At 38.9% G+C, this 72,089-nt stretch overlaps 2 protein-coding genes across 2 annotated transcripts; one reads left to right on the plus strand and one right to left on the minus strand.

Moving 5' to 3' along the window:
* The first annotated feature begins 805 nt into the window (after window positions 1-805).
* Window positions 806-47,772, plus strand: LOC149795385 (peptidoglycan-recognition protein SC2-like). Its single transcript, XM_089965173.1, has 3 exons — window positions 806-1,104; window positions 45,754-45,954; window positions 47,331-47,772. Exons 1-3 carry the CDS (start codon window positions 999-1,001, stop codon window positions 47,678-47,680), a joined length of 657 nt encoding a protein of 218 aa, XP_089821299.1. The 5' UTR covers window positions 806-998; the 3' UTR covers window positions 47,681-47,772.
* A 7,487-nt stretch (window positions 47,773-55,259) lies between these two features.
* LOC149795386 (peptidoglycan recognition protein 1-like) lies at window positions 55,260-65,602 on the minus strand (the record flags this gene model as incomplete). The annotated part of the gene is made up of 5 exons (XM_089963788.1): window positions 55,260-55,978; window positions 56,365-56,562; window positions 59,273-59,329; window positions 59,980-60,016; window positions 65,555-65,602. Coding segments are annotated over 5 exons (684 nt in total), but the record flags the coding sequence as incomplete, so codon positions are not given.
* Window positions 65,603-72,089: the final 6,487 nt, after the last annotated feature.

A 72,089-nucleotide genomic window follows, 5' to 3' on the forward strand; every position in this document is an offset into this window, starting at 1 on the left:
AAAATGTATTGCAGTTGATCCGAAAAATGTATTGCTGTTTCTCTACGTTTTTATCTACTGTTCTGCTGAGAGAAGAGAACCCCCTAATTCCTCTTTCACGCAGAGACTATTCACGTGACCGAAGAAAAAGCATCTATGGTGATTTTAAATGTCAAATACATTTTGAAATCTTCATCTTCTCTTTTCAACACTCCTAGGCGGATGATAATTAAGGATTATACTATTTTTTGAGAAAACTATTTTTTCTTTCGTGGTCAAAAATACTTTAGCGCCGAAGTATTTCGGTAGATGCTAACCTTGTAGATTTTGGATAATTTCACGTATATTGTTTTATATTTTAATTGGAGGGCTATATTGTAAACTAGCTGTTTGTTTATTATGTCACCCTGGAAGTATTACAAATATTATTATTATTATTATTATTATTGCATAAAATATTTTTGGTGCACACATGGATATTTTAAAATAATATGTTTGTCGTAGTGATATGTTATATATGTATTATTATTATTATTATTATTATTATTGTAGTTATTTTTATTATTATGTAGTTTGCCACAGGCTTAACTTGAGTTTGAAATTTATACAAATAAAAAATTTACAAATATATTGATGGAGGCCCCGAGTCTAAAGCGCTCTCCGTTACGGATCACTGCCATCTCCCCTCTGTCTGCGTGGGTTCGAGTCTCAGATTCGGACAATGTGGATATGTGAGAAAGCTTGCCAGTAGCTTCTCGTGGGTCGGTGGTTCTTTCCGGGGTTTTCCCTGGTTCTTCCTCCACTATTAATACTGGCCGCCATGAAAAATGGCGTTAAACAGTACAACAACAAATATAATGATGTATGTATGTGTGAGCTTGCGTATGCGTGTGTGCTTATTCGATGACATTGGAAATAAAGTACCACGAACAAAGTGTACGGGATCAAGGTAGAGAACCAGTCAACAAATTGATAAGACTATCGAAAAGGTCGCAGAACCGTGCTCGTTGACACGTCGTATGTTTCAAAGCTCATTCAGACGTTTAGAGTTAAATTGCCACGAACCAGAGGAAATAACCATGTGGCTTCTATTCCTCGTAACTCTCTGTGTACTTTCTTGTGAAGGTAAGTAATAAATACCTTATAGATAACTTTTCTAGGCGTATGAGGAAAAAAAAAACGTCATGTCATATAAATACAAAAGAAGAAGTCATGACCTGATCTGTTAATTTTACTGTGGATTCTTGGATCAATGCTAAATTAACCCAATAGCCCGACGCTCTGGGCCCCTCCTGTAGTCCATGTGAGGTGCCTGTCGAGCTAGTCGAAATAAAATTGTAATTAACTGAGAAAACTTCTATCACGCTGATGAAATTCGGAAATTTAATATATATAATTGGACAGGGGTGTAAAATGCGATCACGGGCCCAGGGGTAACAAACACCCGGGCCTCTCCTAGTTCTTGTTCAAACAATTTTTTTTTCTTTTCTTTTATAAAATTAAAATGTGTTTTTCCGCCTGGGCTGCCTTATGGGTCCTGGTCTCGGGGATATAGCTCCGGTTGCCCCCCCCCCTTGTCAGCTCTGGAAATGGAAGAACAAAGTGCGAGGACTCGCAAGTAATGAGTGATGGTATTCCCTCAACCTCGCCTCCAAAGCCATCACAAAAACGCAAATGAAGAAGCACGACCTTAACAGAATGGTCATCCAGGGACGAGCTGGACGAGATGCTAAGACAGGAGATTCCCTCCCTCCTTTAGAACGAGGAGATAGTTTCTGCCAAGAACAACGATAACAGCCTCGGGAATGATAACGATTGAAGAATGTCGATAAAATAAATCAAAACAACAACTAAGCAAATCGGGCAACATACAACAATAATAGAATGATTTAAACAACAATTTAGAACTAACAGTGCCGCCTTCAATGATAACATGCAAGGAAGAAACCTCCGTGATATATCATTGAACATAAAGGGAGTCCAAAACAGCAAAAGACTCTAACTTTCTAAAGATTACGATCTAATATTACTACAGGAAGTGCATACTATAGATATAACAAAACTAAATCGGCAAATTAAACTGAATTTAGATAATATGATGAGCACGCCAAATCCATAGAGGGAAGTAGTATGACCTTAGTAGTTAAGTGGGGCACCCTAGGGACAATGGGACTTAGCATTAAAAAGACCCCTGGGCAACTCTAGGGACAATGGAAATTTAACATGGAGAAAAATCGTGGGTCACTCTAGGGACAATGGGAATTTAACATAGAGTTTGGGTCTGTCTAGGGACAAGGGAAATTAACATGGGAATAGAGTTTGGGCTTGCCTAGGGACAAGGGGAATTGAACATGGGGGAATAAAGTGTGGGTCTATCTAGGGACTAGGGGAATTTAACATATGGAAATTGAACATGGTGGGTCTGTATATCGTCAAGGGGAATTGAACATGGTGGGATTGCCTAGGGACAATGATGGTAGAGGGTCAAACACAACAGAGACAGAAACATACATACACTATTACAAGCGTGAGATTTATATATAAAGCATTACCAAGACCTGAAATCTTGCTGGGGTGTTCAAAAATTTGCATAATTGTAATGATGCTATAAATAGCTATAATCAAGGAAATGCTCAACGACAAAATGGATGTGACTAAAAGTAACGCTAAAATGACGAAATTGTCCCAGAATTTAAAGGAAAATAAACATATCCCCGAAAATTAAGTTACAATGGTTTAGACTAAAATGGATAAAATTAGTAACTACTTACAATATCAACTTCTGTGACGATCGTGGATAAATACCTATGTATCTATAATCAGCTGAAATTCCTATGAAATCCCACTATCTATTTATAGCTCCAACTTGTGGGTTTTTCCTTTGGAAAATCCCACTATCTTTTTATAGCCTCAGCCTGAGTGACGTTCCTGTTTATGAATTCTAGTATATATGTATAGCTACAAAATGTGGAAATCCCCAAGTCGACATTTATAGTCTCAAAATTTCCAGCGTCAGTGACGTCACTGTACTGAACACTGGGGGATAAATGGCAACAGTGTTGCAAGTGGCTGACCTGAATACGCGCTACTGTAGGTAGGTAGGTAGAGTGTATCTGATCGGGATAAAGTGAGTTTTATAGGGACAAACAGAGACCAATACACACACACACACAAGCGCGCAGACACACTCACACACACACACACACACACACAGGGAAGAGGAAAAAACAAACCCCAAATATAATATCCACACTCGGGAGGTAGAAAAAAAAACAACCAAATATACGATCTACACAACGTACGCTAACACACACACACACACACACACACACACACCACAGAGGGAAGAAGAATAAAACCATTATACACTATCCACACGGATTGAAGAAATAACCCTTTATATATACAATCAACAGAGAGTGTAGAGAATAACCCATTATATTCCATCAACACGGAGTGAAGAAGAAAAAGTTTTTTGAAAGCGTCTAAGCCCTCACCTGCAATGACCAACTCTGCCAAACACCTACACCCCACCCCACCCCACTCCCAACACTACAAAACCCATTTAACCCGTTATTTTATGGCATCAGTGTGTGCTTTAGGAAACATCAAGACACAAAAATGATGGATGAATAGACTGACTATTGTTTACGAACTTGCATGCCTAAAGAGCGTGCGTGAAGGAAAACATCCTTCCATTTCAATTCTAACTAAAACATGATCCAGAGGGATAGAGAGAGGTGAAAGAGCACAATTTCATAAAGTGTGAGTAAAAACAAAACACGCCATCCTTATTATACAATGTCAAGACCAAGAGACACTTACGTTTTCTTTCTGGTCTATTCTCTTTTAGAAGGTAGTATGAAATTTCACATCAGGGCCAACGCATCGGCTCACATTGTCAATTTTTCCATTTCCATGTCTTTACTGGCACAAGTTCTTCATCATCTTCAATTTCTTCTTCTTCTTCTTCTGAATCCCTCTTCTCTGTTTCGTCTTGTTTTTTGTTTCTTCTCTTTTCTCGTAGGGCACTCTGAATTCCAGTGTCCTTTCCCCTGACAACAATATTAGGTATCTTGACTTTTGTCTCTCTTTCTTAGACGAAGCAGGTATTTTGGAGACAAATACCCATTTACCTTTGCAGATATAGCAAACTTCATTAGCACACACTTTCGTATGACTCTCATCAAATCAACGACCAAAAGAGTAAGTTTTGTTGCCACTTTCGCCTGTGAATTATGCTTTCGTATGACTTTTAGCAAATATTTGACCAGCAGGTCGATCTGTGCTGACTCTTCCATCTTCGTGATCGTTTGAGAGCGGAATGAATACTCTGACGCTAAGACACTCTCCTTATATACAGGGACCTGCTGCGTATGAAACCTAGTCAAATGTAATTTTGCAATAAGATGAAACGATTTCATTGAGGAAGTAAAAGGCAATGATGTACCGTATCGCCTTACACAAAACCTGAAGTGTTAGCTCAGATCCGTGTCAGCAATTTCGAAGACGACATAACTGAGCTTTCATCAATGCTCTCCAATTATGCCACAAAACCACGAGTCCTGATTCACGCCAAAAGAAATTTCGTTCGGTCCATAAAAAATAGTATCACATCTGAGAAACGCAAAAACGAACTTCCAGAAAACTGAGAACGACGGCTTACACCTACAACGTAAATGTATGAGTTCAAGTAGTGCGTAAAACTTAGTCAAATTAAATTTTTATAGTCAAGACGAAACGATCTCTTTTCGAACAAGAAAGCAGACACCAAGCGACAATGGCAATCCGTGTCACACAACACTTTTCAAAATGTATATTATCAGAGGTTTGTTCTAGCGATCTGCACGGTTAAATTAAATGTTGATGTATTTTGCAATAAGACGGACACAATTTCCATGGGATCGCCCATGGTACGATTGTTCGTGCATTAGTTTAATTTTTAAAAATATTTTTTATATAAATCGCCTATAGGATAGACCCAGTAAAGCATGGCCATTCTCGTCACTGTCTGAATAGCTACTCAAGTCAATTCGAAGTGAACGCGGTAAGAAAATAAGTATAGCCAATGAAATGGCTTACAACGGGTGATGCATTGTTTTGTTCTAGGACTGTGTGGCATAATAATCCCTATGTTCTTGCGTTGTTACCATTACAGTGCAGACAGACTGAAATGTGAACTTACAAGCCCTCTTTGTCTGTGTTGTACCATTTCTTCTTACCACATCAAAATACTGAGCGTCACAGTATTGGTTCGCGTTTTCAAGCTGACCATTTTTTTTTATATCTCACTTAAACATTTTAACATAAACACTCACACTCACATCGGTAGAGTCAGAACAGATGTGTTACAGTATTGAGGGGCATGTTATCTTTTTTTGTTCAAACTAATAAATTTGGGGTTTGTATGAAGTAAAGAACCGAAAGTACAGTGAAACTCGAGGGAGATGACCCAATCTGTCTATTGATGCGTGTATTTACTTAAGAAGAAATATGACCTCTAAAACACAAAGAGATACGGCAAGCATGATTAGAATGAACATAACGATGTTTTCCTTCACGCCCGTGTAATTTAGAGCTTCAATCCTCTTTGAAGACAAACTTGGTCTCCTTTTGTAGGGCTTGAAATAATAAAAAACCTGAAAAAATCTTAAGCACTTTGCTATAGATAATTTCATCAACAGACTAAACAACATAAATACCGTTACAACACTAGAAAGCCTTAAATCTTCTATCAAAAAGAAATGCATCAAAAAATTAAAAATTAACGATAACTAACCAATGAAACCGAATTTAATAAAGGCAGTGACATGTGAAGAAATGGCTCTCACTTTGGAAAGGTAGGCGAATGTACTCTGTCATGCACCATCAACTTAAAAAAAATTATAAACAGAGAGAAACCTGAATTCAAAATTCAGTTGTTTTTTCTTCAAAATTGTTTCGTTTCTTTTTTCTTTTTTGGAACAAAGCTAAGCACTAATATAGAGTGGAAAAGGGAAAATGCACATACAAGCTTTGATATTTCTGAAAAAATGAGGGGATATTCCTAACGTTCATAACCACCTATATATGCTTGGACTTGTCTGTGATTTATCCACAAAACAAGATGTACATATTTCTGGTCAAGCTGCAAGTGTGTGCGTGTTTTTAAAAATGGTAAAAATTGGATATACAATTTTCTCGTGACACTTATAAAGTGAAGAGTCTGTGCAAGTGTCAAATGCCAAAGTCATATAAGTTTTGTATTTTGTACGGCTTGTAAAGGTTTCCACTTTAGAAAATGTGAAGTATCACAAGTTATTATCACAAACAGAAGTGGAACATAGGGGCTTGCAAGAAAGAAAATAACCCAGACAGTTGGTGTCATCAAGAGTGCTAGAGACGGTACCTGAACTTGCTTGCTTGCTTACTTGAATTAAAGTGATTTTCGCTCTAATGGAGCATATATCACTTGTTTAATAACGCACCGCGTGATTTTTAATTACTCCTGGGGAAGGAAAGAGAGCCTCATCCCCCAGGCTTTTATGTACTCACAGACTACTTTTAAATTTAGCCACTCAGGTGTAGGACTAACTAGTCCTTAACAACCTGACTGAAAGGCTTTAAACATGAGTGGGACTAGTCTCACCACACATTCATTTTTCTGTCCGAGCGTGGTAAAGGAGGGAAAAGGTGCTCAGCAAGACAGCCATGGGTGTTAAGTACTCAACAAAACGCTAGCCCGTACTTATTTCAAATCAAGTCGTGTCACCAAAAAAGACGACGTGTACGACATCAAAAGCATTGTCAAACGCAGAATGCCTCAATGCTAACTGGCTAGGTCTGCATTTCTTGCTCCCGCTGCTGTTGCGTATATTTCTTCCCTCCACACCGAGTTCTGGGCCTAATTCTTTTAATTTCGTTGTACCCGAACTTACATTATCCATATTATCACCAACAAAAAACAAAAACAAAACAAAAACGCACAGACCTAAAAGAAACACTCACTCACTTTTTTACAGAACATTACTATTTTTAAAATTTTGATAAGCGACGGAAACGAAGGACTTAGAGTCACACTTTCTAACCAAGATAAAGAAATCATGTGCTGATAGACTCACTTCTGTATTTTTTCTTCTAACTGACTAACATATCATAGGCAATGGAATGTTATTTCTTTTCGAGAGTATGGGGTAGCTCTGAAATTTTTTTTTGGAACTTGAAGCTATGGCGGTCGCTTAGGTGATAAGATGGCGACCTCCTCTGACGACAGGCTTTCTCACAGGATAAGGTCTGCTTCTTCGGAAAAGAGAAGAAGAACTCTTTGGTGTCGATACGACAATCGACAAAGCCTCTGTCAGGTTCATGCTGCTGCTGTTGCTGCTCTCTCTGCTGTTTATGAAGTCTGTACTTCTCCATCCATTCTTCTTTCTCCTTCTTGAATTCCTCCTTGAAGAGCTCTTATTTCAGGTCTTCAGTGACTTTCAACATTATGATATTGTCTATCTCTTCAGGTCTCGGTATCAGACTTGTCATGACCCTATGCAAATTCACATAGGCTTCGTTCAACTTGGCTAATCTTGAGCACATCTTCGTAGGAAGATAAGTTAACAATGGATAGGCAGACTGGAGACTGCCCCGTTTTTATTCTCAAAGCGCGGACGTGAAGGAAAACATTGCTACACGGTTTTCGAGCCGGAACGTTCAAATAGTGTTATGGGAGGGAAAGAGAGAAGTCAAAGAGCATGAATCAACATTCCTATAGCCAAACAAACCACAAAGGCATTTTTTTCTTCAAAACACAACATTTTTTTATTCATACTAACAAACAACTCTAACATTTTTTTAACAATAATCCAACACTATAACATCAAACATTTTTTTCAAATACCAAACATTTTTTCAAATACCAAACATTTTTTTCAAATACCAAACATTTTTTTCAATTCACACTCTACTTTAAACAGGGCTGACAACGTTGTGAATGAAATTGTGATTTCCACTGTTGGAAGTCATTAGGCCATTGATGGACACTACGTTTCCTAGTTAGAGACAAAAGATAAGCATACTGGTCACAAAACCATCGATCTACTTTCACATCGTTTCTAGAAGAATGACGAGGATCAAAATGAGTCACTAAATGTTCTAAAGAATAGCCCAGGCTGCAATGATGCAGAAAATACACACAGTACTGTCCACACACCAAGGAATATGTGCCTTGTTATTTCACATTATTGAATCGTGTGGTCTGAGCATTTCTTCTCATAAAGTCAATGATATCGTCTTCCAAAGGGGGCAGTCCATAGGAATCAAAATATTCCACACATCCTTCTTGAGGAAAGTAGACGGCTACCCAGTGGGTTCCTGGGAGATGACTGTCGTCCGTGTTGATCACATAAGCTTGATGGTTTTGAGGTGTGCAATGAGGGAGTTCATCTTTAGCACAGACGACAGGATTCCAAGAAGCAGTGTACGAACTGTGGTTCAAAAGGTAATAAAGTTCTCAGGTATTCATTTTTTGTTTTTTTTTTCTTAAGTCATCAATTCGATCCTGACTTTCTGCTTGAAAATGTCTGACAAGTAACCGTTTTCTTCGCCTTGTCTCCCAACTCTGATCCAACAGAGCTTCGATGCAATGGATCTCTTGAGTTGTTAATGGAGCACAATAATGTTCACGCAAGCCTTTATAGCACTGTTGTAACACGTCTTCTTCCGAGATGAGACTCCAAGCTTCGTCCAGATATTCGTCCAATTGTTTCTTCTTGACTCAGCATCAGGCATTTATCGTGTTGAATTTCACTGGGATGATCGTTATGACATCCATAGCAATCTTTCTTGATCAATTCCTTAATTTTTTTTTGTCAAGACTATAGCATAACAGGAAACTAAATGTGATTCTTGTTCTGGCCATCCAGACTTCATCATGATGACTTCTTCGTCTTTGTCTTGGGGTTCTCCTTCCTCAGGATCTTCACATTCCATGTCCAAAGAATCCCTACTATATAAACATTGATAAAAGTCTTCCATGACTTCTAATAGTCTGGAATGACTTCTCTCAAACTGTTGATTTATATCGTATTGTCCAATTCAGCATACATGATGACGTTCACCGTATTATCTGCGCGTAGATTTTCTGCAAACTGAAATTCCACACGCATCTGGCCGGATTTTATAGGGTGAAAATGTCCCTCTTCGCTGTCTTGACTTACAATTCGTTAGAGAACCGTTTTCGAAAATGGAGTTTCACTGTAACTTTCCCTTTGGAGAATGGAATATTTTGTCCCAGATCTCCTTTTATAGCAATGTTGACAGTGTCTAAATACGACTTACTGACCAGCAAATAGTGAGGATGTACAAATTCACGGTGTACGTGATAGGTGTTTGCACCTTCCTGGTCATTGTTTGTGGTACTATCCACTTTGAAAGGAATGACACGCAGTAACGGCACAGAGGTGTGTCCCACCACGTTGTACTCCACCACATCGGAATACACAAAGATCACATTAAGTCCTTGGTTCAGTTCTACCGGGTTTCCAAAAGCTCTGTAAAAATCCATATTACTTTTGATCTTGGGGCTCATATTGTTTGCGACCATTTCTTCATGTCCACCCAAAATTTCAAACAAACTACCATTGAACCTGAGGGACAATGTGTCCGTATCTTGAAATTTGATCACGAGACGATGAGCCACTTTATGGTACTCAATCTTCACACTTTTTTTGGCTCTGTTCAGTGCTTTGCCAAAGGCTAAGTTGAACCTGTCCGCAATAGTGTCCACCAAATGTTCACCACTAAAATAATAACCTGAAGGAATTTTCAAGGTGTAGATAATGAAGGCTGGATTGCTGGCTGGTCTTGTGTTCCCTAAAAACCCGATTTTGTTGATTTCTTCCTCCAACTGGGCATTCAGGATTTCCACCTCGAAAGTGTTTTGCTTTTCGGTGATGTTTTTGATTTGTGTTGGGTGAATGATTTCCACTAAAGCCACTTCCCAATGGGCTTCGTGATCTAACTGGATGGTCTGAGGTAATTTGACCGTGTAACAGCACAACGTGTTCTTGGGAAACACCTCCATGGAACTGTCACTGGGTAAGGTTAGGTAAAATTGGTTGTTATTGCTCATAATTCCAGAGTTTTGTGGCTCTCCGAAGCGATACTGGCAGTTAGAGGAGTGTCTCCGCCCAAAATGGGGTTGTTGTTGTTGTTGTGGTTGTTGTTGTTGGAGTGGTGGCTGGCACTGGCACTGGACACTAGGTTCCCGTGGTTCCCGTTCGAGGAGAATTTCAGGGAGGGATTAGGAAGCAGGTAACCGATGTAACTGCTCAATACAATGGTCCACAATTGTTTGTCTCCTTGTTGCAAACTCAAATTGTCGATGGCTGCCCCGATGACACAATACACCACGAAGATTTGGCAGAAAAAGACGATTTGCGTTTTAGGCACACGTTCTCTATACCTCACCCACAAGGGTTGTTTTTGTAAATCTTGCAGAGAAGAATTGGGTGAAGGAGTGATCGCAGTAGCTTAATCTGTGTGAAAGGGAATGATGGTCACTTCTTTTTATAGTCGATGACGTGCGAAGCGTCGATCCAAGAATGATAACTGGTCGGATATCCTTTCCAACGTACTTTGACTTCTTTGACACGTCGTTTGCCCACTTTACGATTTCTGCGTTTGACAATGCCTTTGATGTCGTACACGTCGTCTTTTTTGGTGACACGACTTGATTTGAAATAAGTACGGGCTAGCGTTTTGTTGAGTACTTAACACCCATGGCTGTCTTGCTGAGCACCTTTTCCCTCCTTTACCACGCTCGGACAGAAAAATGAATGTGTGGTGAGACTAGTCCCACTCATGTTTAAAGCCTTTCAGTCAGGTTGTTAAGGACTAGTTAGTCCTACACCTGAGTGGCTAAATTTAAAAGTAGTCTGTGAGTACATAAAAGCCTGGGGGATGAGGCTCTCTTTCCTTCCCCAGGAGTAATTAAAAATCACGCGGTGCGTTATTAAACAAGTGATATATGCTCCATTAGAGCGAAAATCACTTTAATTCAAGTAAGCAAGCAAGCAAGTTCAGGTACCGTCTCTAGCACTCTTGATGACACCAACTGTCTGGGTTATTTTCTTTCTTGCAAGCCCCTATGTTCCACTTCTGTTTGTGATAATAACTTGTGATACTTCACATTTTCTAAAGTGGAAACCTTTACAAGCCGTACAAAATACAAAACTTATATGACTTTGGCATTTGACACTTGCACAGACTCTTCACTTTATAAGTGTCACGAGAAAATTGTATATCCAATTTTTACCATTTTTAAAAACACGCACACACTTGCAGCTTGACCAGAAATATGTACATCTTGTTTTGTGGATAAATCACAGACAAGTCCAAGCATATATAGGTGGTTATGAACGTTAGGAATATCCCCTCATTTTTTCAGAAATATCAAAGCTTGTATGTGCACTTTCCCTTTTCCACTCTATATTAGTGCTTAGCTTTGTTCCAAAAAAGAAAAAAGAAACGAAACAATTTTGAAGAAAAAACAACTGAATTTTGAATTCAGGTTTCTCTCTGTTTATAATTTTTTTTAAGTTGATGGTGCATGACAGAGTACATTCGCCTACCTTTCCAAAGTGAGAGCCATTTCTTCACATGTCACTGCCTTTATTAAATTCGGTTTCATTGGTTAGTTATCGTTAATTTTTAATTTTTTGATGCATTTCTTTTTGATAGAAGATTTAAGGCTTTCTAGTGTTGTAACGGTATTTATGTTGTTTAGTCTGTTGATGAAATTATCTATAGCAAAGTGCTTAAGATTTTTTCAGGTTTTTTATTATTTCAAGCCCTACAAAAGGAGACCAAGTTTGTCTTCAAAGAGGATTGAAGCTCTAAATTACACGGGCGTGAAGGAAAACATCGTTATGTTCATTCTAATCATGCTTGCCGTATCTCTTTGTGTTTTAGAGGTCATATTTCTTCTTAAGTAAATACACGCATCAATAGACAGATTGGGTCATCTCCCTCGAGTTTCACTGTACTTTCGGTTCTTTACTTCATACAAACCCCAAATTTATTAGTTTGAACAAAAAAAGATAACATGCCCCTCAATACTGTAACACATCTGTTCTGACTCTACCGATGTGAGTGTGAGTGTTTATGTTAAAATGTTTAAGTGAGATATAAAAAAAATGGTCAGCTTGAAAACGCGAACCAATACTGTGACGCTCAGTATTTTGATGTGGTAAGAAGAAATGGTACAACACAGACAAAGAGGGCTTGTAAGTTCACATTTCAGTCTGTCTGCACTGTAATGGTAACAACGCAAGAACATAGGGATTATTATGCCACACAGTCCTAGAACAAAACAATGCATCACCCGTTGTAAGCCATTTCATTGGCTATACTTATTTTCTTACCGCGTTCACTTCGAATTGACTTGAGTAGCTATTCAGACAGTGACGAGAATGGCCATGCTTGACTGGGTCTATCCTATAGGCGATTTATATAAAAAATATTTTTAAAAATTAAACTAATGCACGAACAATCGTACCATGGGCGATCCCATGGAAATTGTGTCCGTCTTATTGCAAAATACATCAACATTTAATTTAACCGTGCAGATCGCTAGAACAAACCTCTGATAATATACATTTTGAAAAGTGTTGTGTGACACGGATTGCCATTGTCGCTTGGTGTCTGCTTTCTTGTTCGAAAAGAGATCGTTTCGTCTTGACTATAAAAATTTAATTTGACTAAGTTTTACGCACTACTTGAACTCATACATTTACGTTGTAGGTGTAAGCCGTCGTTCTCAGTTTTCTGGAAGTTCGTTTTTGCGTTTCTCAGATGTGATACTATTTTTTATGGACCGAACGAAATTTCTTTTGGCGTGAATCAGGACTCGTGGTTTTGTGGCATAATTGGAGAGCATTGATGAAAGCTCAGTTATGTCGTCTTCGAAATTGCTGACACTGATCTGAGCTAACACTTCAGGTTTTGTGTAAGGCGATACGGTACATCATTGCCTTTTACTTCCTCAATGAAATCGTTTCATCTTATTGCAAAATTACATTTGACTAGGTTTCATACGCAGCAGGTCCCTGTATATAAGGAGAGTGTCTTAGCGTCAGAGTATTCATTCCGCTCTCAAACGATCACGAAGATGGAAGAGTCAGCACAGATCGACCTGCTGGTCAAATATTTGCTAAAAGTCATACGAAAGCATAATTCACAGGCGAAAGTGGCAACAAAACTTACTCTTTTGGTCGTTGATTTGATGAGAGTCATACGAAAGTGTGTGCTAATGAAGTTTGCTATATCTGCAAAGGTAAATGGGTATTTGTCTCCAAAATACCTGCTTCGTCTAAGAAAGAGAGACAAAAGTCAAGATACCTAATATCGTTGTCAGGGGAAAGGACACTGGAATTCAGAGTGCCCTACGAGAAAAGAGAAGAAACAAAAAACAAGACGAAACAGAGAAGAGGGATTCAGAAGAAGAAGAAGAAGAAATTGAAGATGATGAAGAACTTGTGCCAGTAAAGACATGGAAATGGAAAAATTGACAATGTGAGCCGATGCGTTGGCCCTGATGTGAAATTTCATACTACCTTCTAAAAGAGAATAGACCAGAAAGAAAACGTAAGTGTCTCTTGGTCTTGACATTGTATAATAAGGATGGCGTGTTTTGTTTTTACTCACACTTTATGAAATTGTGCTCTTTCACCTCTCTCTATCCCTCTGGATCATGTTTTAGTTAGAATTGAAATGGAAGGATGTTTTCCTTCACGCACGCTCTTTAGGCATGCAAGTTCGTAAACAATAGTCAGTCTATTCATCCATCATTTTTGTGTCTTGATGTTTCCTAAAGTACACACTGATGCCATAAAATAACGGGTTAAATGGGTTTTGTAGTGTTGGGAGTGGGGTGGGGTGGGGTGTAGGTGTTTGGCAGAGTTGGTCATTGCAGGTGAGGGCTTAGGTGCTTTCAAAAAACTTTTTCTTCTTCACTCCGTGTTGATGGAATATAATGGGTTATTTTCTACACTCTCTGTTGATTGTATATATAAAGGGTTATTTCTTCAATCCGTGTGGATAGTGTATAATGGTTTTATTCTTCTTCCCTCTGTGGTGTGCGTGTGTGTGTGTGTGTGTGTGTGTGTTAGCGTACGTTGTGTAGATCGTATATTTGGTTGTTTTTTTTTCTACCTCCCGAGTGTGGATATTATATTTGGGGTTTGTTTTTTCCTCTTCCCTGTGTGTGTGTGTGTGTGTGTGTGTGTGCGTGTGTGTGTGTGAGTGTGTCTGCGCGCTTATGTTGTGTGTGTGTGTGTATTGGTCTCTGTTTGTCCCTATAAAACTCACTTTATCCCGATCAGATACACTCTACCTACCTACCTACAGTAGCGCGTATTCAGGTCAGCCACTTGCAACACTGTTGCCATTTATCCCCTAGTGTTCAGTACAGTGACGTCACTGACGCTGGAAATTTTGAGACTATAAATGTCGACTTGGGGATTTCCACATTTTGTAGCTATACATATATACTAGAATTCATAAACAGGAACGTCACTCAGGCTGAGGCTATAAAAAGATAGTGGGATTTTCCAAAGGAAAAACCCACAAGTTGGAGCTATAAATAGATAGTGGGATTTCATAGGAATTTCAGCTGATTATAGATACATAGGTATTTATCCACGATCGTCACAGAAGTTGATATTGTAAGTAGTTACTAATTTTATCCATTTTAGTCTAAACCATTGTAACTTAATTTTCGGGGATATGTTTATTTTCCTTTAAATTCTGGGACAATTTCGTCATTTTAGCGTTACTTCTAGTCACATCCATTTTGTCGTTGAGCATTTCCTTGATTATAGCTATTTATAGCATCATTACAATTATGCAAATTTTTGAACACCCCAGCAAGATTTCAGGTCTTGGTAATGCTTTATATATAAATCTTACGCTTGTAATAGTGTATGTATGTTTCTATCTCTGTTGTGTTTGACCCTCTACCATCATTGTCCCTAGGCAATCCCACCATGTTCAATTCCCCTTGACGATATACAGACCCACCATGTTCAATTTCCATATGTTAAATTCCCCTAGTCCCTAGATAGACCCACACTTTATTCCCCCATGTTCAATTCCCCTTGTCCCTAGACAAGCCCAAACTCTATTCCCATGTTAATTTCCCTTGTCCCTAGACAGACCCAAACTCTATGTTAAATTCCCATTGTCCCTAGAGTGACCCACGATTTTTCTCCATGTTAAATTTCCATTGTCCCTAGAGTTGCCCAGGGGTCTTTTTAATGCTAAGTCCCATTGTCCCTAGGGTGCCCCACTTAACTACTGACCTTGCTGTCCTTGACTACAGGAAGGCTTTTGATCGTGACCTCCATGAAAGGCTCCTCTGTAAGTTGGACCACTATGGCATAAGGTGTAATACCCTGAAACGGATCTGAGATTTCCTAACAGACAGATCGCAAAGAGTTATAGCAGATGGAGCAGATCCATCCCCTGTTGTTAGTGGGGTACCTCAAGAGAGTGTTTTGGGTCCCATCCTCTTCGTGGTGTTCATGAATGACCTACCTGCGAGTGTCAAATCCAACACAAGACTTTTGCAGATGTCTGTATAGTCTGTAGGGAAATAAATGTCTCCAAGGACTGTGAGATCCTTCAAGAAGACCTGAAACAACTGGCCCTCTGGGAAAGAACTTGGTTTATGTCGTTCTACTCAGGAAAATGCCGCATCCTAAGAGTTTACAAGAAGAAATCACCAATCTTGTCCTAATATACTCTCAAGGGGCACAAGCTAGCCACTTAGCAGGCAACACAATATCTTGGGGTGGAATCGTCCAGAGACCTCTCTTGGAAAAGGCACATTGACAAGATAGTGAAAAAAAGGAAACAATAACCTTGGTTTCCTACGCCGCTACCTCCAAATCAACATTGAAGTAAGAAGTGCAGCATATTTCACTATGGTTCGACCAGGCCTTGAGTACTGCTCAGTTGTGTGGAATCCACATAATAAAAACTTATAAATAAGATAGAGATGGTTTAGAGGAGAGCTTCTAGATTCACCACGGGGCCCCGAGTGGCTGAGTGGTCTAAAGCGCTCAACATTACGGATCACTGCCATCTCACCTCTGTCTGCGTGGGTTCGAGTCTCGGATTCGGCCAATGTGGGTATCTGAGAAAGCTTGCCAGTAGCATCTCGTGGGTGGGTGGTTCTTTCCTGGGTTTTCAAGGGTTCTTCCTCCGCCATTTATACTGGCCGCCATGCATAGCCTATCTTGTGCTGAAAAATGGCGTTAAACCCTACAACAACAACAACAACTAGATTCACCACAAATAGATACCATAACACTAGCAGTGTCAGTGCAATGTTGAACTATCTCCAATGGGAATCACTCGAATCCAGGCGAGGCAAGGCCCATCTGACCATGTTATACAATATAGCCAACAACTTAGTGAACATACAAGCGGACAAACGCCTAACCCTAGCAAACAGCCGAACTAGGATAAACCACAGGAAAAGTTCCAATTAAAGTCAGCATCGACAAATTGTTTCAAGTTCAACTTCTGGTCATGTAGAATAGGGACTTGGAACAAATTAACATCAATACTTGCAGAAGATCCTGACTTGGTATATCACAAGCAGGATCTTTCCAAAACCACATTCTAATGAACTAGTCAGCTACAAATAATACCGAGTGGTTCTCCGGGCTATGCCGGTTGAGGTTCATTATCTCATGGCCGCTACCGTAGCTGGATTGGTCTGAGTATGAAGGGACGGAAATGTACACTGACACTCTTTTACTTATTTCTGTCTTTCCTATCATTACCCTTCTGACTGTCTTATCACTTCCATCTTACTTTATCTTTGACCATGCATCACCCGTTGGTAAATAGGCAAGTGAGACTGCGTCAACGTATTGATAGCTACAAAATATTAAATGGATACATTTCAGACGACAATACTGTTACAACAATTACAAAAATGGAAAAGGGATACTGAAAGTTGGGTAATTCTGTTTTGGAGAGAGAGGAATACAACGGGAAAATAATGACGCTGTTAGAAAACCTTACACTTAAGGAAAATAGAATCATGGTGAAACAGTGGGAAGAATTAAAGGGGGAAATAAAACACTAACAAAGACAGCACAATCAAACAAAGCCAGAGAAAGGGAATGGAAAATAGATCTAAGGAAATACTAAATGATAATAGTGTAACAATAAAGAAAAACGGGACCAAAGAACAAATAAAGAAAATAATGCAAGATACAAGAGACCAATGTATGGGCAAGAAAATTCACAAACATGCATACAAAAGCATAGAGATTATACAGTAGACTAGAACTTTGAAGGGGAAAAGATTAGAACTTTGAAGGGGAAAAGATCAGAAAAATGAAAAGACCGAAAAAAGAAACAACAATATCTAGACATCGAAAATAATGAGGGAAATACACATCAGTTATAAACATAAATATACCACACAAATTATCCCACACAAAGAAATAGATAAATACTGCGGAATAGAGAATTTATACAAATTACTGAAGAATAAAACAATAACTATGCCAGATCATCTCAGCAGACGGGCAATAACACGACTAAAGACACAAGGAAAGAACTGTATAACCTCTGATGTTTATATTAAATTCAGAAGCAGTTACTCTATATACTAAAATAAACAATGAAATGACAGGAACAATGAAAAATGGAGTCATCAGAATAATTTATAAAGAGAAATTGGAAAGCGAAGAATAAAAAAACTCGTCCAATGACACTACTAAATATGAATGATAAAATATTAAGACATTATGAAACAGACTAAAACATGTACGGAGAACTAATTAAAATTAATAAAAAGCTGTGGAGATGAGGGCAAAATACAATGAATAAGACATTAAATATAAAAACGATAAAAGATTATATAATTTGTGAAGGATAAAAAGGGGTAATGCTACTATTTAATGAAGAGAAAGCTTTTGATCGAATTGAAAACTTATTTATTGATAAAATTTTACAAAGATATGGACTTGAGATGTATTTCTGCCAGTGTGTTAAAATATTGTACTGAGATATCAATGGAACAAAAAGTAAAACCTTCAAAATAGAGCTTTCAGTCAGACATGGGTGCTCTATGTCTATACTGTTGTATGTCAGGACGATAGAAATTATATGTACCAAACTAAACAGCAAGACGTAAGGCATAAGAATATGAAATTCTGCAAATAAATTAAACATTCAGACGACTCTTCCAATTTTTTTAAAGGATGGATTTCCATTCAAACATCTATAAAAAAATTCCAAGATTTTTGGCGGGCGACACAGTCAAAAGTCAACCACGATAATACTGAGATTCTACTGACTGGAAACTGGCGAGGGAATCAGACGGGACTCCCTCCGAACCTCATTAGATAACATTTGTAGCGTAAGGAATAACTTCTGGGAAGGATTCCGTAAAGATAAACTTTCAGCAACTTCTCGAGAAACTTCAAACTTAAGTTGAAATATGATCTTATTCATCTCTGAACCAAGCGGAAAGGGTCCAAGTAACACTTTAGATTTTATTGATGCAATGTTGAAAACAATAGACAAGAAAATGACACACTTTATCTGGAGATGGTAAACTGCACTAACTCACCAGAAGTATATAAACCAAAAGAAGAGGGTGGACTAGGTATCCCCCACTTATAATGTAACAAGATAACAAACATAATTAACAGAATAGGGAATTTGAAGATTAAAAATATTTATGCATGGATAGCCTTGTATATGTATTTTTATATACAGATAAAAATATTCCGGAAATCTATAGAAATGGTAAATTCTCCAATCTAGTAGAGCCATCAATAAAACTAGGACAAATATGGAATATTATGTATCAATATGAAGAGAAAGACACAATATGGTTTTCAAAAATGACAAGAATATATATATATATATATATATATATATATATATATATATATATATATATATATATATATATATATATATATATATAAACCCAGACGTACAGTGGTCGGCGATGTAGAACAAATGTGCATAAATAGGCTCAAAATCAATGCATTTGTACCTACAAGATGTGTGTTACGGGGAAATGCCATTCAAAAGACATGCAGTAAGACGAATACCAGCATCTACACTGTGCAAAGGACATAGGTATACGAGAAAGTGTGTAATACTAGAATGAAATAGACTGCTTCAGAGAGATATTGATATGCTATTACGACTCTAACATCTTAAAATAAGCAATGGAAAAGAATGAGAAGCAACAGACTTTCTAAAATTCAACAATTTATTTATTTCCCTATAATACAAAGTGAAAATGTATTTTTTTTATAAAAAAAAGGAACTCACGATATTGCGAATTAAATCCCGAATAATCAAAGAATTACAGCTCCATGTCCTAATAATGAAAATTCGGATAAACTTCAGTGGAAATCCAAATTAAATCCAACGCTGAAAGTGTTGATGCGCTTGTTGTGGCCCGTTGTGGCATCAATCTTTTGTTGGATTACAATAATACAATCCAAGAATATATCTCGATTTGAAATTTCAGTATCAATTCAAGTTTCTTTTTTCACAAGTTTCAGTTTTAAAGAGCACTTTGTATTTCCAGAGGAGAATCACTTGAATTAAATCATTTGAATAAAAAAGTCCATCCCAAATGAATTTCTGGACACAACAATAATATTGTTGATTCTGCTACGATCTTATAGCACGAATGAATAATTTTCCAGTAACAAGATTATATAGTCCTCAACTTGACTTCAGGTAACAATTAGCATTTTTTTATAACTATTACCAAATAAAAAATAACCTTATAGAAACTTCTTAATTAAAAAAAAAATGAAAATAAAATCTAAGTTATAATTATAGAAGGTATGTTACTAAACTTATAGGATGTGGAACATATCAGGTATGCCAGGTATATTTAAAGGGGAATGTCAATAACCTAGACCCAGACCCCAATAAATATGTTTATTTCTATTAATAATGATACTAATATTGAACCCATACACATATATAACATTATAGCTATGCTTTAGTTGTTTACTAAATTTTATTTAAAAAAATCATTGATTCAGGTCAAGTAGAAAATTAACTTGATTGTGGACAAAGTCAAGTCCAACGTACAATATTACATCATCAGTAGCATATAATGAAAATGAAATAATTTTTTCTTAAAATAACAAACAAACAATGCAAATTAAATATACATAGCAACACTAAGAAACATGTTGTACTAGAAAGTAAATAGACTGCTTCAGAAAGAAATAAACATACCAAGAAACATGTAATACTAGAATGCTAAGAGACTTTTTCAGAAAGAAGATTTAAGGTAAAATACAAAACAAATAACGAAGCGTACAGAAAAGGCATTTATTATGTGCTCATTTTGTCTCCCGTTAACTTTACATTGTCACAATCGTGCAGTATTACCCGATACTGAACCTGCGCGCCAATACACATATAGCATTCACGTGCATAAAGGAACTACCTTCTATTGTAAACAAACACTGGACACAGACGCCAGCACTTTTGATTTGTAAACAAATCATGTACACTCGCATAAGAGGCGCTTTACGTTGTGGTTGTTTAAATTTGTTTCTGAATGAACTAAAACATGTTTCGTGGACTGCCACATACCAGCTGCGTTGGCACATTCCGCATTGATACAATGTTTCGGATTTAGGCTAGCAAGAAAATGTCCTTACAAATAACATACAAGTGACAAGTCATATACTGTCTTCTTTAGCTGGTGATAAGAATGGGAAATATACTTAGTTTTACATCCTGAATTTCCTCAAAATGTACTTTCTTAGTTCTGCAAATCCTAATTACATGAGCCATGTCATAGGTTCTCAATCTTGATTACACATTTCGAAATTGTACTGTAATTTCGATGACTAGTGCAATTACATCCTCCTTACTTCACTCAAAATGAAATAAGCATTAAACTCCATAGCGTCATTTTGATAATTGCAATCGAAAGCCTTCATATTTTTCCCACATTATGATTTCAAACATTCAATGACATCATTTGCAGATGTCAACACGCTTCTCCCTAGCTTATTCAATCCCATGTATTTAATGTGGAATTGTCACATAAAAATCCAGTCCATAATCACGAAATTTCGTAGAATCGAAAAAATACCAAAATCTATTCATTCCAGATCAAATGGAAAAGTTGTTGCAATGCACATTCATTCATAATATGACTCCAAATTTCAATTTTAACTAGACACGCCATTTTCTTTCGAAAGTTATATCGAGCGCGTGACTAAGTTCAAATTTATCTGGGCGGAGTTATGTGCGCAGTAATAATGTTGGTGTTGTGTAATGATGAATATGCGCTTGTGTATTTAGTTTGGAATACGGCATACATTCATTTACGTTCTTTCTTGTAGTGTATTTTGTTTATATAATTAAGCCTTAGGTAGAATTTAAAAAATGAGCACATAATAAAAAGGTTACTGCATTTGTATGGGAAAATATGAACTCGTTTTGTCGGATGGATATACTGTACTCCCAAGGTCGTGCAGTATTCCATCCAAAAAACTCGTTCATATTTTCCCATACAAATGCAGTGACCTATACATATTATACACAAATATTAACAAAAACTAAATATATGTGGAAATAACGCATATGGAAAAGCGTATAACCACAAATAATACGAAATAAAACGATTCGGGACGTAGAAAGAAGAGCAATGCGAACAGGAATACTTACAGAATTACCCGGTATGCCCCAAAAGGATGGAAATAAAAATGGATGATGAGAGAAGAGAATTCCGTGAATTGATTTTACGTTTTCCAGGTCAGAATAGAAAAGAAAATGGTAATTGATATATTTGATCGAGATCCACCAGTCTTGTTGAATACTGTATATGGAAAATCACTTGTAGGATCTACTTGGCGATTCTAGTTTATTGCATGGATCGAAAACCTTCAAATGTAGAAATTGCTTGTTCAGTTCTTCTTTGTGCAATATAAACCATGTTTTGTAAGATATTTTAAAATAACACTGTACTTTTAAATTCTAATCTTGATTTTATGTTAGAGAATGAAATTGTTATCGGCTTAATTGTGACCACCACACTGTGTTGAAGTTGTTTTATTTGGTTCAGGAAAAAATTTCATAACAAATATGTATTTGTTCTAAATTATACTCTCTATGATGCTAACCATATGTACTAATTCGTATTCTGTATAATATGGTACAGAATGCTGCTAACTGTGTACTTATTTGTACTCTCTGTAATAAGGTATAGCACGATGCTAATCACAAGTACTCATTGGTATTCTGTATGATATGGTACAGCATGATGCTAACCATATGTACTAATTTGCACTCTGTATAATATGGTATGGCATGATGCTAACCATATGTACTCGTTTTTACTCTGTATAATAAGGTCTAGCATGATAATAACCACAAGTATTCATTTGTACTCTGTATGATATGGAATAGCATGGTGCTAATTACACGTATTCATTTGAAATCTGTATAATATGGAATAGCATGGTGCTAATTACACGTATTTATTTGAAATCTGTATAATATGGAATAGCATGGTGCTAATTACACGTATTCATTTGAAATTGTATAATATGGAATAGCATGGTGCTAATTACACGTATTCATTTGTACTCTGTATAATATGGAATAGCATGGTGCTAATTACACGTATTCATTTGAAATCTGTATAATAAGGTACAGTACGATGATAACAACATGTACTAACTTGTACTCTGTATTATATGGTATGGCAAGATGCTAAATGTGTACTCTTTTGTATTCTGTGTAATAAGATATAGCATGTTAATGACCACAGATACTCATTTGTACTCTGTATAATATGGAATGACATGGTACTAACCATATGTACAAATTTTTGCTTTAATATAATAAGGTATAACATGATGTTAACCATATATATTCATTTGTACTTTGTATAATAAGGTATAGTATGATGCTAACCATACGTACTCATTTTTACTCTGTATAATATGGTATGGCATGACTGTATAATATGGTATGGCATGATGCTAACCATACGTACTCATTTGTACTCTGTATAATAAGGTATAGCACGATGATAACCAAAATTACTCATTTGTACTTTGTATAATAAATTATAGCATGATGCTAACCATATGTACTCATTTGTACTCTGTATAATAAGGTATAGCACGATGATAACCAAAAGTACTCATTTGTACTCTGTTTAATACGTTATAGCATGATGCTAACAATATGAACTCATTTGTACTCTGTATAATAAGGTATAGCACGATGATAGCCAAAAGTACTCATTTGTACTCTGTATAATAAGGTATAGCATGATGCTAACCATATGTACTCATTTGTACTCTGTATAATAAGGTATAGCACGATGATAACCATATGTGCTCATTTGTACTCTGTATAATATGGTATAGCATGATAGTAGTGAATGGGGTCACACTAGCGTCAAGGGGAATTAGCATTACAGAACCCCTTGGGTCACTCTAGCGTCAAGGGAAATTTAACATGGGGAAAAATCGTGGGTCATTCTAGCGTCAAGGGGAATTGAACATGGGAAAAAGTCCTGGGTCACTCTAGCGTCAAGGGAAATTGAACATGGGATTTTTTTTAAAAAAAAAAATTTTTTAAATTTTTTTTTAAAAAAAGGGGGTAGGCAATCGAAAGTCATTCTCTTTTCGAGACCTATGAGTGGCCCTGAAAAGGGCCTTTGGGTTTTTTCTTCTTCTTCTTCTTCTAGCTCCTTAACTTCTTCCACCATCCTCTTATTTTTTCCATCATTCCTTTCTTCTTCTTCTTTTCTTTTTCCGGCATCCAGTCCGGGTGACCCATGGCTCGGAACTTCTCTTGTATTTTCATCCAATTGTTGTTAAGCCGCTCAAACTCTTCCTTTTTCTTTTTGTTTTCCACATCTTTTCTTTCTTCCCTCCATTTCTCTTTAATCTTCTCTACTTCTTCCTCCATTACTTTTCTCATCAGATCTTCCCCTTTCTTCACCTTTTCCAATCCCCATTTTACATTTCTTCACTCTGTCCAGTACAATATTTTTTCTAGGAAGCACCGGACTTTGATGACATGATCCAGTGCTTCCTTCAAACTTCCCACTCTGAAGTAAGGTGGGTTAATGAAGCCTCTTGACTTATTGACTTCTTCTTCAATCATCCCTGCTATGATATCTTTTGCTGTCTTTAGGCCTTGAACTTGACTGGTTACAAAGTCTTTCATATCTCCATGCCTCCATTCCTCTTCTATTCTTTCTACAACATATTCTACATCCATTATCCAAAAATAGATGTCTCTCAATAGGTTAAATAGAACTGATACTTGAGTCATTTTGTCTCAGTTATTCCTTAGAATGGTTCCAACATCAAACTTTGTGGGTTCTTATAATGAAAGCGCGGACGTGATTGAAAACATCCCCCTAAAGACATAAAATTGATCTTACCTAGATCATGACCAAACAACGCGCGGACGTGAAGGAAAACATCCCCTACTTTTCTCATTTCATATGATCTACTATTCACATACGTGAACCATCAATAAACAAACCCCAAATCTACTATTTACACACCCAAATCATTAAAACTAAATCCATAATCTACTATCCATACAATCGTACGTGAACCGTTACAAAACCCAAACTATACTCTCCACATACGCTAAGAAACAATAAAGAAACCCATAATCTACTATTCACACAAACTTACGTGAGCAGTTACAAACACAAACACAAACACACAAACACATACACTCGCACTATGAAAAAAGAATTAGTGTTTATATTCACACTACTCTACTACACACATTGGCAAATTGATCGTTATTTCTTTTCTAGAGTATTGGGGTAGCCCTGAAAAGGGCTGTTTTTTTGTTTGGAACTTCATGGACACCTGGTTAATGGTGGCACCTTCCAGGCCTGGCGCCGCATACACATCTTGTCCCCCAGTTACTTTTTACCTTTTGGGGGGAGAGAGCAGAGGCAGGATATGTGGCTTCAGAATCCCAATTTTCGCTCTCTGGGATTCTGAAATTTCTTCTTCTTCTTCTGTCCTTTTCCTCCTCCTCTTCTTTGTTTCTTCTCTCCTCCTCCTCTTCTTTGTATTTTCTCTCCCCCTCTTCTTTATTTCTTCTTTCCTCCTCCTCTCTCATCCTTCCTTCTTCCACAATGGCTTCCGCGGCCAGTTCGTTCAACAGGCGCCTGGCATATTCCAGATGCACATGAAGTTCCAACAGTTTCGCCAGTCTCGTGTTCATTTTAGGTGTTGATCAATCAACAAGGGTAGCTGGACTGCCGAACGAGTTTCAATTTATACTGAAAGTGCGGACGTGAAGGAAAACATCCCCCTAAAAACATAAAATTGATCTTACCTAGATCATGAACACAAAAAAAAACAACGCGCGGACCTAAAGGAAACACTCACTCACTTTTTTATGCTACCCATTACTATTCTAAAATTTTTTTATTATTAACCACTTCAATAGACTATCCACATACGCAAAAGTAATCCAATCTAACCCTAAATCTACACCTCAAACACCAAAAAAGAAAAAAGACATCATTTTAATCTACTATCCACACCAACTTACGTGAGCACTTACAAACACACAAACACATACCCTCACACTATTTAAAAAAGAGTTAGTGTTTATATTCACACTGCTCTACCTACACACATTGGCAAATGGATCGTTATTTCTTTTCTAGAGTATTGGGGTAGCCCTGAAAAGGGCTGTTTTTTTTTGTTTGCTATGGCAATCTTTTTTTAGTTTCTAAGAATGCGATGTCCTCTGAGGATAGACTTTCTGGCGATAGGTCTGCTTCTTCGGAAAGAGAAGAAGAACTCTTTGGTGTCGATACGACAATCGACAAAGCCTCTGTCAGGTTCAGGTTGCTGCTGCTGTTGTTGTTGTTGTTGCTGCTGCTGTCTCTGAAGTCTGTACTTCTCTGTCCATTCTTCTTTTTCCCTGTTCATTTCTTCTCTGAAGAGCTCTTCTATCAGGTCTTCAGTGACTTTTAACATTCTCACATTCTCTATTTCTTCTGGTTTCGGTATCAGACTGTGTCTGACCCTATGCAAATTCACGTAGGCTTCGTTGAGCTTAGCTAGTTTGGAGCAAATCTTCGTAGGAGGATGAGTCGACAATGGATGGTTAGACTGGAAACAACCCCGGTTCTTAAAGTCAAAGCGCGGACGTGAAGGAAAACACCCCCCACACGGTTTTCGAGTCGCAACGTTTAGTGAGTGTCATGAGAGGGATAGTAAGAAATGAAAGAGCATCAATCAAACATTCTTATACCTAAACATACCACAAAGGCATTTTTTCAAAACACAACATTTTTTATTCAAAAATCACTTAACACTAACCAACAACAACTCTATCATATTTTTTAACAATAATCCAACATTATAACATCAAACATTTTTTCTTCAAATGACAAACATTTTTCTCAATTCACACTCTACTTTAAACAGGGCTGACAACGTTGTGAATGAAATTGTGATTTCCACTGTTGAAAATCATTAGGCCATTGATGGACACTACGTTTCCTAGCTTGAGACAAAAGATAAGCATAATGGTCACAAAACCATCGATCTACTTTCACATCGTTTCTAGAAGAAGAACGAGGATCAAAATGAGTCACTAAATGTTCTAAGGAATAACCTAGGCTGCGATGATGCAGAAAATACACACAGTACTGTCCACACACCAAGGAATCTGTGCCTTGTAATTTCACATTATTGAATCGGGTAGTGTGAGCATTTCTTCTCATAAAGTCAATGATATCGTCTTCCAAAGGGGGCAATCCGTACGAATCGAAATATTCCACACATCCTTCTTGAGGAAAGTAAACGACTACCCAGTGGGTTCCTGGAAGATGACCGTCGTCCGTGTTGATGACGTAAGCTTGATGGTCTTTAGGTTTGCGATGAGGGAGTTCATCTTTAGCACAGACAACAGGATTCCAAGAAGACGTATACGAACTGTGGTTCAAAAGCTAATAAAGTTCCCAAGTATGCATTGATTTGTGTGTGTTTTTTCTTCTTCTTCACAGGTAATAATACGTTGTCAATTCGATCCTGACCTTTTGCTTGAAAATGTCTGACAAATAACCGTTTCTTCGTTTCGTCTCCTCACTCTGATTCAGAAGAGCTTCGATACGATGGATCTCTTGAGTGGTTAATGGTGGACAAGAATGTTCACGCAAGTCTTTATACCACTGATGCAACACGTCTTCGTCCGAGATGAGACTCCAAGCTTCGTCCAGATACTCGTCCAAGTTTTCTTCTTGACTCAACATTAGGCATTTATCGTGTTGAATTTGACTGGTATGAGCGTTTTGACATCCATATCAATTTTTCTTGATCAATTCCGTCATTTTTTCGAATAACTGTTTGGCAAAACAGCAGACTAAATGGGCTTCTTGTTCTGGCCATCTCGACTTCATCATGATCACTTCTTCGTCTTTGTCTTGAGATTCTTCTTCCACAGTCTCCTCACATTTCATGTCCAAAGTTTCTCCACTAGGTAAAGAGGGATAACAGTCTTCCATAGCTTCTAATAGTCTAGAATGACTTCTCTCAAACTGTTGATTTCTATGGTATTATCTAATTCTGCATACAGGATGACGTTCACTGTCTCTTTCAGTGGTTCTGTAAACTGAAGTTCCACACGAATCTGGCCGGATTTTATAGGGTGGAAATGTCCCTCGTCGCTGCCTTGGTCTGGAGTGAAATCGAAAGCCCACAAAGCATAGCCTCCGTCATAATCGTCGTACGTAATGCCGTGACTGGTGTTGGTTCCTAACTGTCCCGTGGCTTCGTACAGGGACAAGTACGATCTCAAGTAATTCTTCTTCTCAAAGTCGGGTTCGAAAGGTCGGGTACACAAGGTCTTGCCATCGCGACTGACTTCAATCTTGGACACTTTGTAATAATGAAAGTTGAAAGGATTTTTAGCGAAGTGTCCGTTGAAGGCTTCATTCTCGACCATACCAAGGATCAAACGTTTGGGTAGCTGTCCTTGGAACAGATGATCTTCGATCATGGATCGCTGTCCCCTAGGAATGGTGAAGGTTTTCACTTCCACGCGACGTATGGGATACTTGGCGGTCGTTCTGCTCAACGTCTGACTGATGTCGTTTCCCACTTTGGGTAACACTTCCACGCGTCGTGCGTAGAGTTTGGCCTCCTCGATTTTGCTTTTAGGACTGCCAGTCTTAGTAGCATCCTCATCAGCCAACAAATGGAAAGCGGCACTGCTGCGATTCAGTCTCAAGCGGACATTGACCCCGTTCAGCAAATATTTCTCTTGCAACCACATGTCCAAATGCAAACGATCCATCAGTTCTAAACTCTGTCCCGCTGTGATTTTCTTTCGTCTTTCCTCAAACCCGTCATTGTTAGTTGCGTCAAACTTGCCCGCTTCGTCAGGTTCCCATAGCACACAAGCATTGAGATGAGTGTTCTTGGCATCTATTCCGTACATCAAGAGATTTTCCAGTTAGGCACGGTAAGGGTAAGTATCCATGCTGCTGCTGACCAGTTTGTTATTCAAGTACAAGTCCACTGAGCTGAACAAGGAATGCATGAAATTGTTGACGGGAGCTATATTCTCAGTGTCTTCTACTTTATCATTATTCTTATCTAGAACTTTGACTTTCAGGTACAAGTAACTGCTATTCAGATCGATGTAATCTTCGGGCTGTCCTTTGATTTCAAACTCGATGGGAGCGGAATCGGTCAATGAGGAGACGGGGTGAAATTCCACCCATTGGGATTCTTGCATCGTCATCATGGTAGGTGGCATGGCAAACAGATCCAGTTCCGTCTTGGAACAAGCGCAAGACTCTCGGTGCATCATTTTTTTTTGTTGCTGTTTCTCAATAATCGAAAACGTCTAAGTCTCGAACGGTTCTTCTTCTTTTCTTGATCTTTCTCGCTTGAAGTCTGGTGAAAGGGTGTTTTCTTCGTCGTCTCTTTCTGCCTTGTCCTTGCTGAATGCCTGATTCGGTAGCGTGCAGGGCATTTATAGGTGTGTCTCGTTGGCCCAAAAGGTCTTTGCCCGTTTTCAGCAAGACATTTTTGCCTGCCCTCATGAAAGCTTCTTTAGGGTTTTGTTTGTCGATGATGACATTTTGGAGAAATTCTTTGCCTTGCGTCAGTGCCCATTCTTTCAAGGCGTGCAATCCACCTGTCACCATCGGTTTCAACACCGGGGCCACCGAACGAAAGGCCGATTTTTAACATATCTCCTAAACCGTGTCCTCGCTGTCGAGCAACCCCTCGGTACACTGGATACATGACTTACGAGTCGTGAGAGAACCGTTTTCGAAAATGGAGTTTCACCGTGACTTTTCCTTTGGTAAATGGAATATTTTGTCCCAAATCTCCTTTTATAGCAATGTTGACCGTGTCCAAATACGACTTACTGACAGGCAAATAATGAGGATGTACAAATTCGCGGTGGACGTGATAGGTGTTTCCACCTTCTTGGTCATTGGTTGTGGTACTATCCACTTTGAAAGGAATGACACGCAGTAACGGAACGGAGGTGTGTCCCACCACGTTATACTCCACCACATCGGAGTACACAAACATCAAATTCAGACCTTGGTTCAGTTCTACCGGTTTTCCAAAAGCTCTGTAAAAATCCATATTATTGTTGATCTTGGGGCTCCAATTGTTTGCGACCATTGTTGGATGTCTACCCAAAATTTCAAACAAACTACCATTGAACCTGAAGGACAACATTTGGGTATCCTGAAATTTCATCAGTAAGCGACGAGCCACTTTATGGTACTCCAGGGTGACATGTTTATTTACTTTGTTCAGGGCTTTGCCAAAGGCTAACTCGAACCTGTCCGCAATAGTGTCCACCAAATGTTGACCACTAAAATAAAACCCTGCTGGAATTTTCACGGTGTAGATACTGAAGGCTGGATTGCTGGCTGGTCTTGTGATCCCTGAAAACTCGTTGATGTCATTCATGTAGTTTTGTAATTGTTGGTTCAGGATTTCGACCTCAAAAGTGTTTTGCTTTTCAGTGATGTTTTGGATTTGTGTAGGGTGAATCATTTCTACTAAAGCTACTTCCCAATGGGCTTCGTGATCTAAGGGGATGGCCTGAGGTAATTTGGCCGTGTAACAGCACAACGTGTTGTTGGGAAACACCTCCATGGAACTGTCACTGGGTAAAGTTAAGTAAAATTGTTTTTGGTGACTCATAATTCCAGAGTTCTGTGGCTGTCCGAGGGGTTACTGGACGTCAGAGGCGTGTCTCCGCCCAAAATGGGGTTCTGGTTGTTGTTATTGGAGTGGTGACTGGCACTGACACTGACACTGGACACAAGGTTCCCGTGGTTCCCGTTCGAGGAGAATTTCAGGGAGGGATTGGAAAGTAGGTAACCGATGCAAGTGCTCAATAAAATGGTCCACAATTGTTTGTCTCCTTGTTGCAAACTCAAATTGGCAATGGCTGCCCCGATGACACAATACACCACGAAGATTTGGCAGAAAAAGACGATTTGCGTTTTAGGCACACGTTCTCCACACCACACCCACAAAGGTTGTTTTTGTAAATCTTGCACAGAAGAACTAGGTGAAGGAGGAGTGGTCGACGTAGCTGCGTCTGTGTGAAAGGGCATGATGGTCACTTCTTTTTATAGTCGATGACTTGCGAAGCGTCGATCCAAGAATCAAAACTGGGTGGATATCCTTTCCAACGTACTTTGACTTCTTTGACACGTCGTTTGCCCACTTTACGGGTTCTGCGTTCGAGAATGCTTTCGATGTCGTACACGTCTTCTTTTTTGGTGACACGTTGTAACTCGGGCAAATAAAACGTTCCTTTGAGCACTTCTCCGTTCATGTCTTCCAATTTATAGACGGCAGGATGACGGCCATGCACTAGTCCAGTGACACGAAACAATTCGGTCGTCCAGTTAGGTAAGTAACCTTTGTCGAAAGTGCGTTTGGTTTTGCCAATGCGCACCCAATCTCCTACGGCCAACTCTCCACTTTTCTTGGGGACAGCCCTCGTCGGTGACGTACCAAACAGGCGCTCAAACACCAACACTTCGTTGTCGGGAGTCACGTCTTGCGGGGCACGTCCGATGCTTCGATGGTAATATTGGTTGTACGCTTGCACCAGGTGCGGTAAGATGTCGATGTACTTCAGAGTGTGGTGATGCGTAAAATATTTCCACATGCGTTCTTTCAAAGTGCGTTGAAAACGTTCCACGATGCTGGCTTTGGTTTCGGGATTCTCGGTGGTAAAAAAATGAATGTCACGTTTCTTTAATTCTTTTTGGAAAGCTTGGTTCAAAAATTCGGTGCCTTTGTCCGTTTGCCGTCGAAGAGGGTGACGACCGCTTTGTTTCAGCACTCGTTGCAGGGCTCGCACTAACTCGCTGCTCGATTTGGAAGTCAAGGGCACGACCCAGGCAAATATGGAAAAGACGTCGATGACACAAAACAAATATTTGTAGCCACGATTGTAGCTGGCCAAATGAGAGACATCGGCTAAATCGGCTTGCCATTGATGATCGATGCCTTCCACTCGGGTGCGACTTCTGGCAAACTTGCGTCGAATGGGTTTGTGTAAAGTGTAAGTAGCTTGTTCTTGTAACCATCGTTGCACTTGAGGTAAACGGAGACTTTTCAGTCGCGTTTTGGCAGCACGATACAATTTTTGAACTCCTGCGTAACCTGCAGGATGCGAGGGATCGTAGTAAATGCTGGCTAAGGCTTTTTCAATTTTTTTTTTATTTTTTGTGTTGGTTGGTTGGTTGGTGTGTTAATAAGGCACCCACTCTTGGAAGAGGCTACTCTTTTTCTCTTGGGGTATTTTCTTGGATTGCAATGCTTTGCGTGTGCGACCGGCAATAGGTGTTGAAGAGGAGGAGGCTGTCTGAGCGGGGGATATCGGTTCTTGTTTCACTTCTGTCTTCACTTCTGTCTTCACTTTCTTTTTCTCTTGTGATGAAGAAGGGGTGGCCATCATCTTTTTAGTCCATCCAATTCTGGAGGTAGGTGGTGTTGTTAACTTGCGTACTTTTTCTGGTGGAGTTTGAAACCCTTCTTCTTCTTCTTCTTCTTCTTCTTTTTCTGTCTTGGTCACTGGTAATGGTGGTACTGGTACTGGTACTGGTGATGGTGCTGGACTTTTCATCAAGGTCTTAAAATCTTTCAGAGTGGGTAGAGCTGTTTCGTCTAAAGCTTTCTGGTGAAAGAGTTGCAGTCGTTGCAAGAGTTGACCGTACTTTTGCGATTTTTCTGTTTCGGACAAATCTTGGCGATCCATCAAGGACTGCAATTCGTGTTGTAACTGGGACATCTCGTTCAAATTGGGATTGGGAGGTAAATGCGGGGTGCGTTGTTCTTGCCACCGATAGTATTCCATCCATCGTTTGTAAGGTACTAAAGCTAGTTTTCGTCCTTCCATGGGGTTGTCAGCGGTCGATTCTGAGATCTTGGGACTTCCGAAGGCCTTTTTATCTTTGTCCCACCAGTCCTCCCAACATGGTTCCCAAGACTCCTTTCAGTATGGGGCCTAACAAGAGAGGCAAAATGCCTCCACGTTGCACTAACATCTTCTTTTGACGAATGGGAATTTTCTTTCGAACCATTTGGCGAAGAACGTGACGATGTTTGCTTAAGCATTGTTTCTGGTGTTTGGACAAAGGGATCGTGCCTTTCAAAACGTTCAAACAACATTCGCACACGGTATTGATGACCTCTTTGGAGGCCGATTGAATGAGTTTTTTTCGTAGAGGTGGAGAAGCTTTGGACAGGACAGATAACATGCCCCCATATTTGACTAAACGTGGTGGTAGTCCTTTTCTTTTCTTTCCTTGGGGTTTTCTGGAGGGTGACATCTTGGAGTCTTCAGGAGCACCAAAAAAACACTGATACCCTAATTGGTCACACACCTTTTTTTATACTGGAACGCGTCGCCACTGATTGTCTTTACGTCGTATTAGTTTGAGGACAGGCATGACACGTCGTGGAGGGGTACGCAATGGACTAAATCGAGCCAGTTCTTGCTTGGACAAATCCAGTAAACTTTGTAACATGCCCGATTTTTCATGGACTTTGATTTTGGGAGCAGGTACTTTGTGAGCAGCAGCCACTGCCACTAAATTGGAGGGTCCTGCCACTGGGGAAGTTCTTTTTGGGGTCATCAACGGAGAAGTTCTTGGTGTGATCAACGTCTCCAAGTACTCTTCAGTTCCTGGTGTCATCAACGGAGAAGTGGACGAACGTGAGGATGCCGGAGACGCAGTCACTGCCGTGGCAGATCGTGGTTTGCGAGTGTAAGGTTGCGTCCTCGCCGAAGTGCCTCTCTTGCGACTAGTTTTCTTCTGTGCGGTTTTCTTTTTCTGGGGACTTTTTCTCTGTTTCTTTTTCTGGGGGCTTCTTTTCTTTTTCCGGGGTGGTGGTGTCTGGTCAGAGGAGGGTCCCGCCACGGGAGAAGTTTTTCTTCTTGGGGACCTGGTCTTTTTCTTTTTCTTCTTGGGGCTTCGTTGGATTTTTTTCTTGAGTATAACTTTAGGGGCATTAGGATCCCATCTTAAGAGAGAGCGAATGATGACCCCTCCTAGAGTACCGCTCCCTCCAGGTTTCAAAATGATTTGTTTTATGGTTTGAGTGTCGATGCGGGGATCGGCCAGTTGTACCAAAGCGACTTTGTTTCGATCGAAAAAGCGTTTGGTTTGATGAGGAATCTGAATGATTCCTTGAAGTATTTGACGTGCCGTCACCGTGAACCATCGTAAGACTTCTTTGAGACTAGCTTCTAAGACACGAGCTCGTGTTTGTGGATTTTTTTCTCGACTGATGCCATACAAGGCACGAATCAATTTGACGGGAAGATGCGACTGAAGGGACGTCATGTTCACACTGTGTGTGAGACAGACAAAAAGGGTCTGAGGTTTTTATAGATTTTTTATGTGGAGTGAAATGAAGTCGAGGACGGAGACGTGTACAGGACAGGCCCTCCGTCTTGGCACCAGTGGTGAAACAAGTGGGTACGAAATCGCAAATCCTCGGGGGTCGTAGGTTTCAAATCGACGAGTAAATAGGCGTGTGGCGTTTGAGTGGCATCGTCGTACGCCTGAGTCAACCAAGGCGTTCCTAACTGTTTGGCTAAGACTTGCACTTGCGATTTATCTCGAGGGCTTTTAAACAAGACTACGTAATGCGCATTGAGACTGATGGTGCGATGGGCTATACTTTGTTGAAACAAATTGTGGGTGATGTAAACGACACTGGCATTACGGTGATGCCCTTTGCGCGTGAACCACAGTTTAATTTCTTCTTCGTCTTCTCCTAACATGTCGTCGAAAATGACCAAATGGGTTTGACGGGAGTCAGAGACGATGCCGTCGTCTTCTTTCGGAATGCCTTCCACAAACACGATGGAATCGCCTTGACTTTCTCGCAAGAGACTGTACGCCGATTGCCACTCTTTGTAACACCACACGATCCATTGAGGTATGTTCGATCAAACGTTTGACGAATTCGGTTTTGCCTGAACCGCTAGGTCCAGCAATGAGCATGTTAAAGGGATGGCGAAGATACAAAGCCTCCCAACTGGCACGATCTAAGTGTTCGTCGATGACTTTGACAGTAGAGGAAGAGGGAGCAGAGACAGCAGAGGTAGCCATTGTGTGAGAAATGTCACTTGTGACACGAAAACAAACAAGACAAGAGTTTATATACTTTTTCAGAACACGTTTATTGAATGCTTTTTTTTCAAACATGAATACGAAAGACAAAAATACATAAAAGCCAAAGGCTTAAGTACAAGGATAAAAGGCACATGATAACCATTAACGTGGAATAAAAACAAGTGTCTGTACAACAACATGTTTTGGGTAATGTTCTAACCAATTCTATAGTAGGGGGTAAGGTAACACAAGTGTCCTCCCGAAAGGGTCTTTCAGGCCTGTCCACGACAGTCCCGTCCTGGGTGACGGGTTCTTCTGACACCGTCACTAACACGGGTTGAAAAGTAACTTTTTTCCTTGAACAACTCTCGTGCATACTGGGCCACTTCTTGGGTCCAAGCCTCAAAATCCCATTCTTTCCAGGCACGGACATCTGTCCAATGGGGATGTAAGTCACAAGCTACACACACATCGTCGTACACGTCTCGGGTAGCTAAAAGTTGACGAATCTTTTTTTCCCGTAGAGGTCGAGAAGTATCCAGATGAAAACGCAAGGCTTTGAGCAAAAGGAGTTTTTCGTGACCATTTAAGGCCATTGAGGTGGTAAGTACTGATCGTAAAGAGTCCACAAAGAATCGGCTGGTAAACGAAATCCCAGAAAACAAGTCACTAAGACACACACCACTTGTCGTCCCAAATTGAATGGATACAGTTCTTGTAATAATCGATGGTAATGATCCACGGTTTGAATATGGTCATTGAGTTCCTTCCACGGAATCTGTTCAATGACATGTGACATAAGTCGTGGCATGGCAGCCTGTTTTTATATTCTCTTTTTTTCGGATGCAATACACGTACTTTCTAGTCAGAGATCTTCGTTCTTCAGTAGGGAATTTAAATGTTACATACTGTAACCGAAACGTCAGAGTTCGTTTAGAAGCTTCGTCTTCCGCTAAGCAGATTCCACGTAACAAATGTTGGTAATCCTTTACCTCGTCTTCTTCAATACGTTGCAGTAAGTGAATGTCGAAGTAACCAAAATTATGAACATGTACATCATTGGCGACCTCAAAGTTTTGAACAATGTCTGACCACTGAAACAATTTCTGACGAATCAGTTTTCTTATACCATTCAGGTACCAGTGGTTAAAGATCTGGTGACGTAACGGATGCAATTGTTCTTTACGTTTGACTTGTATTTTCACCAGTTCTCGGTAAATCCTTTCTCTCAACTCCTCAGGCAAGCCCAAAATGTTCTCTTGTAAAGTATCCATAAGTATATACACTGTTTTTGGAATCGTTGGTTGGTGGCCAATAGCCTCGTTTGCCTTTGTGCCTAATGTAATATCCACTCATAATCAGTCTTCTTATACTTTGTAACAGAGCATAATTTAAAAACGGTTGAATCACTTTGCGTTTGCGTTTCACTTGTATTTTGATCAGTTCTCGGTAAATGCGTTCTCTCAACTCCACACGCAAGGCACGAATGTTCTCTAGCAAAGTATCCATGAATAGGTCATACTAAATCCTCTTTGGTCTGACACAAGACATGTACTCTTTGCACAGACATGGTTTCAATTCATTGTCGAATCTAAATCGTTTAGTTACTAATTTACACGTTACAATTCGTTCAGAAGTTTCCTCTTTCACCAAGTTGACATTGTGTTCAAGATGTTGGTAATTCGTTAACTCTTCCTCTGGAATTCGATGCAGTACGTTTACAATGTAGAAGATGGAATCGTCCATACCAAACCATTCCTTTTTAAAACCAGGGATCGTTGATCAATGTCTGTCCAATGGAACACTTTCAACTCAATCAGTCCTTGTATAGCCTGAAGGTACCAGTGGTTCAAACGCCGGTGACGTAACGGATGCAATTGTTCTTTACGTTTCACTTGTATTTTGACCAGTTCTCGGTAAATCCTTTCTCTCAACTCCACAGGCAAAGCACGAATGTTCTCTTGTAAAGTATCCATGAACAAATTATGGTAAGAAGTTACTTCAATGTCTCGGTCCCACTAAGGGTAAGTAATGACAATTCGGTGACCATCGAGCATGTTCTACGTAGGCCGAATCTTGCGGTTCCCAGTGGTGAAGTGACACACCGCAACTGAAGCACATGACTTTATCTCCTTCGCCCAAGTAGAAAAATCCGGCTCTGGCTAATTCTTCGGGGGTCGGTCCTCCCAGATACTTAGGCCATTTTCCTTTGAACGATTGAAGACGATTTTCAAAGTCGCAGTATTCCGACAAACGCACAGGGAACGAATATTCGTCTTTCACAGGTTCGTTTCGATGAGGGTTGAGTGACATGGGCAGGAGGTTGCTCAGGGCTGGATGACATCCGTAGGGGGGTAGACGTGAAGGTGAACATTCCCCTTTAAAACGAAACCCAGTAAAATGTCCAAGAGGACGAGCGGCATCACTTTCACATCCCTCAGGTTTGACACGCACAGCATCACTTTCCATGATAGGGGTCGTAAGAACAAAGTTCACATGATGCTTTACGGCATCGCTCAGGTCACAACGTACAGCATCGTACCCATCGCAAGGCTCACAATCGCATTCCACTTCAGAAGCCTCACACTTGAATTGTGCCTTTCTAAACAACTTGTTTCGTGCTTCTCTGAAAGTATTCATCTTGTTCACTCGGTCTTGGTAGTCACAATGAACTATCGATCTTGCCTACGGTTCCTTTTTTATATACAGACCAATACCGACGTGTCCATACGGTAAGGTGAAATGATTGGGAAGTCGCACTCGCTTCTGGTACACGATTTGATAGATTTTTTCCAGGGGTCGACTGACGATGTGATGAGTGGGTAAACGTAAAATCTTGTTCGGTTGATAGGTGGTCACTTTAAAGTTTCCATCCTCTCCCGATTGCAAGGCTTCTTTCAATACCCCAAAGTTGACCACTCGACTGGTACGATAATTCAGAGTCAGTCCTTTCACTTTGCACGTCGTGTGCACTTCTCCTTGTTTGTCACGGTATTCGTAGCCGTAATTTTTGGGACCGCCACTGACGAAACTTAGAATCTTGTCGTCGGGATGCTCGTCTGTCCAGGCTCCTAAACGGTCTCCTTCGATGTCAGGGTGATGTTGAATCGGGTGATGGATGTAAATGCAACTGTCCGTGTCAAAGTACAGGACGCGTTCCCCTAACAGTTCTAAAGCTTCGTACAATTTTAAGCGAGCATGGGCTGTCACGTAAGCCGCAATGATGACATTTCCAAAAGGGTCGTCTTGTACAAAGTCCAGATCTTGTTCGTAATTGATCAAGATCAAATCCTTTCGAACGACGTCCACGTGTTTCATGTATTTGGTTTCTGTCGTGAATTATCTTGAAGTAGCGGGAAGGTTCTGTCAAATATTTCGTCTTGGGTAAACACGGGCGTTGTGCCATTTTACCCCACAAGCAATTTAAAATCACTTTGGCAAACGATCGCCTGCCTTCGTTTTTCTCGATGTGGTCTAAAGAGATGCCTTCTTGTTCGTAGTATTTCTCTTTGAATTGTATTTGGTCTTCGGGAGTGTGACACCAGGACGGATAGCCGCTGCCTTCTTGTTTCAGTTTCAAAAAGGCATCCACGTAGTCAGCGAAAATGCCTTTCTGAGTAGGGTCACCCTTGTGGTACTGTTGTGTCTTGGGAAAGTGGCAAATTTCGTACACTTCTAACAGTTGGTATCCCATGTCCAAAGCTTTGAACAATTCTACGCTGACCCAGGTTCCCGTCAAGGCCCGTTCTTGCTGGGTGTGCTGACAAGGCTGATCTTGGTTGCACGTTTCGGCACAAGTACGGCACAAGGGAAACATCAGTTTGCCTTGACAATGGTGAGGTAAGACGGGATGGTACAAGTCCGTGGGAGGTAAAACTTTACACTTGATCAAGCCTTCGTATTGACGAATGTTTTTCAGGTCGATGTGTTCCGTGAACAATTGCGGGTGCCCTACAGGAAAGCGACAATATTTGCACACGTAGGGATACAGCGAACACACGTCCAAGTATTTGATTTCTTCTCCTTTCTCTTCGTCGGCTTGGTACAGCAAACAGGTGGCATTGGTCCTTCCTCCGTACAAACTATCCCTCGGGTTCAGCGGGTCCATGAACTGGTAACTTTCCACGAGGTGTTTAAACTCGGGATCGGTTTTCATACGGTGATCGTACTCGTGTTCCCACATTTCCACCACTTGGTATCCTTCCTGTTCTAACTTTAGGCGTCGCTGACAAGTGTCCTGGTACAAGTCTTCCATGGTTCGTTGTAAAAACTGATTTTTAGTTCCACGGTCAGGGTAACAGACGGGACATCCGTGAAATAAGCAACCGTTAAACTCGCACACGATCTTGGGATTTTCTAAGTCCCAGCCATCGACCGAATGCGTTCCTATGGTCTTTTCGCCTCCTCCGTTGCGGGCATGCTGAATCCACTTGTCTTCCTTGTCGCACAAGTAATGTAACCAACGTAGGGCTTTGACCGAGTATTGACGTTTGACAGAGTGGGTCGTTTGAGGACTGATGACAGCCACGGTGTTTTCAGGCATGAATCTTTGTCTGTACACTAAGGAACACGCTTTGGCAATGGTGCAAGCTTCTTTCAAAGGATCGACCCCTCCGTGTTCCATGAACAGTTCTCGAAATTTTCCACAGCAACGCCGTAAAATGTCCACGTCGGAACGACAATACTTTAGCATTTCTTCCTGAAAGTCGAAAGGGTCCGAGGCGTGAGCCTGGTACCAATCTTAGAAAGCTTCTTGTTGTTCGGTACGCATGTTGTCGGGGTCGTAATAATGAGCTTCGGGCAAATGGGGTAGAACGGCGTGTTGATTGGCTTCCGTATTGAAAAAGTGTGGAAAGTACCCTTTAGCCATTTCTGTCATTCCAAACGTTTTAGACATTCGACTCAAAGGCATGGCCAAATAGCTCATCGAATCTTTAAACTGTACTTGTCCCACTTGCATGAAAATGATTTTGGCTCCGTTCAAAGTCACTTTAGGACGCTCGGTGCCTTGTTCCGTATAGTATCTGAGAAGAAACTGTCCATCGTATCCGGAGAAATTGTGAGCCATCACCGTGGCATGACGATGACAATCTCCGTAACGTTCGATGTCCTCTTGGCTCCACGTCTTGTCGATGGGGTCTAAGACCCATTGGGCAAAATCGGCTAACGTGTTCGGTCCCCGAAAGATGTTTTCACGTCCTCCAGGAATCTTGCTGCAGTGAGGGCAATGACTGAAGATAGGTTCTTGAATGCACTTCTCGCACGCTCGATGAGCCACGCAGAAATTAGGGATGTGAATGCCAGTCTCTTGCATGCATTCGAAATAGAAAAAGATGAAATTGCCTTTCTTCTTGTGACCGTCCTCTTTCTCTGGTGGGGGTTGGTATTTTTGCACGTAGCATTGGTGTTCCAAGTCCACGATGTGGTGACAAATGTGACATTTTTTCTTTCCTGAACATACGTGTGCCTTGGTACTATTGGCACGTATGCCTTGTCCACAGGTAGGGCACAATCTCAGGAGTTGACAAGCACATTCCTTCTGTGAACCTTGCGTCTTCAGATGTTGTTGGTAACAGGTAAGGCTGACAAACGTGCGCAGACAAGTTGAACAAGGCACTGGTTCTTCGCTCAGACAGGGTGGAGAGGCCAAACATCCTGGGCATTTCCATCCACAATGCTTGTGTTGCTCTCGATTGTTATAACCATAATCACATTTCTCACAATAATAAACATATCCCAGGAATCCGGTGATAGTGGTAATGGTATCGAAATGGTCATCGTGATAATAAACATGAATGTATTTTCCGTCCTTAAAATCTTGCCCTCGAAACAACAGAGGTCCGCGCATTTCTTGAGGGTGCACTTTCAAGGTGTAGCGTGGAGCTAGGGCATCTTGCAATTTTTGCATCTCAGGAATGCCACAGGGTGTGTCTTTGGACAGGCCAGCTTGTTGCAACAGGAGTTCTGCTTCATTTCGTTGTTTGGCTCGGTCCGATTGTTGAATAGTTTTCCAGGCTCTTTTCCATTCTGCCGTGTCGTTCTTGTTGGCATAGGTTCGTCCCACCACGATGGCACGGGCTAAACACATCTGATCTTGAGGGTTGTTAATTCGAACGAGACTTGTTTTGGTGTTGCGAAGGTCGTCCACCAATAAGACCTTTTTGCGTCCAGTTCCTTGAGGAGGAGAGACGTGGGCCATTTTCAGTGTGGCTTTACCATCGGTGATGTCAAACTGATCATTAGATTGTTGTACGTGTTGAATCTTGTCCATGACTTTGGAAGGGGTTAGTTCTGCGGGTCTGCTAAACTCAATCCAAACAGGGGATTTCAAGCAGTCGTGATCTATGGATAGTGTCAAGAAATCGTCTTCTTTGGGTTGACATTGTCGCTTGAGTGCGGTGAGCAAAGAATCCCACATCTCGGTGATAAACCCTTCTGCTTTCTCCAATGGTACGTCAGCCTTGAAATCTTTAAACTTCACTGTGTAGGTGTAAGCCGTGGTTCTAAATTTTCTTGAGGAGCGCTTTTCCGTCTCTCGAATGGAATAGTACTTTTCAGGGTTGACTAAGGGTGGTGAACTTGGTTTAGAGGGTTCTGATTCTGGTTCACTCATGTCCTCTTCAAAATCACTGGCATGAATTTGTGCCAAGATTTCAGCCCTGGTACGAGGCGATAGATCACGTTTCTGCCTCTTACTTTCTTCATCTTTCTTCTCAAATGAATAGGATCGTTTCATCTTGAGTGCAAAACGTCAAATGACTTAAGTTTAAACACCATAGACTAATTTATAGTCATGGCAAACCAGCGTATATAAAAAGGGTGTGTGTCTTGTCCTTTCACTATTCATTTCACTCTCAAGCCGAGCACAACGATGGAAGAGACTAACCAAATCGAACGTTTCGTCAGAGCTTTGCGAGGGGTCATTAGAAAATTCTCTTCAGACCAGCCCACGGACTACTCTCCTTCCTTTCGAGATAAAAGTTAAGATACTTGCTATATCTGTCAGAAGAAAGGGCATTGGTCTTCAGAGTGTCCAGACCGCCAAAAAAGAACAAAAACAGGGGCTAAAAAAGACAAAAGTCAAGATACCTGTTATTATTGTAAAGAAAAAGGACATTGGTCTCCAGATTGCCCAAAAAAGAAACAAGAGGAGTCAGAAGAAAAGAGGAATTCTTCAGAAGAAGAGAGGGATTCTTCGGAAGAAGAGAGTGATTTTTCGGAGGATGAAAGCAGACAGGTGAAGAAAAAGAAACAGGAGAAGAAAAGAAGAAGGGAAGAAAGTGAGGAGGAAGAAGAGGAAAAGAGTGTGACGGTGCAGAAATTCAAAAAACAGAGAGACTAAATAAGGAGAAAGAAGAAGTCAATGAACTTTCAATTAAAGTGTTCTGTTGTGAATTGTGAATTGGATTGTAACAATGGAGAAAAGAATAAATTAATGATATAAGGTAAGTGTCTTTGAGTTATGATTTTAAAATAAGAACGGACACTCACGAACTCATACAGAGACACGTACTATAGGGGGTAAAATGGGCTGTTTATTATTTTTTTTATTGGCAAATTGAAATTGTATTTCTTTTCGAGAAATGTGGGTGGCCCTGAAAAGGGACTTTTTATTTTTGGTGTAGGGGTGAGTTTAAGCAATCAACTTTAACTGCCTTAAGCCTTTGCCACGGCCAAGGCCTACTTCTGGACTGCGTAATGTTGATGATAATGATTATGATTGGGTTGAAATCACTAAGGGTGGTACGGTAGGCTTAGTCACAGGGTTGACGTGTTTAGCTCGGGAAGGTCGTATTCTCTTCGGTCGTAATAAAGAAGTATGATACATTTGTTTCAGACTCCTTAACTCCGCTAAAATGTCTAACAGTACCGTGACCGTTTGATTTTCACCCTCTTGTTTCTTTGCTGCTACTTCTTCTTGCTGTTGTTGCTGTTTGTTTTTTTTTACCTCTTCTTCTTGCTGCTGTTGCTGTAGGAGAAAAGCTTGTTCCGCTTCCTTTTGTCGTTGTATAAATTTCTCCAATTCTTCTTTCTGTCTCTGTCTAAAATTCTCCACTTGCGGTAATGAAGAAGGTAACGAAGGTTCCGGAACAAATTCTTGCGAGGAGAGAAAATCCACAAAATCCCAATTCACCTCTTCTGAAAGTAAGTCCGGGTTCCCTTGGGCAGTCTCCCCTGCTAGTGCACCCCAATGGATCGTTTTCTGAGTTTCCGTCATGTTGAATCACTGTCGCATAGATTGACTGTACACAAGCGCTAACGAATCTATATAGACCACGTGACGTCACAGACTGTTCTCTTCGGATTGGATGCGAGCTGACTGAATTTTGTAACGCGTGTTTGGATTGGTGAATGAACTCAATCCGTTTCAATCCTACCTTTACCTATAAATAAGCGCAGTTCACTGCATTGATTCACCTGTTCTCGTCGCTTCAAGATGTGGACCACAGTTGAGTCATCCACCCTTGTGTCTTCCATGATGTTCAGGACGGACATGCTCATGTATGTCCGATCCAAGTGGACCGTTGTCCACAGGACAAACACCAGCCTGTGGATACGTAGGATCTACGTTGAAAGACAAGGATGCCTGAAAAGAGTGCTGATTTACGGGCCAACAGTGAGACGCAGCCTAAGGACAAGAAGAAGACCAATGTGGTGCCATTTATGTTAATGAATACATTAACATAAACCCAAAGGCCCTTTTCAGGGCCACTCATAGGTCTCGAAAAGAGAATGACTTTCGATTGCCTACCCCTTTTTTTAAAAAAAAAATTTAAAAAAAATCCCATGTTCAATTTTCCTTGACGCTAGAGTGACCCAAGACTTTTTCCCCATGTACAATTTCCCTTGACGCTAGAGTGACCGAGGACTTTTTCCCATGTTCAATTCCCCTTGACGCTAGAATGACCCACGATTTTTCCCCATGTTCAATTTCCCTTGACGCTAGAGTGACCCAAGGGGTTCTGTAATGCTAATTCCCCTTGACGCTAGGGTGACCCCATTCACTACTCATGATGCTAACCATATGTACTCATTTATACTTTTATATAGCACGATTATATCCAAAAGTACTCATTTGTACTCTGTATAATAAGGTATAGCATGATGCTAACCATACGTACTCATTTGTACTCTGTATAATAAGGTATAGCACGATGATAACCAAAATTACTCATTTGTACTCTGTATAATAAGGTATAGCATGATGCTAACCATATGTACTCATTTGTACTCTGTATAATAAGGTATAGCACGATGATAACCAAAAGTACTCATTTGTACTCTGTATAATATGGTATAGCATGATGCTAACCATATGTATTCATTTGTACGCTGTATTAACTTGCCGCCGAAACTGAAGAGCTTGACATCATGTCAATCTACGCACCTTCGAAACTAAATATTTGACAACAGACGTGCTCCGAAAAGCATTACAATATTACGTGTTTCAAAAACATAAGTTAGCACATTTTTGCAAAGAATTTTACTTAGTTTAAATTATAATCAAGTCATATATTAGACTGACTTTGCAAAGTCTTGAAAATAAACAAAGTAGGGGTCCAAGTGTTTGGAACTATTGTATTACTCGTAGCATATAGATGTGTCCACTGAGCCGGTTAGTGTAGGGATATTGTCCAAAACAGGATAGCAAATCCCCAGATAGCAGAGTTGCTTATTTGGCGACTTTGGCGCAGAGTGTGGCGATTCGACGAATTCAGCCAGTTATAGCTTGTATCAACGTAAAAGATATCGTGTAGACCTTTTTCACTATGCTTGGTGGGTAAGGGGACAATACTGTGCGCTTCAGTCTGTTCATTTATCAGTTATAAACTCATTCATTACATTGAACAACAAATCTAACCAGAATTTTAAAGGTTTCATTCAATACGCTCGTTGGCAGAGATGTTGTATGATTCTCTTTGATTCGAGTTTGATGGCTTGCCAGAGGAATGACATACTGGAATACAAGCATTGATGACTAAAGCAATCTCAAGAAAATATGATGAAACTTACACCAAAAAAAACTCCAGGAAAATAGAAAGAACAATTCATATTGAATATGAATTATATTTAATCCGAGTTTTCTCTATCATTATCTACTCTGCGGTAGCGACATAAAGATAGCCGCTTACTACTTGGCCAAGCGAAGCTGATTGTCCTAACACTGATCCCTTCCTGCATAATAAGAAGTTCCTTTATTTTCTCAGACATATCAATTAAATTATGTTTGCCTCTTTAATAAGCCAACAACCGGGCCAAAAATACAGTGTTTGCAAACTGAATAATCTACCTGATAATTTTTCACATTGTTCTGGAAGTCGCTGTATATTTGCTGGTAGAGCATCAGACCCGTTATCCAAAGATAGAGTTCTGTATCCGCCCAGGCCAGCCCGGGTCGGCTGCTTATATGTGTCCTTGTGAAAAGCCATTACATAGCCAATGATGTGTTAGAGGTGCCGTTAAAAGAAAGAAAGAAAAAAAAAGAAAAAACATATTTACACAGTTTGCTCACGTGATCCAGATTTATTCGGCCTACATTTTCCTTGACTTAGAAGTCAAACGATTACGTAATACTTAGCAGCCTATGAAGGGAAAAGACCAGAGGATAATGCGAATATGGTCGATGAAGTTACTATGTAATACGGCAAGGAAGAGCAGAATATATTCATTACTTAATAATCGAATCACGTATTGGTTTATTTAAAGTTGCAAACAGTGTTTGAATTATCATGTGTAAGAAGATAAATATTTTACTTGCCGAATGCTGGCAAGTTTGGTCTAATGCAATGTCACTTAAATGTGGAAGCCCCTGCGTAGAGCAATACCTGAAGTCACTACCGCGCCATACTGGCGAATTCCAGCTTTTCGAAATGGGGTGCGCTTTGACCTTCAAACCCTGTTTAACTGTCGAAATATGTAAGAGGGGAATGAATGATCAAAGGAAGCTCGAACAAAACTCTGATATTCCAGTTTTAGCAATTCGTTCACGCGGAACCTACACGTTATGCGTTCCCTTGTGTGAAAAAGTTAATGATCATTAAAAGATTAAAAAATTAAATTATCACTTTATAACTATCCAGGTCGTCCTCGTGACATCAAGTGCAACGTTACCTTGGTGACACGTGAAGAATGGCACGCCCGACCAACAAGGCACACCGAACACATGAATACTCCAGTCGGGATTGTGTTCATCCACCACACCGCCATGGCCGAATGCGATGACCAGCACAGTTGCACAGTGGAGATGCAGAAAATACAGAACTTTCATATGGATATAAGAAGTAAATATGATCAACACTTTATCAGGATGACATTTAGTTGTAGACAAGAAAATTTAGGTAAAGGAGTCATTAAGTCATAACAGATAGGGCGTGAGTATGCAGAAAGATTAGTCCTGAAGAGTTCGGGTTGGCAGGTTGGACACATTGACAAGCGACTCTTGCAGAATTCGGGTTGGGAACAGATAGGGTGTGAGTGTGCAGAAAGAGTATTCCTGAAGAGTTCGGGTTGGCAGGTTGGACACATTGACAACCCACTCTTGTAGAATTCGGGTTGGGTGGTTGGACTGATTGACAAGCCACTCTTGCTGAGTTCGGGTTTGGTGGTTGGACACTGTGATACGCAACTCTTGCAGTGTTCGGGTTGGGTGGTTGGACACAGTGACAATCCACTCTTGAAGAGTTCTGGTTGTGTGGTTGGACACATTGACAAGCCACTCTTGCAGAGTTCGGGTTGGGCGGTTAGATACATTGACAAGCCACTCTTGCAGAGTTCGGGTTGGGTGGTTGGACACATTGACAATCCACTCAGGTAGTGTTCGGGTTGGGTGGTTTGGTACATTGACAAGCCACTCTTGCAGAGTTCGGGTTGGGTGGTTAGACACATTGACAAATCACTCTTGCAGAGTTTGGGTTGGGTGGTTGGACACAGAGACAAGCAACTCTTCCAGTGTTCAGGTTGGGTGGTTGGACACATTGACAAGCCACTCTTGTAGTGTTCGGGTTGGGCGGTTGGACACAGTGATAAGCCACTCTTTCAGTGTTCGGGTTGGTTGGTTGGACAATTGACAAGCCACTCTTGCAGTGACCGGGATGGGAGGTTGGACACTGTGATATGCAACTCTTGCAGTGTTCGGGTTGGGTGGTTGGACACAGTGACAAGCCACTCCTGCATTGCTTATGAGCAGATTAACTTACCTTTGTGTTATTTCTTACTAATTAATTACAGACCATTCGAGCAAGGGCTTTTTTGTCGTTGTAAACCCAATCAACGCCGTATAACTAATTTATTATTATTATTATTATTATTATTATTATTATTTAATCAATATACATAGAGACCATGATGGAAGATATGCCTGTTTTTGAAATGTGTTAATATGAGATAGTTAAACAAACATGAAAGGGGCCAAACCTCTTGAAGTTGGAATATTGATCAAATACTAGTAAACACCCCCCCCCCCACGAATTTACAATATGAATCATGTAACTTCGGCCCTTATAGTGGAGGCCTCTGTCTACTGGGTGTGAAATTAAGCTGCTTTACAGTGCATTTCCTCTATGTAGTGTAGTTTGGATTATCCACATTTATTGGTGACATAAATACTGTCTGCATTGTTGATCATAATACTCTGAAGACTGATGTTTTAATTTGTCAGGTTGGGATGACATCGGGTACAATTTCCTGATCGGTGGAGACGGACGAGTATACGAAGCAAGAGGATGGGATCGTGTGGGGGCTCACACGCGCGGCTGGAATGACGTTGCCGTGGCGTTCTCCGTCATGGGGGATTACACCAATAAACTGCCTAACTCTGCTGCTCTAACTGCTGTCCACAACATAATCGACTGTGGCATCCTGAAGGGCAAAATCACACCAGACTACAAAATGTATGGACACCGGAATGCCGGAACCACGGAGTGTCCCGGACAGCAGTTGTATGACCTCATTAGAAGATGGCCCCACTTTGATCCGAATAAACCAGTCAGACCCACACCGGCGAGCTGAATACGTTGTCACACACAGAGTACACAACGTTGTCACATCAGACAACACATTTTGTTAATACTATGTTAGGAAAAATAAAGAGATAAAACATTTTTTCCTTCAAATGTATCATTCTTTTTGGTGTTCGGCGTAGATATGTGTGTGTTTGATTTAGAATTTTAACGTAGCTTTAACAATTTTCAAGTCATATTGATACGATGTCTGCAGTGTGGCATTTTTAAAGTGATGTCTAGCACTGGGGCATCATGCCAAAGACATGTAGCATGATGTCCCACCCAGTCACATTATCCTGACACCAGGCCGACCAGTCCTAACACTAACCTCTTAATGCTGAGCGCCTAGCGAGGCAGCTGTTAGTACCATTTTTGTAAGTCTTTGATATGACTCGGCCGGGGTTCGAACCCACGATCTCCCGCATCCGGAGCGGACGCTCTAACCACTAGGCCACCGGAGCGGTCAGCGTAGATATATATGGTTCTAATTTTCCATAAACTCTCGCAGACCTCAGTAGATAGCTATTATAAATGATTGCTCTGTGGATATTGCCATAAATTTTCTAGAAGATCTATGAAACCCAGTCCTGCATTTTTATAACGTCATTGTATATGAACGACATCCAGACTTGTACTATTTACGCCTTTTCCATGGCGCCCGACCGTCGATATATTTCTGTAAATGGCATCAAACATTTTATAGACCTCAATTTGTTTTGAATTCCGTTTTCGATATTTATCGAGAAATACTTGGAAAGCGTTAAAGTTGTGAAACAAATACAAAACTGCATATATGTTTTGCTCTTGGGCTGGGAAAGAAATCATTTGATATGACGTCATCCCACCTATCTAAACGAGGGTTTATTTTGCTTGTTTTGTTTTTTATGCTGACTCGGAACAAAATACGAATGTAGTTTTGTGTAATAATATCAGGTCCAGTGAACAAAAGTTGACATCAACACCACGATAGCAATGTAGATACACGACTCAAATTTTGATTTCTCTTAAGAAATGCTTGCCTATATAGCACAGTTAATCAAATCAAAACAACAGTAAAATTATACCTAAAAATATATCAAACAGTCACGCTTGTTTAGAATCCATGAATATCATTTTATTAACACTCCATCCTAAATTGATGCGATGTAGAGGAGACACAATTATATATTCATACAAAAGGTCGAAGCAACAAATCGATGAATCAATCTACACGAGGCACGTGCAACTTCCTCTTGGACACAAACTATTGTCCTAGTACAGGCATGTGCAACTTCCTTCAAGGCGCAGACCGGATAATGATTTTTAAAAGTACCCGTATGATGCAAATGTAACCATCTAAAACAATGCTTGATCTACATGTTTGCTTTTAAAGTACGAGTTTTTGTTTCCATAGCAACTCCCGTCTAGAGACCCAAATGCATAAACGAAAATGGGATTAATAAAGTTTTTAAAGGACCGTCTAGTTATCATTCTATCACACGCACGAGGAGTTCAAGTCGAATTGAATTTACGAGACTTTACCGGGGTCTAAAGACTGTTTCAAATGGTTCTTATGGTACATCCCTCAAGTTTGCTGCAAAAAAGATACCCAGAATCCTGGACAACACGAGAAGAATAAGTATTCTGAGCAAGTAAATACATTTCAGTTTTGGTGAGAAATACGATATATAACAGACGACTGTGAACACGCAATTCATATACAATGTGGACATGTTTTAAAGTCACGAGTGAGTAAATTTTTATAAGGCACTGGGGGGTAAGACTGGCAACATGTTTTATTTTAGCTACCTCATCCATTATAATGAAAAATCTATTAAATGATTAACACCAGTCATATCTATAGCGCTTTGCAGAAAAGTACCCACAATGTATAGTATGGTTCCACTCCGAGGTTTTTGGAGCACCGTTCAAAGTAGGCAAGGCACAAGTGAAAAAATTGCTTGCTCTACAACTCTGACAATGTAGACAAGTCTTTCGCCTACTTTGATTAATATTTATTTTGATCAGTGTTTGGAAAAGTAAATGCTGTGTGAAGCAGACAACTGATGAAAATGACTGCTTATATGTGCTGGCAAATGTAATAGTAACAAAGTATAAAAAATTTACCTGTCTCTGAAATACGTAAATAAAGTTTCATGCGGAACTTGCCATCTTCTAATAATTGCACATCATAAGTAAAGTCTAGTTGCATAATCTCGAACCTAAATCATTCCATCTTTCAGAAATCAACTAAAACCATGAAAAAAGGCCTTTAACACTGCATTTGACAGATTTGTTTTCCGTAAGTAACGGACACAACAGAAACATGAATGATGTAGACCTGAGATCCTATATGTCGAGTGTGATGTTGTACTTCACTGTTTTCTGATTGCGTCATAGGAAAAAGGTTGATAGATGTAACGGTAGGAGTATGTCCTCGCCGTCTTAACACCACAAAATAAAACAGAATGTTGTCAACTAGCATATTCTTTATCAGCTGACTGTCAAATGAAATTGCAATGTATCAGATGGAATTTTTAGAGGCGGGATGTAAAAACTCAATTTTATAAGAGATGCATCTCATATTTATATCAATGATTATACCTCATATCAGTTATCTTTCTAAAGATCGATGGGCATGATCCTCTCTGTAGAAGAAAATGGCTGAAATCCCTTCAAGATCGATGGGCATGATCCTCTCTGTAGAAGAAAATGGCTGAAATCCCTTCACCAAGATGCTTACAAAAGGACACACAGTACTAATGACATGAAAAAATGGGAACCAGCCTGGAAATAGGTGAACATAAAGAGAGTATATTTGGGTTTGGCTGACCAGGATTGGTTGATAATGTAAGTTATGTTTTAGGAAAAAGAATCTTTTGAGAGCTTATCATAGTTGTAAGTGAGAAGAATTTTTTTTAGAGACATGAACACTTAAAAACTTTAAGTTATTGAATTTTTAATATCATGGTCATGGTGTTTGCATAGGTTTACAATGGGAACTGAATTAGTACCTTTGAGTCCAAAAGATCCAAGTCTCGGAGGCAATAAGCCTTCATTAACAAACTGTCGGGGTTATCTCCCTTACACCATCATCACAATACATTTTCCTATCTTGAACCCTCCTGAATTGTTTATTAATAACAGGTGCACGATATTAAATAATAATAATAATTATAATAATAAAAATAAGGAGAAGAAGAACAGCAACAACAACAACAACAAAGCGATTGCTTTAAACGAAAGAGTCGCATAATTCGTCGATTTCGATGAAGGCGCGGTGTATATTCTTCCAAAGCAAGCAGATAAAACAGATTAGTTGCAGCAACACTATCAGAAAGTTAAAAATTTTTAATCTGTTCCACATGGTATGGGAAAAGTGAGATGAATTTGATTCTGCGGCAGTTCTTGAGATCAGCCAGAAAATGCAACCATGAATTTAGGACACACGGTACTAATTATACGGAAGAACTGTGAACCAGTCTAGAAATGGGTGAAGAAATAATAGAGTATTTACGGGTTTGGTGGTCCATAATTGGTAAATAATGAAAATTAAAATTTAGTAAAAATATCTTTTGAGAGCTTATCCTATATGTAATTTTAAAAAAATATAGACAAATTTCTACTGATGCAATTTTAGCATTCTTACAGGCTTGACTCAAGAGTACTCAGTTATGAAAGAAGCACCTGATTCATTTGGTGCAGAATCAATAACATGTGTTTCATGCACATGTATGTAAACAAAATGCCGCGGGTCATATGGTGTTCTCCACACATAAGCTTGCACCAAGGTTAGATGTGCATGGAGAATTATAGGTCTCATCATCAGCACCCAGAAATTTTAAGTTATTGAATTTTGAATATGATGGTGTTTCCATATGTTTACTATTGAAGTTGAATTAGTACCGTGTGTCCTTTAATTTTGGTGCAATGTTTGATATACTGACAAACTTCCAATCAAGGAACGGAACTTTTCAAGATCGCTTCATGGCGAGATGAGAATGAGACAACTGCACAATGATTAATAACAAAACAAAACATATTGTTACAAATGAGAGCCAACAGTTCATTGGGCCAAGTATGAAATGGTCTGGAATCTGGAATTAGAGTGGTCCATCTGTCACAATGATGCTTAAAACGACATGTAACCACTTTCACAAGGATGCTAAAATTTGTCAGAAGGTTATACTTATTTTGCAATTTTGACAAAAGAGAATCGAAAATATAGACTGTCAAGTAGCAATAAGGCTGAAAAATTCCGTTTTAGATAGTGCAGATGAATGAGTGATTGCATAAACCTAAACTTTAATTGTTGGTTTCAGCACCATTCTAATTATAAGATGATATTAAAAAAGGCTAACGATTGCACGAATAAAATATGATAAAACATTGTTTCATAATGTTTTTAAACAATGTTCCATAATTCTTTTTTTATTACCTCAGTCAAAGTTATTTTTACGTTAACGATGGTTCTTTAGGCCATTACACTGTAAAATGTATCTTCATAACAGATAATGACTTAAATTAAGTCATAAGACTAGCGTAATGTATTTATTTTGGTAAAGTTAATATTATGACCTACTTTGAGCTAATCTTTTGACCACTTCACCAAACCATTCCCAGTACAACAAAATGCCACAAATATCTGCGTTCTGCATTTTAATGCACAACTAATCATTTCCACTTCTTGGTTATTGTTCTTCTTCTTGAAGAATGTACCTAATACTCGGCAGTTTAGTTTTAGAGATCTCATTGTTATAAACATCCGCAATATACAATAAAAGACCGTATGAATCTAGTATTACCTTTCGGATATCCCGCGATCGGGATTACGGTAAATATCAGAATTAATTTAATATTGGTTATAAAAAAAGAAATTATCACAATGGATGATATAGACATCAGGCCGCGACAAAACGTTCCATATAGAAGCAGGGGACGTCTGAAAAGGTACTCACATTTCTAAACATCATTTGATTACAAACGCATTATGATTATTAAGAGTGATCTTAAGACTTTCCCTTAATCAACCGAAATTTCTCTAATTCAAACGCATTGGAGAAAAGGTAAATGGCTACAATAAGTATAACACGGTAACAATATTTTTAACCCAAAGCTATAAGTTTACTTAGACTCCTGATGACCCACCACCAGCAACAACCTTATGCACAACTCACTTGCACGACCGGTCTGAAAACTTTGAGTTGAAAATGCCATTAAAGATCAACCAACCAACCAACCAAGCGAAAATGATGCGAAGGTACTAACGGATTGGAAACAAAACTTTTCTGTAAGCTTGTGCTACGACATTATAATGATTGTTAATCATGATGTATTCGGTTGTTGTTGTTGAAGTTATTATTATTATTATTATTATTATTATTATCGTTATTATTATTATTAGTAGTAGTAGTAGTAGTAGTAGTAGTAGTAGTTGTTGTTGTTGTTGTTGTTGTGGGGTTTAACGCCATTTTTCAGCACACGATAGGTGGCTAGTATTAATGGTGGAGGAAGAACCAGGGAAAACCTTGGAAAGAACCACCGACCCACGAGAAGCTACTGGCAAGCTTTCTCACATACCCACACTGGTTGAATCCTAGACTCGAACGCAAACAGAGATCGGAGTGATCCGTAACAGAGAGCCCTTTAGACCACTTGGCCACTCGGGGCCCCATTATTATTATCATTATTATTATTATTATTCTTAGTAGTAGTAGTAGTAGTAGTAGTATCTTGACATATGGAAGGATGTACCTACTACTCTACAATTTGGTTCCAGAGATCTAATTGTCAAGGAGAATAAACATCCTCAGCATACGCCAAAAGACAGTCTGGATCTATGGCTACCACACCGGATAAACAGTGATTGGGATAACCGATATAGAAAACAGGCCACGACAAATTTGCAATTAGAAATAATGGAAGTTGTGAAATACTAACATACATTTCTTCACATGGTATGATTGCAAATGCATATTGATTAATAAAAGCCGTTGTACGGCTAATCTTTAATTAACTGAATTTGTCTAACTCAAACGCAGTAAAGATGAGGTAAATAGTTACAGTAAGTATAATATGGTGACAATATTCCCCTTTCCCCCACCCCCAAAAAGCTTTAAGGTTACCTGACTTCATCATGTTCTTCTCCTCCCCACCCAGAAACATTTCGCCGACACCTCTACCTGCCGAATCATCTCCTGTCTAGATCCATATTCTGCAGTTTATTTTGAAAGTGATGTTACCCTAACTCAGCAATGCATTAAATAAAATAGTGACAAGAAAGAAAACGACACGACAACAGAACAAATAAAAGACGGAAAACAAAACAAAACAAAACACAGAGTGATGTATTATGACATTAACAATTAACGATTATCCGATGACAAATTGATCCAGGATTATCGTATGACAATTAATCTAAAATTATCCGATGACACATTGATCGACACAAAGGAGTGAGATAGAGACGATTGCAAAAATAAATCTTGGATATACAAGAATAAATAATTGTAAGGCCAAATTGTCATTTCAGGTCATGATCCCATTTTCACATAAGCTCCGAGTTAATACTTATAAGAACCATGATACAAATTTTAAACTTAAATAGAAGGAATATAGCTGTAATTTGTTTAGTTTTGCCTCACAGTAAATTTCACTGATACATGGTTATATCCGTACTCTAACGGTATACAAAAGCTATTGGAAGAAATAAACATTGCCGGTGTACCGTCTGCAAAACATTGCCGGTGTACCGTCTGCAAAACATTGCCGATGTACCGTCTGCACTCGCTTATAAGACTAGACCAACTGCAAACAACATATAGACCGTGATTTGCCGTCAACATAATCAAGGCAGATCAAGGTCTGTCTTATCTGTGCTACTACTTACTCGTTTCAAACTGCATAAACCCAAATCTGTCAGAACATTAAACAACTGCTGACCTGAATCTGTGCATTTTGGCTCCCCTTATAAGCGAGTACAGAAGGTAATTGAAACACTGCACTTTAATTGCTTGAGTCGCCAGAACTAGTAACTCATTCATATTAGATCATTTCCAATTAATGATTTTTAAAACAGACCACAATCACTATTATCGTCTTATATGCTAAATAATAATTATTAAATTACTACATTGTTATGGTGTAACATTTATCATATGGTCTACAAATACTGAACAATTTGACAGGATACCAGTTTCAACATTTGGTAACGGCCAACTCCCTGACCACCCTCCCCGGACCCTCACATCCAGCCAGTGTCTGATTTTCTAATTTTCCAAACTTTCATTTTTCAAATAATTGTTTTTACCTTCTTATGTAGTCACCTCTTACGGTTAGATTGGCCCGAAAAGATACCGCGTGATTTCCCAGGGAAATGCAGGCGATGTGTGTGTGTGTGTGTGTGTGTGTGTGTGTGTGGAGAAGACATGATGTTGTCAACGATTTCTAGGGCCGCCAGTAAAACCATTCCATTCCCTGGAAGACTGATAAGCAGCAGAGTTTGCACTTTATACAGTCAATGGAACATAATTATCTTGCGAAATTTTTGTATGCATGGTCATATGGGCCTATATTTAGGGGTAACAATGCTACACAAGTGAGATGAATGTCGTGCATTTCTGCATTTGTATTACCAAAAAATCATCAGCCAAAAATTTAGTAGCCTTAATCAAAAGCCGTAATTTAAGATTTCTGTTTTAATGGACTTTTAAGCCGTAACATACGCAGTCATAACGAGTTTAAACAAAATGCAAAAGTGATCATAATTTTTAGCATTAAATTTCCACTGTGTCTTAATAATCGCCAAAAGAGTCTTTTTCAAAATAATGACCCGAGAGCCACGAATGTAACTTTTCGGTACATTTCCTGTAACCCGTCTGTTCGTGCCATATTTGATAGCTCATTGCACAGTGCCAGCAAATGATATGACAGAAATACTAAGTTCTATTAACAAGCTGAATTTTTTTTCATAACCAGATTATTCATTTCGGACATATAGGTGGGTTTGAGTCATAGTGGTCCCATTTGATGATAATATCATACAATTTCTGCCCAGGGCATTCTGTAGTACTTCGGGCATCTCTGTGACCATACAATTTATAGTTAGCAGAGATTTTGCCCTCTGACACGCCCAACTCCAAGAGGTTCCGTATGGCATCTAACGCCCTGGGGTCAGGTTCTACGCTGGTGAAGTCACCCATCAGTGATAAACCAATGGCTACATTATTCCATCCAGAGGTGTGAGCTCCTACCCGATTCCAGCCCCTGGCTTCGTAGACACAACCGTTCTCTCCGATGAGGTAGTTGTACGCTATATCGTCCCAACCTGAAATGGATGTAGACTCTGATAACGCTGCTTGCTCTCTCTCTCTCTCTCTCTCTCTCTCTCTCTCTGAAAAGAAACTGATTTAAACGAACGCGATGAGGATGAAACATTCAAGAACTGGTCCTAGAAATAATCGTTCACACTAGTCCGTTGTTTAAATACCCGAATTATTATCAGAGACTCCTCAACGAAGCAGAGCTAATTGATAGTCAGTATCTTGTAAATTCATTACAAAGATGTGATGAGCGGAGTTCTAATGGAGACCGACTCAGGTAAAGAGTTCTTTAACCGAGGACATTATTTTGCAAGATTCCATCATCACAAACCGCTTACAGGACGTTTCAGTCACATGTTCAGTTCCAGGTTATACTAAAAATACACTTTACCTCTATCATCCATGTGGAAGTTTTGGATTCTCCTCAGTTCCTGACAGCAAGACTCGTGGTCCTGACACCTGGACATGGCAGTGTGATGGATGAACACGATGCTAACTGGTGTGGCCATGTGCTCTGTACTCCGCGTAGCGCGTGCGCCCCATTCCGCACGGGGCATCAGGTTAAGATTTTTCGAGCTTGGAGGGACTGCTGGAATAAGAAAGGATGCATTCCATTTGGAGTAGTTATGGTAAAATATATCAATATAAAAGATAGTAATTTTAGTACTTCTATCAAACATTTTTACCTCTTTAATAGCATATTACAATTACTGTTTGACCTATTTACTATTTAACAATGGGTAATAGTCATAGCTATTGCCAGTACCGGAAGTACATAGGAAATGTTCAATGTTTCGTTGACTCTTTTTTGTGTGCCAAAAGCACGCATCCAATGTTGACACAATTTGCAGGTATGTATTTCCTGGGTTTGTCTTAACATATGACTGTTCAAAAATCGTCAGAAACTGTTTCAGCATAATTTTAAATACATCAAACGGAAGAAGCTTTTATCTTGAAATCGAAGCTATCATCATTTTACATTTTGATCGGTACTTCAACTTCGAGAGAAGCTGGCAACGAAAAAATATTTTACTACAATTTGTCATATTTGGCAAAACCTAAAGAAATGTTATGAAAGCAGCGCTTCAAAAGCACCGTACATCAATTCCCAAACAGTTCGTCAAACAGACGCCAGTGGAGGGGGAATCTGGAGACGTAGATATTTATGCACGATCTTTTCTTGTCGACAGTATATGAATAAAAAATAATTTAATTTTGACAAAATTTCACACTGATACCCAAGTGTTGCTTGGAAATCTGAAAGTTTGCTTAAATTTTAATATAATTTGGCCGTTTTAATGCATATGCTAGATAAACGATGTTAATAACACAAAAGTTATGGGATTATGTTGTTCTTGTCGTTGACAGGGGGTAATCAGAAGAACAAGAAAGTAGATCCCGATCTATAGGCGCATTATGTAACGGCAGATCAGGATCTTTGTTGTTGTTTTTGCAGTTTGACTCGACTTAACAGCGAGTATAGACGATACGTAAATAATTTCTAAAAAAATAAATTCATTCCATTAAAATGTTCGATTACCACATTTGCATGATAACATATAATTACGTGTTTTTATCGTTACATAATTTATGTAATTTAGGTTGCAGGGGATAGTTTCGTACTTAATGCTGAGATGTGACTTTTTCGGATATTATTTGTAAGAATTAAATATATACAATTATTTGTGAATTACGTGATTCGGGCTTGTGTTGTTCTTGAAACTGACGTGAGCTATGTACATGTCCTGTAGCTACTTCATAGTGTATAGGCACCGAAATACCATTAGTTGGCTAGGAAGCATAGTTATGCACCAATAGGACTAGACACGTAGGTTGAAGAAGAGTAGAATATCTTTAAAAACGATATAAATATTTTAATTTGCATCATGATGTCTAGTACGTGGTGCTTTTCAAAAATTTTACACGGGGAAAGCGCTATTATTTGCATTGTGAGCATCTTTTTGTATCAAAAACGTCACTAAAAAGGAATGTGTATATTCAAAACTGGGTGCATGAAAATCTTTTGCCATGAGTTTCCATTGAGTTATTAGGTTTGGTGAATGGCGTTTTTATGTTTTTATTTATTACAGCTATCCCATACAATCTGTTTGACCAAGTTTTTTAAACGAATTTTTTAATTGGGTATAATGATACGACATATAATTTGTGCAGAGAAACAGCCCCTTGCACCATTAGTATATTATATTTTCACCAGGAAAAGTAACTCTGACATCGCAAAAAAGAAGTTTTTTTGGATTGTTTCCCCTATGATAATTAAATTGGAAGGTCGACGGCCGCCGTGACACCAGTGATCAAAATATAGCAGGGTGGGTGGAAGTGGGTATACTTTTTCCGCCTGCTAACAGAGAACTATTATTACCTTGTTATCGTTAGCCAAGAGAATATAGACTTCCGAAGTTGCTGTTTATTTTCTCATGTAATTCCAGAAACTTCCACTTAGTTCATGCATGTTTAAAAATATTTGTATTTGTGTAGCACGTTGTCTTTTGTCAAAGTTTGTCAACTTCTCTACCTCTTTCTTGCAAACATTCTTCTCTCCCCAAGAAAAACGGAATAAATTTCTTATTAGCTGTAATACTTGCCTATTCCTTCACTTGCTTTATTTAAATAGGTAACTTGTAAAGATCTGAATAGAAGGTTACTTGTTGGAAAACAATCTCTATTTGCCGAAAACTTCACTTTCAATTTTGAGAGTTAATATAATATTGGGGAATAACATAAATGCACTTGCCACTTCTAGCAACTCAGGAACCGTGTAGAGCGTATATACATACTTCAGTTGCATGAGTTAGATATAGACAGAATACCCGCTAAGCTTAAACTAGGGTAACAACAGTAAATGGACTCAAACGAATAATATAAATATAAAATAACAACTTCTCCGAGCGCGCGTGTATGAGAATGTGTGTATGTGAGTGCGTGTGTCCAAGCAAGCACACGCAACTTCTATGCACGTTTTACTCCAAGATTTTGTCAGAATTTAAAAAGCATTAATCGTGCATTTTAAATCACCCCTATAATTTGGTACCAAATACGCAGAACGACACCGGTGATCTGAATGCTGAAGTTGTTTTCAAATGGCATTGAGAATAGTAAACTGTTGCTTTTTACAAAAACGTATTGATGAAAACGTTCTGAAAAATATAATAAAGAGAGCTTTTATAAATACTCCAATAGTCTGAAACCGTTTAACACGGATACTGGCCGTACAGTCACCATCGAGAGCTCGAGGATTTCATAACGTAGAGTCGTAGAGAGTATTTTTAAGTTGGTATAACCTTGAAGGGGTGACGAACCCTCATAATCACGAGCTACTGTCGTCTGTGTCGAAATTTCTGTAATAGTAAATAAAAAGCCTTCAAAGGAATGGATATTTTGTTTATATAAAAGTACATAAACTATAAAAGACAAATTCCTGAAATAGCTATTTACCGGAAATCGGCTGGCAGAATGGAATCAGCACACCCCTACAAGAAAAACCCAGTTGCCAAAGAGGGGGTAGTTTTAACATGATAATGTACAAACATTAAGTGTCAAGTTAGACAATGGTGAAATTCCATCATATAATAAATCATTTCTGATACTACAAAATACTTTTAAAAATCTCTTGCAACCTGTGTTTCCCTCCCCACCCCACCCCCCCACCCCACACACTTTCTATGTGATACTCCTGGAAACAATTCATTTTCTCTTGAATTCCTACAAATACGAATGGTGACGGAATGGTTTTCGTACTTTATGCACCGACCGGTGTATATTTTTTGTTCTGAGTATAGGATTCTACCTTTCACTGCCGAGAGCGATGAAACACAATCTGAAATTGCATCATGAACGCTGGTTGAAGAGGGATTTCCTCCTTTGTACGGACAGGGCCGACAGGGGGAGGGGCAACCGGGGATATACCCCGGCTGAACAACACTTTTTAATTTAAAAAAAGAAAAATTTTGTTTGAACAAGAACTAGGAGAGGTTCGGGAGTTTCTTACCCCATGGCCCGTGATCTGTACGGCCCTGTGTACGGATCTATAAAAAAAAATGGCTCTCTGAGAACAGGGACGGATTACGTGTTTAGGAGGCCATTATAGATCTACAAATACACCTGAAAGCAGTCATTAAACTGTCCCTTATATTGTATGATTATTATAGCTATAGCAGAGTAAGTATTAGACGGTTTAGACCTATATATTTTTTTTAATCACATGTAATGCTATCCACGGCAACCAGGGAACCACTGTTACACCTGAGGCCTGGGGCACGTGCACAGTTTACACATAAAAACTAATAGCAAAAACATTTGTAAAATAGGGAATAGGTCGATGCACTCGACACGAAATTTGTTCAGCCGTCAGTGGACATGGTCAAGGTACATACTATATTCATGGCTCACTGTCAGTGGGCCCGGTCAAGTTACATGCTCTGTTAGAGACTCACTGCCAGTTGACACGTGATATATGGTATATACTCGAAAATATATGTGTCCTATACAACATCCTCTTATTTGCGATTGCTTCCAATGAGAAGTTCGATGTGGAGTTTTCATTCCACCTATTTTGCCAGGAACAGAGAACATGCCGATATGCATAATATTTGAAGTTCATATGTTGAATTTTCCGTTCGGAAGCAAGCTTTGGCTGCTGAATCCACCCTTTCAAAAACACTTAATACAAATGTGTTTATGCAGCCAATAACAGTACAGAATACTGTTATCTACATTGTACCAAAAACAATCATACTTTGGTAAGATGTGGGATGTTAAAGTAAGCTTTTTGTAATGCTTTCATCTTTCAAAGATGTCGAGATCTGTGTTTCGAGAGGATTCCATGTAGATCAAACATTTTATATCACTAATTTCTGCGATAATAAGGGAGGCTTTTTTCTGCAACCGGCTTGATATAGTGCCTTGGAGTGTTAAAACATCGGCTTCAAACCTTGTCTCCAGATTTCGAAATGTCAGGATACAGGGTGATATGACCACGATAGGGTGCTCTGACTTAATTTATTTTACCCAGAAAAACGAGAGGACTGGTCGAAGACTTTTTGAGTTGGCAAAGATCCTATAATTTTGCAGCATTGGTAAGAATGAATTTTGCTGCCTCTGGATGAAGACGAATCCGTCTATCAAAAGGTGAATTTGAAATTAGCGTATAAATGTACAAAGTTCGGTATTTGGGCCTAAATACGACATTATATCCAGGATTACATAGATTAAACGATATTTTGACAGTATAGTAATAAGACAGGTTTGTTCTGTGTCTGTGATAAAGTGATGGTTGATTTACCGCAACAAAGAGACTTTCTGAAGGGGAAATTCTAAATGCTCCCAGACAGAGTCTAAATCCCTGATTATGTATCGGATCAAGCATCCGCAAGGAAGATTTGCAAAATGATCCATATACAGTCTAGCCATAGTCAAGTTTAGATCTTACCAAACTCCCGTATAACAGGTGTAAGACCTTCGATCTGCTCCCAATATTTGTTTGCAACAGCTCGTGTTTAATCCAGGGCTATTTGACGTTTATCCCTGAAATATCTAATATGCCGAAGGGAAGTTAGTTAACGGCATAAAATATCCGTAAAATTGGGTCGTCTCCTTAAAAAGAATGAAAGAAGCGTCAATACAGTTTGGAGTCTTCGTTAGTTCTGTGGAGTCTTATAATTTATGATTCAGAAAAATTATATCTATTCAGTCTACATTAAACCATACCAGCTTATGTTGACAACACACACACACACACACACACACACACACACACACACACACATACACACACAGAGCAAACATTTTAAGTTTGACCTCTATTTAAAAAAAAATGTATGTACAGACATATATTTAGCATTTATTGTGTCTACGGTATGTCGTAATAAGATACATAAAAACATCTGGACTTTAAAGGGGAATTAATTTTTTTTGGTATGTTTTATCAATTAAATTTAGTTTACTTTATTAAATGTTTTCCTTTAAAATTTAAAAAAAATACAACAAGCGATAAATACCAGAGTGGGCGATGCTTTTAGTCTTTTCAAAGCTACGGCTAAAATCACAATTTTCTTCGGGATTACACGCACTCTTTGCCTACTATCATAATCTTGAAAACAACAATTTAAAGACGTAACTCTCTTAAGAAACCGCTCCGATGACCTAGTGGTTAAAGCGTCCACCTCGTATGCGGAAGGTCATGGGTTCGATCTCCGGCCGAGTCATACCAAAGACTTACAAAAATGGTACAAACAGTAGCCTCGCTTGGCGCTCAGCATTAAGAGGTTAGTGTTAGGACTGGTCGGCCTGGTGTCAGGATAATGTGACTGGGTAGGGCAACATGCTAAATGTCTGCGGCATGATGTCCCAGTGCTAGACATCACTATAAATTGTCACACTGCAGATATGACTGAAAAAGTGTTAAAGCTACGTTAAAAATCCAAATCACACACACACACACACACACACACACTTAAAAAAAAAACCCAAACATTTTGGTTCATTTATTACATGTTACCTTGTCTTGACAAAGTGTACCAAAATAGCTGCCATTCTCCTTAATAGCTCATCCAATAAGCAGAACAGAACACAATATATTTTTGAACCATCTACAGCTTACTTACTGGGGGAGGACGGGGCAGTTGTCCCGGGCACCAGCGGTCTTGGGATGCCAAAAGAGCTGATACAAATTCAATTGCAGGAAAATCGTTGACGAGGCCATAATCGTCGCCCCAGGCGCAATTTTCCCTTAGTACACAACCTTGAACCCTTCCTTTGGCATTACAGTTGCAATGTTGTTTAATAATTCCTTCTCCTCGATCAAATGATATGAATTAAAATCTGACTTAATTTGGTTAGCAGCAATTCTTTTATATACAAAAATGCAGTAATACTGAATTTTTCGCACATTTCTTACTGAATATTCACACATGCGCGCGCGTGTTTATGTGTGTGTGTGTGTGTGTGTGTGTGTGTGTGTGTGCCCATTCAAACTTTGCTGTTTTGAGTTTACCTTATAATATGTTTTGTGATAAAATATAATGTTTTCGAAAATAAAAATAAAAATGTATCTTCGCCGACACTCTAGGTGAGCTAACTGAAAGATATTGTACACATATACTCTGAGAAAACCTGATCCATTTTCGTCTTTTAAAAGTCTCGAATGACTCGCTAACATTCAGGACATTCGTCAAATTTTGAAATTACTGGGAAATAAGAAAAATTGAGAATTGAAAGACAGAAGTCGGCCGCTTGACATGTATACTTTTTATTTTTATTTTTTAGAGAGTGTCTGTGTGTGTTATCAATTTCTGTTGAATTAATTGTATATTGAAATTTATTGAATAAGAAGTTAACGTATAACATGTATAAGAATGTTCCCACAAGAATATGCGTCGCAGAACTGGTGTAAGGTAATTCCACATGGTCTTCTTTAAGCCCGTGTGTATTGTTTTAGTCAATAAAGTGCTTAATTCAAGCGCGGATATTAGATGATAGCATATATTTAAAAAAAGGAAAGAAATCTCTAGTATTCTTTTTTTTGTTGTTGTTTATATCTAGCATTAGTGCCCATTTTTAGTATCTTATACGGTAAAGAAAAGGGATGGAGTAAGTGTGGTGTAAATGTGCCACTTTGAGAGCACATGTGAACGATTGGGAAAGGATGTTGTTTTTGAAAAACAGACGGCTAATAGAATGACACGCATTAAAACTGTTACAGGCATATAGAAAAGGAAGAACATGAATTGAAAACGCTTGAAATAAATGTTTTGAGTATTGAGTTCATCAAGGCAGAGTGGAGACAGACGCAACGAAAAGTGTATGCCCTTATCATTTACAATTTTGGAGTGGCCGAGTGGTCTAAAGCGCTCTCCGTTACGGATCACTGCCATCTCACCTCTGTCTGCGTGGGTTCGAGTCTAGGATTCGGCTAACGTGGGTATGTGAGAAAACTTGCCGGTAGCTTCTCGTGGGTCGTTGGTTCTTCCCGGGGTTTTCCCGGGTTCTTCCTCCACCATTAATACTGGCCGCCATGCATAGTCTATCGTGTGCTGAAATATGGCGTTAAACCCCACAACAACAACAACAACAATTTACAATTATGAAGAATATGCTGTAGTTCACGGCAATCACTGAACTCACAGAATTTGTGTCTTTATCATGCTGTTTATGCGAGTTACTGTCTTGGGGATTCTTGTTATCTTGTATGTACCTCTCTTACTCAACATCCGAGTCAACGATTCCTGAAAATCTACATGTATTTTCGCTGAAGACGAGGAACTAAATTAATTTTCCCGAAGACGATGTAACACACAGTTAACGTCTAATGAAACCAGTCTGATATGATTCTGGACTTTAACCAGTTGTCTTCAATTTTAGCAAAGTGGACGAGCTTTTTGGTCAAAATGCATCTAAAATTATTAGTTCTGTGTGATCAATCCCGGTCAATGACTACCCCAAATCCAATGTCTGCAGTGTTGTATAATGACCCTCACGGTCGTATAAATTCTGACCAATGTTATCTGATTAAAATCTGATCTTCACTGTTCTGTTTGATTAAAATCAGATCTCCACTGTCCTACGTGATCTGACAGCGACCGCTTAGGGGTCATGTTCTGGTGACCTATGTTATTATTAATTTTATCAACCAACCAGATGAAGTCTTCTATTTTAAAATTTGGAAGATTAAGCAGTGAGGCTGAAGAGCCTTAATGTGTGCCGAACGATCTGATTCACTTTCAGATTTTTGAAAGCTGCATTTCCACTGGCTAACTGAAAGGTCACCAGAACATGACCCTCAGGCGGTCGCTGTCAAACCTTCACGTAGGGCAGTGGAAAACTGATTTTAATCAGACTGGGCCAATGATTATTCCAGTCCAAAGTCTGAAGTGCTGTGTATGGAACCTCTCGATCTTATAAATTTAAATTATATGTACCCCACCCTACCTCAAAGAGGAGCGCGAAACAACAGGAACGTCTCCTAGCGTAAGTTGCTGAAAATACAGTAGCTTCTGTGGGCATTGTACCCACACCTCTGGCCCCCTGTAGTGATTCCTTTAACCTGCCTCTCATCAATTTATTTACGCCCCTCTGAAGCGATATTTCCGAATCCGCCCCCGATCGCATTCTATAAATACTTTGATAGCCCCTACACTCCAACCAAATCAATACTAATACGTGTACACTTTCCAGTCTAGTAGATATGTCTACATACATGTATATGCTTACCTCACCGGCTTCAAGGTGTATAGGAATGTTAGGAAGACACGTCAGTTTAATTTTACCGAATGCAATATACATGTATATCAGGCAGAATTAGCAAGAACTGTAAACACGCTTTCCAGACGATGTATGGTATTAAGGTATAAGATAGATTAAAACAAATCAGTCGTACAGTCTAGTATGTAGTAAATCATGTATACCACAAATTTAAATGTGATTGATGATTGATTCTCTCTCCTCCCTCTCTCTCTCTCTCTCTCTCTCTCTCACACACACACACACACACACACACATACATACATACATACATACTTTCAGACGTTCACACACAGGCAGACAGAGATAATGCATCGTATTCTCACCCTGTCCGGTCCATGGTTCTGTCCCTGACATACTCTCGGTCTACTTATTTATCCTTGTTCCTTATGTGTATAGTTTTTAGCTCCTTAAAGCCGCTATGCTTCAAACGTTTACCTTGTGACTTTTAGACAGTCCAGGGCTACTGCCAAATATAGACTTACAGCCGTAACATCTTTGGTGACCCGTACTACAGCAACACTCGAATGTGTAAGTGGTACTAGGTAGTGGTAATATCGGTTGTGTCACGATACACTCCAATTCGAGGAATGACCTCAGTTCCTATCTTAGACATAGTCCATTTTTATCTCGTTCTATAAATCATTCTTACGGCGGAAATCCCCACGACGTATAGACCCACATATAACATTGTTTAGACGTATATACCCATATATAACGTATTGTTTAGACGTATAGACCCATATATAACGTTTTGTTTACGCAGTGCTGAACAAATTTAGTCTCCTGTATGACGTCCGTGCCTTTTCAACCAAACTACAAAGCCCTTTGACGGACATGTCTTATAATAACGCAAAAAATTTAGATCCATACGTGTGCAATACTAGAACGATGTGGCTATTTTGTATAATGTAGGTTTTACCCATATAGATAATCATATGGCTCAAAATAGGATATTAAAATGTATAACGCTTCTCCTCCAAATCCGGATATGTACACAACGGTTAAAAGCAATGCAAAACTATAAGCGTATAAGGAAATATTTCATATTTTCAAGTACACATGATACAAAAGTCGAGAAAAATGTTTGATATTTCTGATAAAGACACGGATAAAAAGACCATTAATTTACATATGCATAATGATCTGGGACAAAATGTCTGCTTGGTCTGTTGCTGTGTGAATGGCAAAATGTATGAGATATGAAGAACATTGGGGGAAAAATTCAAATAATTAAATAACTGCATACATTGATTCATTATTAAAACCATAGTGTCATAATAGGTAGATTAAACATCGTTTGCGTTCATTTGAAAATTTAAAGACTTACTTGCTTTCTATATAGTAATAGCAAACCTCTCATTGTTGCAATTTTTTAAAAAAAATATTTTTTTATCCAGCCAACGAGGTAAAGCTCATAATGACCAGTCACGTGACCATATTACCCAGTGCGTGAAACAACAGACCGCTTACCAAACCATCACTAGCAAAGTGGAAATAATCAAGTCAAAATGTATACGTCGCTGTAGTAAAAGAAATATCCCATAATAGTTCAAGTTTGGTGATCTTTGCAATACTCGGTTCATTTATTGTTAGTCAATAACGCATGATAAAGCCGTGCATTTTGTTTGAAAGGTATCATGAGTAACAGCATGTTACGAATATCCTTTCATTTTTAGCCCGTGTGTGTCTGGTGAAAGACAGTGTGTGTGTGTGTGTGTGTGTGTGTGTTTGCATTTAATTTGGATTTTTAGCATAGCTTTAACAAGTTTTCAGTCATAACGCTATGATGTCTGCAGTATTGCTGTTTATAGTGATGTCCAGCACTGAGTCATCATGCCACACATACATGTAGCATAATGTCCCAGCGAGTGGCATTATCCTGACACCAGGCCTTCCAGTCATAACACTAACCTCTTAATCCTGAGCGACAAGCGATGCAACTGCTATTACCATTTTTATGAGTCTTTGGTATGACTCGACCAGGGTTTGAATCCGCTCCCTCCCGCATTCGAGGTCAACGCTCTAACCACTAAGGGCACCGGAGCGGTCGAGAGACAGAGAGAAATGTGTATTGTCTGTTTGGTGTACTTGATAGGTCATTTTCATCTTTGAACTCTTGAACAATATTTTAAAATAATTTTTGAAGATGTGGCTTGCATTTTATTCTAATACTGCAAAGTCAAGCACTTTGGGGGAATGATGACACGTGTATTGCTCAGTTAAACAGCATGCATACAGGATATGACTGACTCATGTCCAGTGCCAGATTAAGGTGTGTGCTCTGAATCCCCCGAATCATGCCCATCCCAATCACTGCTGTCATGGATAAAATCACGTGCGTTTAAATAAACCATATATACGTATAAACAGTCTAATACTTAATCTAATATGGCTATATTACTTGTACACTTAGGAATGACAGCTTAAGTACAGCTTTAATGGTGTAATTGTAGATCTATTGCTTAAGTGCCTTAGGCCCCTCAAAACCTTAGCCCGCCTCTGCTCCTACCTAGGGTTAAGCTGTCATGACGTGAATGAGTTCATATTATTAGAACTGGTATTTCTTGTTATTGACTGTTCTTTATGTATAGACAACAAGTTTAATTAATACATTTAAAAATGATAATAGCAAATAACAATGCTTTTTAACCTGAAATTTAAAAATTGCATTATACACGTACCAGGGTTCTTTCTTATGAATGAGCTCAAATGAAGATAGAATAAAACGTTTTAGATTGGTCTTGTACGTTTCATAATATTTCAGTTTTCTAGCACGTCATTGTACACTCGAGAGACTATATGTGAGTGATGTCAGGTTGTAATGGCCTTACAAATTATAGTATGTGAACTAAACACTAGCATTATGCTAAGACAACAAATGAATGATATTGCTCAACATCCGTTTGATCTTTTATCTGAACATATATTAAGAGGTAGTCCACAAGAGATATATATATATATATCAGAGGAAGGGGAGTCCTGTGAAACTGTTGGAATATTTTCTAGGTTAAATTTTCTTTAGCTGCTCTACAATATTCTCCGGGAATCGTTTTAAATGCATGCGCACGATGCATGCACACCAGAACGGATATTGAGGGTGGACTCGACTTTTGTAAATATTCATCTTATTGTTCAAAACGGTACATTCTCTTCGGGCTGTACGTTGGAATATAGCGTGACAGCAAACGTACCAACGGTGTCAATAAAAAAACAGAAAGATTACAAAATCATCGCAGCTTTAATTTTTTAAAATATCATCCGCATAATCAATGAAACTGCTAGACGCTTTTTTCACACTGATTTTTCCCAGCCATTGTGTTGGATGGGGCAGGGCCTTTTTTGGACATCGGTTTAAGGAGAGGGTAGGCGGAATAATGGACGAAAAAAGGCTGCAATAAAAAAGCTGTTGTTTACAAGACACATCCATCAGCATGGTATCTGTAGCATCTATTAAGGCTTGTCGTCTAATGCAAGGTGACAACGGGCGATAGAGTGGTACCCAACAAAGCCCTGTCATCGCCCAATGAAATACGAGTTTCCGATAACAAACAATATAGCCGTTGATTACTTCATGAAAAGAAATTAAACGAAGAAATCAAAGTCTAATTTGCTTCTCAATGGACATATCAACTCGTCCTCTCCTTTTTAATCAAATTTGAGCGCCTTTACGGATAAAATTAGGAATATTTACCGCAAATAAATCCAATAAAACGGCCATTGCGCCGATGATTTCTTTGCTTAAAAGGCTATCAATTTGAATAAATGTCACTAGAATAAATTGGTACTGGAATCTGTGTTTCATTTGGGCAATTTAGAACAATATCTTTCTTTCGCACATAATCTTAAAGTTCAGGCTTGGTCCAAGCTTTAGAATGGTTTCTTTGGTTCAGGGGAACAAGTAGGGTCGTGACGATAATTTTCTCAACCTTTTGTCAACAACACTAATTGCATAATACACATTACGTTTAACTAATATATTGATAGCAAAATTGAGAAAATATTTGTATCTATCAATTTGAATGGTACACTTTGTTTATGCTACATGAAAACAACCAACTGGCCTAATGTCGTAATTTTGTATCTTTGTATTAAATACTCGTTCTTTTTATTTCTGACATTGCCTCTCACTCGTTTGTCTGTTTAAACGAACGAAATTTTCTTCATTGCAAGTGACTGTGATTAATAATAATATAATAACTTTGTCTTTCCTGTGTACTGTGTATTCTCTCTCTCTCTCTCTCTCTCTCTCACACACACACACACACACACACACACACTATTATGTATATCTATAATTTTATAACTCCTGGTACATGATTTTGTTTAATTTTTGTAATTTTTATTACTTGCTATAAGTTGTAGTGATTTTATATAGCTGGATTTTGTAGATGAATAGGGTCTATTCTGAGATATTAATGAAAGCAAAATTGCGTGGGATCTATAAATAGATTCTTAAGTATATGTTGGCAATAATAATGCTATAATAATACAATTATTCATAAATATGCTTAGGAGATTCATCCTTCTTCTCATTGGACATGTATTATCTTAGAAGAATTAAGTCAATTCTAATTGGATGAGTTAGGTCATATGAATAGGTATTGAGAAGTATTAGATTGTGTAGTAAGATCTGTCACTTGGGGTCTATTGCGATATATACCGTAGTCGGAATAGACTCTTGAAGGTGTATCGAACTGAGCAATTAGATTTATTCCAATTCTGGAGCCATTCTTATTTCTTGTGTTCATGTTGTAACATCAAGTCTGCATACGTGTTTTATATTGTACTTAGATACTATTTGAGAGGAAATAAATTTGTTAGAAGTATTTAGTGGAAAAAGAACGTGCTCATTGGACAAACAAAAAAAAAATTCTGGAAATATTGTGAATTGTTCAAAGGAGTTCTGGACATGGTCATTTTGCCAACTTCACGATTCTTGATGAACCAGTATATTTCCGGTTCAGAAATTTATACGGAATTTTCATTCTTTTGGACTTTAATAGAACATTTCAGGGTTATTTTGCATACACTACTTAATACTGTAAGTTCCTCTCACATTGTCATGTATAATTTTTATAATGAAATTATTTGTCGAATTTGACAAAACTTGTTGGCTATGATTCATTCTGTTACTTAGTTTATGATCTTAGAATCGTAACGTGCACACACACACACACACACACACACACACGTTTCTTGTCGTGAAACCATTTAGACCTATTTGGCACACCATTTGTCTTTGACAATACAGCAGCGAGTTAGATCAAAACATAATTTTAACAAAGGCTCCAGCTTCACCAAACACCTAAAATGTTCATGACATTTTTAATTATAGTCATCTTTCTTTTTGCTGAATTTTTCACAGACCATTTAACAGATAGACATCGAGAACTAAAATACCGTAGTCAAACCTGGAATTCATACAAAAAAGGAGTCTTGAAACGAATTTTGAGGATTTACCCAAGAATAAAACGATATGAACCTTATAAAAAATATAGAGGTATTTTCATCTCTTTTACTATCTGTCTGAGTTACAAATCCCAATATTATCAAAAGTATCAGTAGCAAAATAATGTAAAATTTTAATTTTAGGATAAAGCTTGTGAAATTTTAATTAAGATAGTCTGCTTTTGTCAAATCAAAAATGACTGTAACATTACCAATCGGAACATCCTCTGCCTTTTCCATTGCATGAAGGAAAAATCGTCGGAAGTAAATAATGACCATGTTGTGCTGCCCTCAAGCCCGTGGTTGTTATTTCGTCCTAATAGCTTCGTAAAGTCACAACGAATCGATCACGTGTGATGACTAACAGCAATGCAAACAATTAAAAGTAAATGATTCCTAAAGATTTTTAAACAAATATTTTTAAATATATTTTTTACACAAAGCTGCAGGGATATCATTGAAATTAAATGTGCGGGTATTTCACTGATTGCTGAAACGTCGTCGAGTGCTGGTTTCAAAACCTATCACGTTAAAAACTGTTCTTCGCGCATCTAGTTTAATGCTTGTCCAACAAAATCGAACCTATTTGGGAAGTATCACTATGATTATTGTCAAAAATCAAAAACTTCTTGGTATCTACATTGATCAACACCTCAGCTAGAATGCGCATATCGATCACCTGTGTGCAATGGTAGTCAAAAGAATAACTCTGTTAAAATTGCTTTCGAAATTTCTACCTCCACAATCACTTGAAATTTATTTTTTGGGTTATTTACTACCACTGATAGATTACGGCTGTACCATATGGGGAAACACATCAAATTATAATCTGTCCAGAATTCATAGACTCCAGAAAAGGGCAGCCCGAGTAATACTAAAACTTCCTGTTATGTCTCCCTCAAATGTTTTGTTTTTACGTCTGAAATGGCTACCTATACAAAAACGTATTCTTTATTTTAAAGGAATCATGATATACAAGTCTTTAAACGGTCTTTCGCCAGATTATATCTCTAACATAACTGAACTAAGATCATCGAATACTGAGCATAATCTCCGATCCACGACTAACAACGATCTCCAGATTCTTTGGTCGAAATCCAATCGTTACAAAAGCTCATTTACTGTATCAGCACCTACTGTATGGAATTCCTTACCAATGAGGATACGTAATTCAACTTCCCTGGCTTCTTTTAAAATATCATTAAAGAAATTCTTTCTAGACCAGCTGGAATGACATATTAAAAGCTCTGAATAGAAAACTATCTAATCATATACATAATTGATAAATCCAGATCTTATTCGATATATATATATATATATATATATATATATATATATATATATATATATATATATATATATATATATATATATACACATATATATATATACACATATATATATATATAT

Source organism: Sinohyriopsis cumingii, chromosome 7 (assembly GCF_028554795.1).
Source record: "Sinohyriopsis cumingii isolate HCF-2022 chromosome 7, ASM2855479v2, whole genome shotgun sequence".
In the NCBI taxonomy this organism is placed as follows: domain Eukaryota; kingdom Metazoa; phylum Mollusca; class Bivalvia; order Unionida; family Unionidae; genus Sinohyriopsis; species Sinohyriopsis cumingii.

What these genes read in the sequence shown, in the direction of transcription:
- LOC149795385 (XM_089965173.1), top strand. Translation starts at nt 999, where the DNA reads ATGTTTCAAAGCTCATTCAGACGTTTAGAGTTAAATTGCCACGAACCA. An exon ending in CTGTGTACTTTCTTGTGAAG is followed by an intron (nt 1,105 to 45,753) that starts GTAAGTAATAAA and finishes ATAACTATCCAG; the next exon opens with GTCGTCCTCGTGACATCAAG. An exon ending in CTTTCATATGGATATAAGAA is followed by an intron (nt 45,955 to 47,330) that starts GTAAATATGATC and finishes TTAATTTGTCAG; the next exon opens with GTTGGGATGACATCGGGTAC.